Source organism: Fundulus heteroclitus, chromosome 23 (genome assembly GCF_011125445.2).
Source record: "Fundulus heteroclitus isolate FHET01 chromosome 23, MU-UCD_Fhet_4.1, whole genome shotgun sequence".
NCBI classification, from domain to species: Eukaryota; Metazoa; Chordata; class Actinopteri; order Cyprinodontiformes; family Fundulidae; genus Fundulus; species Fundulus heteroclitus.
The window spans coordinates 13,414,282-13,486,370 of record NC_046383.1 but is presented as its reverse complement, the minus strand read 5'-3'; the positions used below and the strand labels follow the sequence as shown (position 1 = coordinate 13,486,370).

Genomic DNA, 72,089 nt, shown 5'->3' with positions numbered 1-72,089 from the left:
AGTTTTAGCTCTGTTATCGTCATTGCAGCATACATGAAAGCTAATGCTAAGCTAGCCCTAGAGGAGCCATGCTGCTTTATCAGTAGCCTTATAAACAGCAATCCGGATCTGGCTTTGGTTGTAGCAGGGGGTCGAAAAAAATTAAAAGGAAAAAGGAACATATACACACAACTAGATTAATAGAAACCTAAAAGTATAGAAAAACAATAGTAAATGACTTAGAAGAATACGGAACCACTGTCAGTAGCAGACTGCTGCCGCGGTGCTCAGGACAAAAGAAAACTGTTACATGTTGCAGTCACAATATTGTTATTGCCTATTTCCACACCTATTCTCAGAAATATCAAATAGGAAATTTCTGTAAATGAAGTGTTGAGGCTTCATATACAGAAAAATGCTATTACTGCACAAAAATTACCTCGTTACCTTCTGATTCATGAAAGAAGGACTGATCCATGTAACATGGCTCATATCACTTGCAAAGCGACTGATAACAGAACTCTCGGAGTCTGATACACACTCTAAGGTGTGCAAAAAAAACCTGTAAATATTACGTTAGTTGTGTATGTGTGTCAGGTTACCTCACTGATCTGCCTCAAAGGTAATTTCACTTTGGTAAAACATGGTGACATTGAAAGATTCTTTATTCTTCTTATTCCAGATGCATTCCCCCCATCTTTTACGTTTCTTACTGGTTGATCTGAATAAATAGCCCAGGATGCTCGTTCTAGATTTGCAGCATCCTCAAAAAAGACAAAACTGTTATGTTTTATATACAACAACACTGCTTCAAGACATTTAGTAGATTTAATGTAATGTCTCTCAAGCTAAATTTACCTTACTCACGCTTTAAATGTCTGTTGTATATTCATGTAGTGAACTTGGCAATCTCATATAAAACTAAAACTCCCAGCTGCCATCTTATACCATTTCATCCCTTGTTATGGGCCAGTTTACAAAGTCCGGGTTCCCGTCCCTCCCTCTGGATGGACAGAAGTTTGGTCATTAAAAAAGCATGAGAAACGAAACAGCCTGAGGGGCTACAATATGGGACTGAATCACTCTGATTTCCAGCCCGAGGATTAAAAATAAATTGTGTCTAAAATATTCAGGGGTACGTTATTAGTGCAGCTTTGCAGTTTCTTTCCCGCCTAGCAGCTCCACGGTCGAGCTGCTTTGCCTGCCTGGAGTTTTGAGTTCATTCAGGCGCCTAAACTCCTGTAAAAACGGAGGGAGGTCCTGGCAAAAGTGCAAAGAATAGATGGAACAAGTAACAGGCAGGAGGAAAAAAAAGTGTGAAGGAGCAGCAACGTGGCTAAGCTGATCAGAGGAAGAAAGACGGACACAGGAACCAGTTTCTTCCTTCATGAAATCAGCAACAGTATGCTATGTCCTTCTTTTTTCAAAATCTTCCAAACATGCTTCCTTGTTTTTGTTTTCCTCTCAGCAATATTTTCCTCCTAGGTAACATTACGTATTAGAACTCACAATTTTAATCCAAGTCCGGTTGCCTCTGATTTAAGCCTTTTTGCTCTTGCGATGACACGGATAACAGAGAATTTGCACAGGCATTTAAGCCATTTGAAATTTCGTTAAAATGCTGAGAAAATATTAAAATGTGTTTAAAATTAAGCCTTTAATCAACCGTCCATTAATGTCTTTTTCATACATTTTTGGCATCTATTTTCTTTGTCAAAGCTTTGCTGTTTTGTCAATTCAATCCAATTTTATTTATTTATTTATCACAGCACATGTCATCTCAAGACAATTTACAAAGTCAAATTAAATCAAGTCATACAGACAGATTGGACAAAAAGTTTTCTATCAGAGGAAATTAAGCAGGTTGCATTGAGTCTTTGACAAGCAGCTTTCATCCCTCCTGAAGGGGTGTGTAGCCACATTTGTCTACTGTCCACTTCTAATTTTGACATTAGAAATCTCACCAGACAGGAGGACTGGTCCAGAAGGTGTTGGAGGAAGTGGGAGTGGGAGCCTTGTTCTTGGAAGTTATCCAATGCTTCCTCAAAGGCAATAGTTATCTTAGTTTATGGGGAAAAAAAATAAATGTACTTGTTAAAGGAGCAATACGTAAACTTCCATTATTTCAGATTTAAAAAAATAGTTTTGTGAAGAACTGAAGATACCTTTTAAGATTGACTATGGTATGACGTCACACACCATCTCTCGGTTTCTTGTTTACATAGCGTTGCTCGCCACACGTCCGTGTACGTGCATGAGAACAGCTGCCACTCCTCCCTGCCTATAATATACCACTGCCAGAGCAGTGGTCAAAGGAGAAAAGCCATTACTAAACCAAGGAGGAGGACTGAGCTTCTAACTGCCCAGTGTCCGGTTTCCTCCAAATTAAGCCTATTTGCTGCCGATAAAGCCTGACTTCTTGCAAAACTGCTGTCTGTACTCAAAATGAGCTGGGTGAGGAGAGGAAAACAAAAAAGGTAATAAGTGTTTTCTAGCTGTCAGCTACCAGTCGTCACAATGTTCCGCTGGTAAATTTTGAATCAGATAAGCAAAAACTGTTTTTTGAGTAAAGGTAAAGTAGCATGATTATCTTGGAAAGACAAAATGCTGTCCAAATTGGTCTTTCATTGAAAAGTACAAGATCTTAAAGGTAATTTAAAAAGATTTGCTTATAATTTACAGTTACATTCCAATGAGTGGAAATATTTACCTGTTTACAAAGTTGTGTTACACAACATAACGTTCATAAGAGAGTTCAGGAATTTAAATAAAGTTTCTTTAAACACCAAGAAAGGACATGCTTAGAAATTTATTTTCATGATCTTATCTTCACAGAATGACCTGCTTATCTATTAATACTGTAGTTAGGGGATTTTTTTTTTGTTGATAAAAAAACACCAACACACCTTTGGCCAAACATGTATTCTGAAGTTTAAATCATCTTTTCATGTTTATTTTTTGTTCTGTTTCTAATTTCCTTTGCCACCAAACCCTATTTATTAATTTTAGAGTTCAGGATGGTATGATCCTAGCTGTAAAGCCGATACTGTGCGATAATCAGTTGTCTTGTTATAATACAAATGTTTCAGTGTGAAAGACTCATAGAAAAACCTCTCACTGTGAGTTTTAACCAGCAGTCTTTGATTGCTCAGTGTGATAGGCACAACAGTTTATTTAGTGCTCTCCCTGCCAAAAACAACCTGTGACCAACATCAAGGAGTGTCAGACACATTTAGGAAAAAAAAAAAGCATATAGCTGCTGCTGCTGCTGCTGCTGCTGACATCTGAATATTGTATATACTAACCAGCCATAAGGCTTACACAATTTCCTTTTCTGTCGACCAATTATTCAGCCTGAAATCTCTTATTGTTCAGTTTAAACAGGAGTTACTGTTAAGATTTAGTAATATTGAGATCACCAGTGTGACATGTTCAAGTTTTTGAATGGTATAAGCCATCTTTTTCACACAAAAAATACATTCCTTTTTATTTAGATGCTGTTGTTAATCAGTGTGGAAATTATTCTAAACTCAATCTTTGCATTTATGTTTTGCATCTGGGCCATTAAAGATATTTATGAAAATGAAATCTACATTTAAATGAGCATAAATTACTTCTGCAGAGAAGGGAGAAAAAGCATTCCTTCTGGCAATTACATTACGAGGTACAAATAGCCATGCACAATATCCTGAGAAAATATTCACCGCCCTTGGCATTTTTCATGTTTTGTTGCCTCACTATCTGGAATTAAAATGGATTGTTTGAGTGCTTGCACCATTTAATCTACAGAGTATGTCTACAACTTCGAAGATGCATTTTTCATTAAGTAATGTTGAATGCCCTTAGAATGGTGAGATCGGTCCATGTGTTAAAACAGAAGTTAGTTTAAGATCAAAGAGTAATGACATTAAGAATCATCCAAGGCTCAGAACCAAACTCATCTGAAGGCGTCAGATTAAAAGCTTTTGTCAGCTGGCGAATTAATTCTATTCTCACTCAACCGAAGGCCTCCATTAAAAGCCCGGGTGCATAGGCATGAAAACAGTCCCGACGTCAAGGCCAGGGTGTCGCAATAAGGTAAAGTCGTGCCATGTTTTTTCATGCAAAAATTACAAAGAATATTGAAATCCACTAAATCCTTAGGATCAGACTAAAATAAAGGCCTAAAAATAAAGCTTGCTTGTTATGTTAATTCTTAATTTTTCTTCCTTTGAAGAACTAAATGAGCCATATAATCAAGAAATCAAAATGAATCAGATGATTAAGAACATGAAATCATTCTCATGGATCTTTAATAATTTTGCAAGTCTGTAATCATAGGAAAATCAGTGGTTTTCATAATGTCATGCGTTTATAAGTCTGGCTGTGGTGTGTAAGATCCATCCTGAAGCAGGAAGACACTGTATTGTAAACAGAGATAAAGAAGACTGCTTAAGGGAGTAGACAGAGAGACGGCCATCTGACTGCAGAAACAGGTGGAAAATGTCTGGTTTGGGCGTGTGAACCTGAAATTAGCCAACACAGAGTATATTAAAAAGGTTTATTGAAAATGTTTAATGATGCAGGCTGAGTTCACAAGGACAGGGCACATCAAGGCAGCAGCGCACAAGTGAGGTGACGAGACGATCTGGCAGTGAGTGGGTGCTTGAGGCAGGTATGTGAAGGCTGGGGAACAGGTGAGCAGAGTAGGAACTGATTAGTGGCAGCAGGTGGAACTGGTCTGGTCTGATGACTGGTGACGGGTGACTGAGGAGTGGACTGAGCTGATAGTTCAGAAGGGCCAGGACTATGACAATAATGTTATATGTGATGAAATGTATGAATAAGTTGTCTTATTTATGAGTTGAGACAAAAAAACGGCAAGTGCAAGGTTAAAATAGGAAAAATGATTATGTGAAAATCCAAACAACAACAATCCAGCAGTTAAACAGTCAGAGCAACTATTTACCCAAGACGGCAACTGGACAAAGGATTTTTTTATGACACCGAGAACAGAAGGAACAGATCATCGGCCAGAGCAGCTGCCATCTCTCAGGGCAGAAAGCTGCTGTTTTACTTCCTTTTTTCATTCAATTTGAAATGATTTGCCATAATACGAAGGGATGGCAATTAAAGAAAATATTATGAGAAAAGAACTGCCACTTTGTCCAAAATTAAAAAGTTGACGATATTAAGACGATATTAACCACAGCAGGATAGGAGAAGGTGAAGGCAGCATTCTGGTGAATTGTGTCGTAGATATGTTCCCAGCAGAGTCAAAGGGGAGGCGAACTCTGACCAAAAATACCAAAACTGTCAATCAAGTTATCATGTCTTAGGCCAGGAAGTCCAAAAATGGTAATGCAGCAAAATCTGTCCAGTCAGAGATTTTGCAGCAAAAACGAAAAAATCAGCAAATAACAAATGGACAGCAGGATGGGCAAGAGGCCTGTCCTAGCTGCTGGAAAAGGGTATAAAGGGGTCTGTTTTACGAAGGATATGAAGGGATGTTTCCTTGAGGCGGTCATTGGGTCAAAATCAGACCACGAGAAGGTAGGGCTGGACAATATAGAAAAAAAGCATATCTATAAATAAGAACTCATATTGATCGATATTGATAATTATCAACAATTTCAAAACATGTATTTTAAGTGCAGCCTTGGCCATTTTATGCTGTTGCTTTATATCCTATTTTTAGATAAAGAACACAGACAAACACCGAATTCAAACTTAACCCTTTATTCAACCAACATCTTTCCAAAACTGCAAGTTTTTTAAAAAAAAAGAACATGCGTTCTCCAAACTCTTTGAAGCTTGGCGAAGGAGCATTTATGATTGGTTGGGACGGTATAATGGCTGTAATATTTACCTACATGGCTAGAATGCAAAAGGAAGGAAAGCTGTAATTTTATTTAACTTTTTATTGACCTTTTTTTTCTGTCATCAAAATACGTCTATCCATCCATATATATTGTTATTGAATTATCGTCCAGGCCTACGAGAAGGAGCTAGGAAGGGAAGAAGTCACAGTCTACATGGGTAACTCAGCAGATTCCTGATCATCTATGCCAGGCACTTCAGAACACTGACCAACTGAAGAAATCATTGCTCTGACTGTCAGAGTACGGCTGGGGAAAACAAGAACCAGTGGCAGGACCAAAAGTATCCCTCTTACATCCCAGTAAGGTCAGCGAGAAAGAGAGAGAGAAAGCCCCGATGGAGAGACAATTCCTATGCTCCAAAGCCTTTATCTGGCTCAACGGCAGCGAGAATGACCTTCAGCATAGAGGCAGCAACAGTGGGAGGAGAGAGCGGGCGGGTGGGGCTCGTGGGGCATAAGAAGCCATTCTGTTCTGCCTGAGTTTCCAACCCTTAGCTAAGCTCCTGTTAAAACGTCGTAAGGAGACCTGCATGTGTTTTCAACCTTCTGCTCTGTTCCTGTCAATCAACCGACCAGCTTCTGTCAGCCAAGAAGTTTTGGTACCTGTCATATTCATGTCAAGAAGGAGAAGATACCAGCATGTGCCTAAAGTGTTCACACACGCCTGTACTAGCCTGTACTAGCCCATGCAGGGAAGGATGGCAGGTTCCACTGGCGGAGGAAGCATCTCCAGGGTGGACCACAGTCTATCATCATTGCCTCACATCCTGGAGGTCTATGATACTGACCTTCTACTCACCAAAGTTGCATTTAGAGTTCCCTAGTATCAACAAATTAGGGAGAGTTAATATGGTTAGATAAATTCTACTTTTATAATTTGATCATTCTTTTGATTATGCTGTTGCCTAACCGTGCTAATCATTACTAATCGAAGAAGCATATCAAATTCTAAAGAATGTGCAGAGTTCTAGTTATAAGAGCCATTTTTATCATTGAGTTCTTTGATGGTGGTAAACTTGTTATAACGGGGACATGCGCTGATGTCCTGCTCAACAGTTCTGAGGAATGTATGAATCAGTTAATGAAGTGACTCGGTTCAGTTTGCTCATTCAACTGATTTGTTCTTTTGGACGAATCATTTAAGAACTACACACTAGATTTCACACAGGTGGACTTCATTTCCCAAATGTTCTGAATATTGAAGATAATTGGTTGCAAAAATTTCTAGGGGCTCCATGCAAATGGATGGATACACAGGACAATATTCAGTTTTTGAATGTGTTAGTTTTCTTATTTCACACAATAAGGTTATAAACATTTAAATCACAGTTTTTAAAGTAACAAAAGTCAAAAGCAAGGAGAGGTGAATACTTTTGCAAAGCACTGTACTGTATAGGTAACAAACTGCAGATGCAAAGAGTTCTTGTGAAATAACTCTCCTATTGCTATTGCTACAATAATTAGAATTTTATAGAAATGCACACACCAGCACACATATACTCACAAACAGGTAGTGTAAAAGGACCTTTTGATCACTTGAGGCAACTAATGATTTTACCTCTGAAACCTTTTTAGAATTCACAGTTACGCTAATGTTGCCTGTTTTTCACTGTAATTTCACTGAATTTATAAAACTACGCATTAAACATTTCAGGGCTTCTGTTCCAGCTGTGATTCTCAACAACCCTGAAACATCTCTGTTAGAAACACAATGTCTAAACCAGCTGTCAAACGATTTATGTCCTCAAAACATCAACAACCCCAAAAAACCCACAGTGCATGAAAAGCAATCCCACTGTGATGTATATTTTATAACCTGTCTCCATTTAACATTAATGCATTGCTTTAGTAAAACTGCACACCTGCTCCAACAGCAGAAAAATTGTATGCTGGAGTTTTCTTCCACAGCCAGCTCCTCATCACCTCACCCACTCAGTCCCATCACAATAAATCATCCACCTTCCCTCCATCTGCACGCACCACCACCAGCAGCTCCATTCAGTCACTTTCCTCAATGGCCATTAGCGGTTCTCTCTTAGCTTCGCTCTGCATGCTTTGCTTTTAGTGTCTTCATGTGTAGACGCATTCTTGTCAAACGTGTGCGCACCAAATACAACCTCTGTTCTGTAATGGAGACAAGCACAGTAAGTGACAAAAAAAACTATTAGTTATTCATCCAAACAAGCTAATTTCTTCTATTTTTCACATAACTGCCCTGCTGGAATGTAAGTATTCACACATTACCAATGATATCATTTTAAGTTGGATATGAGGTATAAATGGCAAATATATGTTTCTGAATTTGTGATTTTTTTTTTTTTTGTTTTGTTGTTTTTTGCTTTGACTAGCGTTCATATTTCTATGTGCACCCCCAATAGAACTTGAACAGAGTCGCTTCCCACAGTTTCCTTTAAATTTCTCCAAGCAGTTTAAAACTATAAACACCTCTAAGGATGACTCAACGTCACAGTTTATCTTTACCATTTATTTTAATACGGCAGGGAAATAATCACAAGGTTACAGCACCAGACTCTTACAACAAACTACCTGGGCAATGTCTCTGAGGTGAAGGGTGTCATAGTTTGAGTTCCTGCCTTAGTTTAGTTTCTGTTTTTGGGTTCTTTTCTACTTTAGCTTGTGTCATGTTTCAGTCTTGGTTCCATCTTAGGTTGGGCCTTGTCATTTATTTTGTGTTTCAGATTGGTTCTTGAGCTGTTTTTTAGTTTAACCTGTTTTCACATGTCAGTAGTCCAGTTCCACCTCTAGCCACTTCCCTGATCAGCTCCTGCTAGTCTAATTAGTTTGATTCCATTCACCTGCTCATTCCCCTACTTATGCCTGCCTCTGTTCCTTGCACTCTGCCTGATCATTGTGTGTGTTTTTCCCTGCCTGGGGTAAGTCAGATCCTGCCAGTTTTTCTGTTTTGCCTGTCTGCCTGAAATCCTACCTGATTCTGTTAGTTTTTGCCTTAATTATTTGACCTGTTCTGCTCACTTTGTTTTATTAGACCAGCCTGACTTCTGTCCAGTTTATTTTAGGTTGTTGGCTGTAGACTGTTTGAGTTTTTTGGTCACTGCCTCCTAGCTTTTTGGCTTGGTGCCCTTTTTGGTTTTCTGCCTGTTTTTGCTCTGTTAATAAATCACCTTTTTTATTACAACTTTTTGCTTGTCTGGCTGAATTCAGGGTCCTCTGTTTCTGATTCATGACAAAGGGCTGTGATCTCATAGAAACATGACTTTTTCTAAGCTTAGATACACCCCTCCAAGGGGAGTGGTCTCCACAGTGATGTCTGAAGAATGTGTTGTCGCGGAGATGTTACCTGTTTTCCAGCATGTGTTATTTTGTGGGTGTCGATTAAGAACTCCACACAGCCTATACAAATCATTTCACAAATTAAACAAACCGTAACACTAGTATTATTGCCAATTAAATTCCATCACCCATCGATGTGTTGGGTGTGTGTGTGTGGGGGCGGGGCGGATTCCTTAACTTGATCGTCAGACCAAAGACAGTCTACTCTCTGGATAGATTGTCATTACAGCACAGCACAGGCCCAGACAGAGACACACAGGACAGACAACAAGAGAGAGAGAGACCTGAGGTCAATAAAAGTCCAGCTGACCTAACATGCACCTTTTTGGACCATTTGAGGAAGCTGCAGTTTCTGAAGACAAACCATGCACAGAACATGCAAACTCCACACAGAGAGACACCAACCAGGGTTTGGACCAACAACCTTCAGCCTGAGAAGCCAGTAAAGCGTCTGAAGATAAAATCAACAGTATCTAGATAAGCCAAAATAGCTACAATTAATATTACACATAATATTCAGCATTAACAAGTAAACTACCAAACCCTGTGACAATTTAAAGCAGCAGAATCGACATAAGCATTTTAACTCTTCTTTTTTCAGTTAATATAGACTTAAGTGAGGTCAAATCAAGTCTATTTATAAAGCAATTTCCAAACCATAATCATTGACTCATTGTGTTTGAAAGTAAATTTAAAAAGGAACTTTGCCATTGTTGAGGGTTTAACCAGTTCTGTCTATTTCCTTTACTTTAAAATATTAAACCCTTCCACTCTTCACACTTAATGTGAGGCTGTCATGTCATAGCTGCAATTTACCACTGTGTGTTAAAACTTAAAAAAGGGAAATAAGTCAGGTTACGACATACTTTTTCAAAACGACTGTGTAAAAAGGAATGCTGTTTGTCCATTCTACGCCTCACATCCTGTATAATGGAAAAGGATGGGTAACAAAAAGCATCACCTTACACACCTAACCTAATCAGGCGTTTGAAATGTCCTGACAGCCCTCTGTAACCTGCCTCCTAATATATTGTACAAACGAATCTCACTGTGCAACCTTGTTTGTCCAGGTCAACATCAGGTATTAACCCCTAAATAACTCAAATAAGGGAGTGTGTGCATAATGAGGAAAGAGGATTTTTCCATGTTAATGCTGTGTGTGCGCATGTGGGTTGGTCAATGTGCACACACCATCTGCTCCAAGCAGACACATCGGCTGTAAACATTACAGCATGACATTGTGAAACAGATGTTCCAGAGGAGAAGGGTGACATTGGCTGAAATGGGAGAGGAGTTGTGGTGACCACAGGAGTTTATCAGTATTTAATAGAAATTAGGAGAAAAACAAAACTCGAAGAGCATCTTCTTCCACCATGGATAAACTGCTGACCTGAAAAGTTAAATCCGATGACTGTTTTAAATCTTAGAATTTGACCACAATAAAATTAATTAGGAAAATGCTGTGTTTACTAAAATAGCAATGTTGGACAGAGAACACTGTCGATTCCTATTATAACTACTAGGTAGATTTGCCCGATGAAGCCTCCTATGGCTTGTTTTACTTCTGGAGCTTGTGTATTGTTATGGCTGTATCTTACAACAGCTTGGCTCATCTCAATTTTTGTTTTTTATCAAAAGAGACACAAATAGATTATCACAGCATGGGTTTAAATAATGCCAAGCACACTGTGTCTGTTTATAAGATGACATACAAATATTGACTTATGCAAAGTTATTGTCAACAAGATGTAGATTAGTTAGGTAGAGTACCTCAATGAAACATGAAGCCACAATACCATTTTGTAGTGTCTCAGTTTCCCACTGTTTGACAAACAATGTCACTGCTGTATTTAAATAAATCTTGGAACATTAGGAGAATAATTAAAAAAAGTTGAATGTGAGCTAACAAAATCCTGGGACTGTGGTATATAGCATTATTATTTATTTATCATTTCATCATATTTCCTAGATCACTGTCACAATAGACATGATGCAACTGTTTCTAACATATTACAGGGGTCATGAGTTTCCACTTTGCACGTCAATGTCATATTCAGACCATTGGATAAAGTCTCACAGAAATAGATTTTGACACTTGAAACAGATTCTGTTTCAGAGCAGTGGTTCTAAAATGTTTCCTGTTGTGTCCACCTCTGAATAATGAAACATTTCAGCTCCCCATCATCCCAACAAAATGTGTCAAAAGTGTACATTTTATTGTTTTCTCTCTTAATGCATTTTAGCCATCGCTATGCAGATTACCCAGAATCCCTTTTGCATTTTACAACAGTTTAATATAATCTATAACAATGGTTTCTAACAGAAAACTTTTTCAACCCCACTATTTGAGAACCACTGGATTAGGGTGACCAAAAAGTGATAAAAAAAAAGGAAAAATAATATAGTGTAAAATGTGCAATTTATCTCACATAAGATAATAAGAGATTACAAATAGAGGAGCAAGAACATGTTGGATTTTTGCAGTTGTTACTACGATCGTAGTATTTACCAGATTTAGTGTTGTGACATGATTTTCTATCGTGCATCACAAAAAAAGATTTATAGCTTCTTGGCCTTAATCTCGTTTGCGAGCTGAATTCTCGCGGTACTTCACAAACTCACGAGAATGCGTCCTTTCCCTCTCCTGCCTCAACCATCTGAGAAAGGACCCAGCACGAGTCAGCCAATCATGTTTTAGTATTATGGCTTAAGGAGGGACTTGAAAGGATTTGTCGATTGTTTGAGGGTCTCGAGGCTGCTGTTTTTTTTTTTTTTAATTGGTTAGGTAAAATAAAAAAAAAATATAACGTCTTCTGTAATTTGACCAGATTTTAGAGTAGTCAACACTGTAAGTATTAGTCCAGGGAACATCTACTTTAGCGTTACATAGTTGGGTGTCAGAACAGTATAGATGGCTAACTTTCTAATTTCCTGTGTTATTAAGATGATGAAAGTCTTATCAGAATGTATGTTTTTTGTTGTTGCTCAGATTTATAGTAACTAACTTGAAACTTACTTGACTTGTTATGAATATACAATCATATGTGTTTGTTGGTACCATGTTTGTTTTCTGCCAATCACCACATTGGCCCATATTTGAAAGCAAACATATGGAATAGGCTCACAACAGGCTAGGTTTCAGAGAACATGTCTCCTTAAAAAAAAAAGAGTGAAGATGTGATTCAACGGCCGACTTCAGTTGAATTGGGGAGCAAGGGGGAGCACAAATATCACCATGACCAGATGCTTTTTGTGTATATTACATTATTAAAAGATTAAAGCAGTCATATTGACAGAAAAAGTTTTTTTGTTATAAAATATTTTTTATATATTTTTTTTGTACATTGGTGGAGAAAGCAAATGACGGCTCCTTGTGCTTAATGCATTGATGCTTCCAGGTTAACTTCCAACCATTTTTTGAGGACAACAGCTCTAAAAATTAAACACCAAATACTTCTTATGTGTCCACAGCTCAGAAAGCTGTTTGTTCTTCAAAGTGAGTTCTGGAGTAAAAGGTTCCCATTTTGCATTTCATCTGCTTTCCATATTAAAATGCAGCTAAGAGAGTTAAGATTAAGAGCACTGTCAGTGCAATGTAAACTCAATTCCGTAGAGGTGCAAAGTAATAGCAGTTAATTTATGAGTTATTTTAACACCCATCTTAATATACTCGACCTTCCTTGGCGCCAACAGGTTTAATATAATGTCTCTTGACATCAGGCTTTAAAGTTTTAGATTATCCTTATGAAACAAGTTCTTCACTGAAGCAGTTTTGCACCTCATCTGTGTGTATGTAATGTGTGTTTATATATGTTTGATTTTTATTACTGCACATTTGTGTTATTGTATTATTGTATATGTAAACACACGAGAGCACTGTACAATCTTCCTCTTATTAGTCTGTGTGAGAGGAGCGTGACTGAAGGAGAAGGGAGAGAATGTGAGAGGGTCTTTTTTCAAATATTTGGCCTTTCTTTGCTGTTTTAACTGGGTGTGCTGTTTTATATTATTTGTTTAGTTTGGGTTTTTGATTACTTGGGTGAAGTGTTTATAGGTTATTGTTTGACTTCAACAACATCCAGAATGTGGGTTCGCTGCGGGGGGTCCGGTCTGCCAGGCTGGTACGGCCATTCCTCGAACGGGTAAAGGAGATGATGACGGCTGGGGAAAGACGTCTTATCCTTTGTGCCATGTGGTGGAGGCATGAACGGCTGGTCTAGGCGCCTCCGAGTTCAAGGGGTGTGCTTTGGTTGCCTGGCTCTTTCAGAATGTGTTGGCCCCTTCTTTGGATGGATGGGTTCGAGGTTCGTCAGGGTGGGGATCGAGGCGTGAGGTTGGGGCTTAGGTATGGACCGGGTGTGCCCAGGTTGTGGGCGGTGATCAGTCCTTGTCTCAGCTTGTGGCTTTGGTGGTTGGTTCCCCCATCCAGGTGATGGGGCTCACCTCCTGAGTCTGGGGGCTTGATGCCCCCCTGGGGTATTGGTACCTGGACCTGGGAGTATAGGATGTGTGTGGTGTGGGCGGCTGTGTGTACGGCATGTGTGGGCATTGGGGTGGGAACGTGTGACTGTGTGCCTGTGTTTATGTGCTTGCCTTTTTGTTAGGTTGGGTTTTTGGCTGCCCCCTCTCCTGGGACATCTCAGGTCTCCACTAAGCGTGGAGCCCATCCCCCCTTGTATTAAACAATACCGTGGGTTTTCTAGGCGTGGGTTGTTTGTAGCCGTGTACAGCAGATTTGCTATTTGTTTTATCTCTTTTGAGTTGTAGAAGCATACTCTGAGGATGTTATATACTCTTTTTCATCTCCTCTATTTTGTCACCTATTCTTCCTTTTAATGTTTTGCCTTATTTTTTATATTCCTTTCTTTCTCTTTGACCTTCTTGTTTCTGTGTCCATTGAATTTGAAATAATCCCAAAATGATGTCCAATAAAATATCCAATATATATATATATATATATATATATATATATATATATATATTAGGGCTGGGCAAGTTAACGCGTTAATTTCGCGTTAACTCATTAGACTATTAACGGCGATATTTTCTTTAACGCGCGTTAACGCATGTTGGTCACATGCTTTTATTTTGTGAAGGTCTGTTGCTGCGGTGTAGGGGTTTGAATCAGAACAGTAGGTGGCGATAATGCGCCAATAACCTCGCTGTCAGCCAAACCTCGGATTCAGAGGAAGAAAGGTGCTGGCCGGAAAAAAACACAGCTGACATGCGGAAGGCGGTGTTTCCCGCAGGTACCGCGAGCGAGCTTAGGCGAGGCGAGGCGGTGAGTTGGCGGCCGGAACAAGTTTTGTGCGGAGCGCGGAGCGCGGAGCGCGGAGCGGGGGGGGGGTGTCTGCATCGACGCCGTCGGTGAAGTCGCTTCTCGTTTCAAAGTATCCATGTATTTTTGCCTGCTTTCCCCCTGCCATTCACTATATGCGCGCGAGAAAGCAACAACAAAAAACCGCGTGTCAACGTCAAATAAACGCAAGCAACGCAAGCATATCGAGTTAGCAAGCATTTCAGTTTAAAGTTCTTCCAGCATGGAATATGACAGAAACAAGTTAGTTGGAACCACTGCCAAGTTAAATTTTGGTATTGAACATAAAATGGTAATGCTGCTCCCTGCTGTTACCTCAGAAATTGCCTGTTTTTGGTAGATTTTTTCCCCATAAAGAGAATTCCCTGTCAGTGGCAATAAGCTTTAATTTATTATTATTGCTATTTTTTGTTTTACATGTTTAAGTTGAGCTTTACACTAAATATGTGTTACTGATAAGTGCTACAAATGTTACAACACTTTTGTTCATATGGCAGCAGAACATTAAAATAAAAGTGCTCTTTACACTACTTTTGAATTCATTCTTGGAGTTTCTAAATACAATGCGATTAATCGCGATTAATCGCGATTAATCAGTGCGATTAATCGCGATTAAATATTTTAATCGTTGCCCAGCCCTAATATATATATATATATATATATATATATATATATATATATATATATTTATATATATATATTTAATTGAATACATGTGTTTGAATAAATGTGTTTCTCACTACAGTACTCTTTTCTCATTTCCCAGTAAGTGATTTTTTTATTAATTTTTTTGTTGTTGCTGGAGCTGAGAGAACAAGAGTGGGCCAGAAGACAGAAATTTTTGCATATAATTACAACTTGCTGGCACCCACTCCACTGAATTTGAGTAATATTCTCAGTAGAAAATGAATCATGTATCTTGCCATTTTTAAAGTTAAATACCACCCCAGGACAGGTTTGATCTATGATGTGATGTTAAAAAATAGAAGGGAACTGTACTTGTTTAACTGTGGGTAAAACTTTTTGACAGCTGTTTTCTGGATTAGTCTGTAAACTGACTGACTTATTATATTGTTATTGTATTGTATTCCTGTGACAAAGTGCCTAATAATCTATTTATTCACCACTTGTCCCTTATACATATTCTTTACTCATTACATCATATTTTATAGTTATTCATAGTGCTTTAACTTAACATTGCTCCTGTAATGTTGCTTCACATAATATCTAGGCATCTGTAGCATTATGTTACAGTTTACACCAAAGCATGATTTTTTTTAATAAAGACTATTGAGTTATAAGTTAGAGGTTGAGTGGGCGATTTCTCAGAAATTTAGGTAAGAAACACCCAAATCATTTTTTAAATAACTGCACATGCGGAAGACCACCTTCTCTTCCGCTCCTCAGGGGAATCACGTAAAAGTATCTCCTAAATGCACTCCGTCCTTACTTCTTTCTTCAGAGGCCTTCCTCTTCTTCCCATAAACTTGTTAGACAGTTTGCTTCTTGCGACTTTCAGCCATTTTGAAAGTATACGGTGGGAGCAGCAGAGCTACTATCAATGGCTAAAACCGAAGCTCACTGGGTGCATAAACACTCAGTGTGCATGTGCAGTGTAAGGAAACTAGCAACGAACGAGCACCCACATTGCCGTTAAGTGAGCATATCACACAGATCGCAATGTGGGACAACCAATAGATAAGATGATCCCCTTTGGAACGCGCAGCCGAAAGAAGATCGTCCACTATACCTTTGATTTTAATACTCATTCTGATAACATTGCATTTTTTGTAAATAACTTATTTGTTAATGTGTGTTTGTACTATGATGGACTGGAAATAGCTGTGGAAAAGCACCAGCCCCCCACACCCCCACACGACCCTGCATAAGCAGGTTTAGACAATGAATGGATGTTTCTTCCTATATAATCATCACCATTGTTTATCTCATTGTTAACAAGACGCTCTGGCTCTGGACCCCCAGGTTGACAGGCGGGGAGAAGGAGCAACAAGGAAAGTTGAGGAAGAGCGAAGAGTTCGGGAGCGTGTGTAATGACAAAGAAGATCAGTGAGGTAAAGAGGTGCCAAGTCATTGAGAACTTTTAAGGTGAGGAGGAGAATCCTGTAGTCAGCAAGTTTTTTCTGTTGCCTATGTTTGGGACTTTTCACATTACCCCACCTGTAGATTTCTTTGCAGGTGTTCTGACATATTTTTAGTATCTTTAATATAGACCTTAAATAGGCTAATCTAAAATGTGCAAAAGTAAAAAAAAAATACAGAAAGCCACAAATGAGGAAATGAACAGCTGACTCTGCATGAAGAATCATAATCAACATGAAATAGTTGATCAATAGCAAAGTACATATATTAGATGTGCACAGCATAGAAGTGGCTGCCAATAATTCCCTTGGACATTTTATTTAATACTAAAATTTTATTGATATGTGAAACACATAAATACTGTTTTACATTTTGAATGTGGTGTCTGACGCAGACCGCATGAAACACAGCCCAGTAATTATTTAGAAATCAATAAACCCAACAATGCTGCTTGTAGACATCTAAGCGTTATTTTCTAACCTAGAAACACTGAAGCGTTAATGGTTTTCTTGCTAGAACAATGTTTAGTCCCTTGCAAACTATTTGTAGCCATTTGACTTCTTCACATTATATTATTACCAAACACCTCACTGTATCCAGGTTGAATTTTATATGATAAAACAACATTATAACTTACTAAGGCTCAAAGGTTTTCGGAAACAAAAATCTGAAATGTTTGGTGTCAATTAGTGATGTTGTTGTTATACATGCTTTGAATGTTTGTCCCTGTAATATACTTTTTCTATTTTTTAAAGTTGAGCAGGTCCTCTGGACTGGTTCTTCTTTGTTAAAAAAGTGAAAAAACAAAAAAACAACATCTCCACAAACTTCTCCCTGACCTGTGTGCTGAGTTCATTGGTCTGTATGATGCTGCTTGTTATCTAGTTCTGAGGCCAAAAAAAAAGAACAGTTGCATTTATATTGACATCAAATACAAACCAAGCTGGAAAATGATTTACGATTTTGTAAATTTGGAAGCCAATTCGTTGCCCTACATTTCTTTTAGGGGTATCAGAGTAAAGAATATCACACATAATACTGTTTGGAGTATTTTTTGTAAAATAAATTAAAAAACGTTTATCCTTTTACCCCACTTCACAATTACGCACTACTTTGTGTCAGTCTGTCACGTAAAATGTCATTAAAACACATTAAGTATTGTGGTTGTACTGTGACGTATGAGTAAAAGCTTCATAGTGTATAAATACTTTCACAAGCAACTGTATTTTCCTAAAGGGACAGTAACTAATTTGGCTTTTTATTAGCAAATACATAATATGCCAAAGTCTTGTAACAAACATATCAAAACTGAAAGTGTTCTCATAGCTTAGAATGAGTAGTTTATAAATACATAGGTGGCGGTGTGCCCAAAGAAAGACACCATGTTGTGCCGCCATTTATAATTACAGTATCCGAAAGGGGGACAAATTTGTTAGCATTATTCGTTTTAGCTGTATGTGAACATATGCTGTCGGTGGAGGAGGAGTGCAAAACAAGCTAAGATGACCCTAGATCATTCTATTTGCCGTTTTATGTTAAAATGGAGGACTGTCCATACTGTCCAGTGAGAGGGAAGAGAAAGTAACCAAGAAAACAAAAAGAAGTAATAACCAAGAGAAAACCAGACCCTCTATCCGCTGTGATTGCCAGGTGGAGATCATTCATGAGGGACAGGGATTCACAACGGATGTGAAGGTTGCAGCTTTCATCTGGACAGGTTATTCAAAATAAGAAGTTTATTTTAGGTATTATGTTAGAAACATAGTCCAGCAACTACTCTGTCCTCCCAGCAGAGGCGTCTAGTTTGTTTGTTAGCTGGATGAGCACTGTTGCAACGGTTATCGGTTCTTTACAGAAGTCAAAATAGCGGGCAACAGTATATGTTCTTTAAGCCGTATTTTCTCAGAGTGTTTCATCTTTATTTTGACTCTTGAACTCATGCAGGATGTTGACATTGTCACAATTATGACACTCTGCGGTAGTTATTACTCACTTAATGGTGAGGACCAAAGGACACTTGTTGGTTGTTTGTACTTCATTTAGCGCACCACTAGATGGATGTAAATCTTACACACTGGGGCTTTAATGACACAGAGCTTAGTAGATACAGTATGGCTTAATTAAAAAGCAGTATAACACAACCATATGTTTTACTTCTTTATTACTTCTATTTCATAAGAAGTAAAACAGTAGCTTTGCTTTTTTTAAAATACACAAAACCTGAAAGTAAATTAATGGTTAAAAGGCAACTAAGTTGGGCGCGCTGGTGGGACAGCGTGTAGTGCGACCCACGTACGGAGGCCTTAGTCCTTGACGCTGTCGACCTGGGTTATACTCCGACCCGCGGTCCTTTCCCGCATGTCTCTCCCCCTCTTCCACCCCCTTCCTGTCAGCCTACTGTAATAAAAAAGTGAGCCACTAGAGCTGCAAAAAATCTCCAACAAAAAGTCAATTAGGTTTTGCATGTTGCAAAATAAACTAAATAAACTATTTGATCCTCAGAACCTTGTCTGTTCCAAATGTTCCCTTACTAAACACACCTTATTTAAACTGGCAAGTCATTAATATGGTTCTGCTAAAGTTCATGGAATTGTAAGAATGGACAATTATTGTGAAATAAAAGTCTTAAGTGGCAGGAAAACATGTACAGGATTTGGGTTTCAGCGCTGAAATCTAGGAGCACAGCTATAACTCAGCTAGGTACAATTACACATAAATTCTTCCAAAATCTAACTAGACCTTGATAAACAGTACACTACACACCTCAGACTAAAGGAACCAAATCAAGCTTTTCTTCATATTTTTGCAACAACATGCATACAAGTATTGAGCAACTTACGTGTGATGTGAATTTGTGTTTTCCAGTAATAGTCTGTAGGACTCTGTGCCCTCAGTGGCAGCGGTTAGAATCTAAAAGTAGCTTCATCACACTTAATTTAAATGGAGGGTTAATTTACATGCTTCTCCAGCCAGTCCTTGTTGATGTGCTAAAGAAGTAATTTAAACATTCAATCAGTCATCTTGGTGCAGGAAAAAGCTAAATGTTTTAGTCATGCAGTTAGACCAGAAACACAATATGGAGTAAGGATACGCACACGCCCGTATATAATATATATATATATATATATATATATATATATATATATATATATATATATATATATATATATATATATATATATATATATATATATAGATGTGTGTTATTATATTGTAATACACTGTTTTAAAGATTAAAGTAACACTTTAGAAATGCATTAGATCTCAACCGTAAAAAAACTGATGCTACAGGCTGGTCCAATCTGCTTAAATGTCATTGGAGCAACTTAACATGGTCCTCAATACTTTGTTTCATCCCCATGTGCTTGTATGCATGCCTGACAAAGTCAGGGGTCCTTATGAGATGACAGCCGTAGGATATTTCCTCCCAGATCCTGACCAGGACATCACTGAGCTTCTGGACAGTCTGGGGTGCAACCTGGTGAAGTCAGAAAGACCTAAACATGATGTCCCTGAGATGTTATGACACCATCAGACTGTCTAACAATGGGTTTCAGGATTTCATCCTGATCCGTAACGGCAGTCAGGGTACCATTGTTTAGACCAGAGGTCTGCAGTTCTGTTCCTCAAGGTACAGTGTCATGGAACATTTAGATTAGTTTCCTCGTCCAACACACGAGAATCAAACAGCTGAATTATCTCCTCAGTCTGCAATTAAGTTCTCCAGAGTCCTGCTAATGACCTGATTATTCGACTCAGCTGTGTTGAAGCAGAGACACATATAAAAGTTGCAGGACACCGGACCCCAAGCCCCGGCGTTGCAGACCCCTAGTTTAGACCAACACTGGCACACCACCGCACCGATCTTCCTGAGCAATGTTGCAGGCAGCATGGTGTTAACCACAGTGTCTCTTACATTTGTCTGGAGCTCTTGTCTTTCACATGAGCTCAGAGAAAACCTGCTCTCATCTATAAAAAGAACAGGGCTCTAGTGCTGAACGTGCCAGTTCTGGTGTTCTCTGGTTAATGCCAGGCAAGCTGCACAGTACCGGGAATTGACTACAGGACCTACTAGAAAACGTTAGGCCCTCAGGTCGCCCTCATGGTTTGATCAGACATTCATTCATGTAGGGCTCTGGCAATACTCGTCCTGTTCCTCTTTGCACAAAGGAGCAGACACTGCTCCTGCTGATGAGTTAAGGACCTCCATCAGCTCTGTCCAGCTCTCCTAGAGTAACGGCCTTTCCCCTGGAATCTCCTCTATGCCTTTGAAACTCTGCTAGGAGACACAACAACCTTTTGGCAATGGCACAAATTGATGAGCCATCTTGCTGGAGTTGGACTGCCTTTGCAATATTTGTAGGGTCCAGGTATTGCCTCATGCTACCAGTAGGAACACTGACCCTGGTCAAACGCCAAAAAAAAAAGAAGTCAGAAAATCCAAAGGTAAACACTTCTGTGGCCTCCATTTGCAGAACCATTCCTGTTTTTGTTGTCATGGTCACCCCGTTGTTATTTTATGAACACCAGAATAGCCGACACTGAGTAACAACCCCCTCTAATGCTGAACTGACCTGATCAACAATCCAAAGGTTTAACTGACTTGCTATACTATAATTTAAAAGGGTTCCTTTATTTATTTTTATTTTTTGCAGTGTAATATTGTAATTATTCAGATAAAATCAAACCAGAACATATTTATTTGTTTTCTGTTTTCGAGTTCATAACGCTGATCACATTATTCCTATCCTTTTGACGTGCATTCAGTTCATATTGGTAAGTCTGGTGCTATTTCAGTGATTAAGGAATGCCTTCTCCCTAGAAAGTACATCAATAGTAACACTTCATAAACATGTGTCCTTTAGCCATTTCCAATCTCCCACCGTGCTTATCAACCACCCCCAGAGAAAGAGCAAGGCTTGTATGCAGCTCCTCTTAAATTCATGTGTAGGTGGAGAGAGAGAGCAGGGATAAGAGCCAGAGCTTCAGCTTGAGAGGACAGCAAAGTGAGCAAGGCGACCGATTATTCTCTGCTTGCCTATTTTCTTTTTAAGAGGCCAGTCTTACAGTGGCTTATCAGTCTGGATGAATGTTTTTTTTTTTTACACCGCCAACACCAAAGTCTTTAAAATTTCATTCAAGACAAGAAATATAAATTTAACTCTACTTTGCACTGTGATACTGCCGTCTAACACGTCTGATGTTGAAGTTAGGTCTTCAACCATATCAGATTTGTTCTCATCTGTTTGAATTTTTCAACTTTTTGTCAAGTTATAGCCCTATTATTATCTTTAGCCGTCAATTTATACATCTCGTATTAAATAATACTGTATATTCTTCAGTGATGGTATCAAGTCGTTGCTTGTTTGTATCTGTGATACTTTATCAGTTGGTTTTGCTGTTCTTTTTATATCTCTCTTTGCAGGTGGGAAAGCAAACTCGGATGATGTTATATTTCCCTTTCCTCTTTCTCTTTTACCTTTTTCCCCTTTTGGCATTTTCTCATCTGTTTCTCTCCTTTATTTCCTCTCCTACCTTCCTGTTTCAGTGTCCATTTTACCTGAAATTGTCCCAGCATAAACTCTAATAAAGCATCTTGCATAAGTAAATCAAACGGAGCACTATGGTGAAAGCAGTACTGCTCCACTTGTGAAAGTAAAATCTGTTGGGCTCTTTTTGTCATTAAGACAACAATTCTTAATGCCACATTGCCATACAGGACACAAAAAAATACAAGACTAGATATAATTTACTCAACAATTTAGGTGAAAGATGAAATTGTCCACCTTTGTAAAGTTGAATCATAAAGATGCATGATTTTCTTATTTGTTAGTATAAATAGGAGAAAAGTTGTTTATGCTTACTCCAATAAATATAAGTAAAAGAAGGTAGATAACTAGTAAAAACATCTCCTGTGTCTAATTTAATCTCAGTGTAAATGCAGCTGTTCGATGAAGACCTCAGAGGTCTATTAGAGATCTACTAGGAAATTGGTGAACAAACAATATAATGAAGACCAAGAACCAGAGCAAACAGGTCACAAGGAGAAACAGTGGAAACACTACGGCACAACTGCTAACCTTAGAGAAAAATAGCCACTCACCTAACTGACCGGTGGAGAAAGCGGCAGCATGAGTCCGAGAAGCAGCCAAATGGGGAATGGTAGCTCTGGAGGAGAAGAGATGATGGCATTCTCTCAAGTGAGGCGCATTTAAAATTACCTGCAAGCCTTGTTAGGAACTCAGAAAATAAGTGGAAGAAGGTGCTCTGATTAGATGAGAATATTATTGAAGTTGTCAAGATGAAAAATGCACATGCTCTGGTGCAGCCAAAGTTAAACTCCTAATGGGCATCTATTTTTGACTCAATGTCAGGCTTTATGGGCCAGCCAACATCTCCCTGTCCCTTGATCGGGCTGTTTGGTGTTACAGCTGACCACTTAGGTCTATCTAGGGGAGAGTCCAATAGTATTATGCTTCTCACGCTCCTTACAAGGCAAACGATTGTGTTAAAACGAAAAGACAACATACCTCTGTTTCTTGTCAGCATGTTATGTGTCATTTTACCTGACTTTGTTTTTTTTTATTTCTGCTTCTCTGATGTTGTTTGGGAGTAATTGATGTAATTGTAAAACAAAGTTCAGATCTGTTGTCAATTAGAAGTCCATGTGGACGAAAAATGCTACACATGGACAGAAGGTAACACTGCTGGTGTCTTTAGCCAGACTGGACGTGTATTTAATTGTGTTGTGAGTCCAGTCTGTTTAGAAATGGGTCAGAATTTAAATCTGTAGATGAGTAAAATTGGTCGCAAATACTTGCAGCTGTTACTGCAGCAAAAAGAGGTTCTTGTAAGTATAGACAAAGAGTGTCCAAACTCTTCATCACATGGCCAAAATTGTTAAGTCAAAACACACAAAAATTCTAATACACACACACACACACACACACACACATATATATATATATATATATATATATATATAGTGATTTTTTCCTTTTACCAGCTCCACAAATTATGATCATGCACTATTTTACGATAGGAAGAGGACTTGAGTAAGTCTTCATTTTAAATCAGTTAGTGTATTTAGCCAATTTTACAAAAAATAATTAAATGTTGATTTTGGTGCACTAAAGTCTGAATTTGAGTAAAGGTCATTGAACAAATGTCCTATTTATACTATGAAATAAAAGATACTTTGTGTTGTACCTAACATTTTCAATTGTAAGAAAGTTTTCCCCTAATTAAGAATAAAAACTCTCCATCTGCATTACTTAGATGTGCTGGAGTGTCAAAGAATTGTTGAATTGCAGTTGTGTGCCATACAAAATCAGTCCAGGCCGCTGTATGGACACTCCTGGTATAGACCTAGTGGCGAAACAACACAAATACACACCATACTTTTCAGATTTTTATTTGTGAAAACAAACTCCCAGTTATTAGCTACTTTGTGTTTGTTTATCAAATAAAATCCAACAAAAATACATTAATTTTTTTCTCATTGTAACATCATACGAAGTTCAAGCGTTATGAATTAATTTTGGAAGGCATCATAAGGACCAAAGTTTTACACCAATATCATTGATCATTAACTGCGAGCTCTTCGCTCCCGGACAGAAAAAAATAGCTTTATTTATAGAAAATATTGCGTTGTCAACTGTGACCCAGTTCAGGGTGGTTAATGATTCTCATTAGACTCGAGTTTGAAGCATTTACAAGCCTCCCTTCTGACCCCTAATACTGGGAGTTGAGCTCCTGAGTTAAGATTGTTTTGGAAGATGAAAAAATGTCACCCCAGTGCTTAATGATGTTTTTGTTTTGTTTTTTGAAAACATGCATAAAATCTTTGACTGAAACCAGCTATAGATGTAATGTCTTTTTGTCATATTGTTATGTGTAGTTGTTTATTCTTTTCAGGATTATAGGGCTCAAATCAAACCCAGGATACACTGGAGAAAAGCCGGGAAATGGTTGAGAAGTAAAGACACACAGATGTATTATTTTCTGGCTGCAGAACCCAGTTTCTAAGATGTTTGCAAAACTTAACTTTTCATTTTTGACCCTTTTCTCTCTTGTTTTTTGGGGAACCAATCACAGTTTTGATAACATACTTTTTTTGAATCTATCAAAACCAGCATGTTGCATAATTTAAAAATTATCCAGAATAAATGCAGAATTTTCACCATACAATCCAATCCAATCCACTTTTTTATAGCACATTTAACAGAAAGTTTCCAATGTGCTGTACATAACAAAAAAATAAACTAAAAAGGACACAGAGGACCACACAACTACACGGTGTTAAAGGCCAAAGAATAAAAGTGAGTCTTAAGATATATAAAACAACCTCCTATTTGTCACTGAGCATATTTCTATATACATGCATTGCTCTCTCAGCACATGCTGATGTATTGTCTCTGTGTACGTTCGATTTGGCTCTGTTACTGTCCTCTGGTGCGTGCCGTCTATTTTCAAAGGCAAACATGTCCTGCAGTCTGGCCTCTAACATATATATCATTCGGCTCATTGGACATTCAGATCTCTGGAAATGACTTTCTCTTCTCTTCCTCCCCACTCATATGGTCCTCACTGAGCAAAAAAGAAGAGCAACACTGCAGCCTGGTGGTCAGGGTTAGCCTGTGTCACCTATGAAGACAGAAAAACTTACTTTACTGCCACTGTGCAGTTTTCTCTGCTTACCAATGCTGTTGTTTTAGCTCATTTTAATATTTTAACAAGCAGTTTTAATCTTCATCATATCGTTAACAACTGAAAAAAAAATTGTTTCCCAGACACTTTTTCATTCCCTCCTTATTACCAGAAATAATTGTCATTACTTTGCGTCATCTGAACCTTTGTCACCATTAGTTCCTAATTTTACATCCCGTCTTTAACACATTTTTTTTTTCAGTGGATGGTATTTGGTGCATTAGCAGCTGTGGCCTGACATGTTTTACTTGAGGCAGCACAAACTGTTCTGAGTGCTACATATTTAGCAGATGAGTCATTATATCAGTATCTTTTTCCATCCTGCAGCGAACTGATGATGTGATACATTCACTAATGGTTCATCATTAATTCTGCAACCACAGGAACAATGAGGTGTAATGGGACTGAGCAATGTGTTTGTGACTCTCAATATTTCATGGATACTTTAGATACAGTTTAACTCTAGGTCTTGTTTTTTTTTTTAATTGCAGTGTTCATAATATACTTAGTAACCTAAACTACGCTGTACTTTTTCAGAAAGATAGTTAAAGTACTGGATTTATAGGTGAACACATTTGTTTTTCTGTGCACCCCCCCCCCCCCCCATTGCAGGACAGAGTTTGAACGCCACTGAAAATAAACTGTGCTTGTATTTATCACTTTAAAGAAGCATATAACATAAGATATAGGTGAGTGTGTAGGTCATTTTGTGCCATTACTGGTTGGAGTGGCTCATTTTCTCATTTTTATTTATTTTTTTGCTACTCAAATTAACATTTCTCCTTGACTTTTTTTGGAATAAAGAGTTATTTTGTGGATACAAGTTTTAAACTTTGCATCTAAAGAGTTGATGAGGCAACAGAGAGTTTCTTTTTCTGAATGACTCAAATCTGCTATTTATTTATACTGACAGAGGTTTCAAAGACACAGAAACATGCTTCTGTTTAAAGGGTTTCAGGGAGAGGGGCAGGATGTCATTTTTTTCTGTGCTGCTGGTTGGAGAACGGAGTCTCAACTTGATTGGGAAACAATTTATTTTCCCAACACAAATCCAGAGGCCCAAGGCCGCTGAGCTGTGTAGTCTTCCTGTGTCGATTCTCTTTTTCGGCATTGCTTTCTTATGTTGAATTAGCTTTTTAGTCTCTCTTATTCTTCTGTTTTGAACATTCCTGTTTTTTTACAACTTTTAATCCGATTTCCTGAGTTTCTTTCTAATGGATTAAAAAGCTTCCCCTCATCCGCACCTAATTTGCATTTTGGAGTGCCCTGGCTAATTCCCTTAAAAGGGAGTTTCAATAATCTAACCTGAAGGTTATAAAAATGTGGATTCCAAGTTATCCTTAAGAAGGGGAGGAAATACGTCTAAGATTAAAAAAAAGGTGATTTTTACCTCGGAGTTGTCATGGTTATTAAACCTGAGAACAAGATCTATTTTAATAGGCAAGGCAAGTTTATTAATATAGTACTTGTCAGCAACAAGACTATTGGAAGCGCAGTGACATCTAAATTGGTGACAGTACACTTCAAATGTAGGGGCGGGGTGAGGAGATCAGCACAGAGGAACTGGTGGAGTATTTGGGACTGAAGAAAAATACTTCAGTTTTATATATATATATATCATCTATATCAGAATGGACAAGAAAATGAGGCTGATCCACGAGCTGATGTCTCCAAGGCAGTCAAGAAGGGTCTGAACAGAGTGAACATCAAACCACTAGAGGAGGGAATGGATTTCACAATCTTCAGCACATAAATGGAGAGAAATCCGAGGTTATCGTCAAATAGATTTCAGTGACAGAATGCACAGGGAACAAAGACGTCTCCCATCCATAGAACATTGTGGATTTCACCCTTCACTTCTCTCAGAGAGGTAGGACCTTTCCCGCTGGAGTGTCGTCCCTCTGATTCCCACCTATTGCTCCGACTGTGAAATCAGGGTGTTGTGGTCAACCGCTTCAAAGACAGCAGTGAGATTTAGATGTACTAACAATACATGTTTTTTACAGTCATTTGCAAACAAATGTTGTTAAAAACACTTTAACCATTTAGTTAACCCCAATGAAAGCTAAAGTATCTGCAGTTGGACCCACAGCTTACTGTTGATTTCCTCTGTGTAACCATGTCAGGCTCTTTATGCTCACATACACTCAGTGTTCAGCGAGTCAGCCGCCCGTTCAGAACAATATTTTCTCAGTGTGGCTCAACAAAAGCAGCTAGTTTATCACCCTTCACTTCCACGGCCGCAGCTATGAATAAACAGGCTGCACCATATTTTCACAGCTTGTGTAGCTAATATCTTCTCTTGCCTTTTAAAACTAAAATCTACCGTTACCACCCTCTGTCTTGTACCCATCATCATGGATGTGTTTTATTAAAAGGAGCCTGAGCAAAGTTTACGGACACAACATTTTCTCTAGGAGAAAAATAGTCCAATGGTAACACAACCTAAGCTTTTGCTTTTTATATGCTTTTTATGCATATAATTACGTTAATGGTTTGTCTGAAAAACTCTGCAAAATAATGAGGTTGTGCTGAAACTGGTCAGAAACACGACAACCTGTGTCCATAAGGAGGTTAGGGAGGTTGTAAGTGACGATATCATTTTTAGAATGGCAAAAGTAAGTTTGTTTCTTTGTTTTAATGTTCATTTTCTGTCAGTTTTTGCCACCTTTGGTCCTTCTAAACGTCTTGCTCTATTTTTGCTCGTTTGTTTCATCTGGCAGCATTTCAGTCATGAAAAATTCATGTAACCCCTCTTCTTTTCTTATTCCCTGTAGTCTGTGTATGTTTCTACAGGGGAAGAGGAAAAACATCTTTGCTGCTAATTGTTTGAGAAAATTACCTTCTGCTTGTTAGAAATGCTCATAAAGGTTCAGAGTCACTGCAGGAAAACAGCTCAGAAGTCAAAGCAGAAAAAGTCCAAACAAACAAACAGAAACATCTGCTCAGAATACCAACTGGAGACCCCCAGGTCAAAATGGGAGTCACCTACCAAGGTGGTGGAGAACGACAAAGCTAAGATCCTGTGGGACTTCCAGATATAAACAGACAAAATGGTAATGGCCAACCAATCAGACATTGTGATCATGAAGCAGCAGAGGACAGCCGTTATGATCGATGTGGCCATCGTGATGGAAACATCAGGAAAAAAGAACACGAGAAACTGGAGAAAAACCAAGGGCTCAGGGAAAAGTACAAATAGCCTAGAAGGTGAAGTCAACAGTGGTCATCGGAGTACTAGAGGCAGAAACCCCCACTCTGGAGAAGTGGCTCCAACAGATACCTGGAGAAACATCAGACATATCAGTCCAGAAGAGCGCTATCTTAGGAACAACTAAGATCCTAAGAAGGACCCTCAAGCTCCCAGGCCTCTGGTAGCGGACCCGAGCTTGGGAAATGGATATATATATATATATATATATATATATATATATAGTCCTTTAAACTAAGCAGACTTCAGCCATAGCCGAACAGTACTGGTGCATACATCCAGGGGAGTGGTGGCTTAGTAGACAACGCACTTACATTCTGAGAAGGTTGAAAATACCTGCTTGAACCCAGACTATGGTGACTATGGCGCACTGAGGAGGACCCTTAACCCCAGATTGCTCCCCAGGTGCTGTAAAGCTGCCCGCTGCTCCCTAAGGATGAAAGGTTAAATGCAGAAGACAAACTTTGTTGGAATGTGCAATGACAAAGACTTCTTCTTCTTCTATAGAAGAGTCGGTACACATCCCTTAGAAACGTTTATGTTTAGCTATAGATGGGTTTATATTTTCCTCTTCTTTCTTTTACTCACTACTTGTGTCTGTTTTTCCTCAATATATAAAATGTTATTTTTTCCTCCTTCCCCTGAGAATGTGAGGGAGGTAGGAGGGCCCTTGATTGACTTTGTACCATCCAAATGTTATTTCATGTCATCCATCAGCGGCAGCTTCTAGTCTCACTGGAGCAAGACTGTGGTGAGGGAGGGAGGGGGGGTGATGGAAAGGCTTTGACTGACAAGCTTAATTAGCAGCAGCTCTGAGGTCTCCTGGATACAAAAAAAATTTTTCACATTATAATTCAACCATCAGATAGTTCATCTTTTCTGAACATTACACATTTTAAATTGGACCAATTAAATTTAAACAGGCCTCACATGTTAGTCCATTAGTGGCCCGGGCACAAATCATTGGACAAATTGACATCTTGTAGTGATGGATCTGCGGGGCGGCGGGGGATTTATATGCCGGCTGCTATATTTCAGATTGGTTTTGCAAAACTATTTGCAGTTCAGGGTAGATATGGTCCACGTTTTTTTTTTTTTTTTTCTAAAAAAAATGTGTGCAAATCATTGCATTACAGACTGTTGATTTTTTTTTTGTATGTGAATCAGATTCTTTAGTTTTTTTTTTTATTCATTTATTTAGTTTATCTGCAACGTTTCTTAATTAAATTAACTCATATCTGCCTCTTGTTATTTTTTAAGGTATTATTTTCAGTTTGCTTATTGTTTGAGGTATTATTTGTTGAAATACATACTGTCATGAGGAATCTGAAGACTAATTTGTGCTCTTAAACACAAACCATTTGTAAAATGGTGCTTAAAGATCATACATGGTCTTTAAGCAGAATTTCATGAGATATGATGGATGAAGGGACATGTTGGTGGACATTTACCGTCTGCACTTCAAAAATGGATCTAAAAATAAGTAAAATGTTTCTAAATTTAGTGTTTTTAAATAAGATTATCTGCCAATGGAATGAGCATTTTGACCCCTAAAATAAGATAATTAGATATACTTCACTTGAAATAAGATAAGATGGAGATAAATTGTTCCTATTTTAAGTGCAAAAATCTTATTCTGTTGGCAGATCATCTTATTTACCTACTCAAAGCAAGGAAAAATACACACATTTTAAGAACATTTTACTTATTTTAAGTTGGGTTTTTGCAGTGTGATTTACCCTCATGAATCTGCATAGCATAGAACATTTAATATGACTTCCTGCAATGTCTGTCCACAGTGTTATACTCATTATACGTTATACACATATGTTATACACAAGAGAAAGGGTCACGTTTTCACATTGTAGGACTTAAGTGGAACCATTTTTTTTCCCTCAAGGTCAAAACTGCTCTTCAGGTTTACTTTGCATTCCTCACCAGCTCATGTAATGAGGCGTTTCTGTCAAATCATGCGTGAAAGTAGTGACAGCCGGCTGTCCTGTCTCATTATTTCATACCTATTTTGAACTCTGGCTGCTAAAGCAAACTAAACGACGCTTTCAAAGTCGTCTCCAGCATTTTTGTTTGTGACAGCGAAAAAGGTAAAACCCTCAGTAAAGCCCGGGCGGGCTGTCCAGGACCAAACTGGAGCAGTCCTGACATGAAAAGGTGACTTGACTAACACAACCTTGGCCAAAGCTCAGTGCTTCTGAATCAATTACACGAGTTTAAATTAACTTTGTGATTCGTTACAATATATAAGTTTGTGTCCTTGTGAATCCAATCAATACCAATTTGTTCAGTCATTTGTCCTTGACAGCCATCCTGTGGACGTGTCCGTCACTTAAACCACACGTCCCAACGTCAGTGGAGGGATCAGCATTAAGGAATCTATTTTTCACTGTCTGCCTTTGTGTTTTCTATCAAAACCTGAAAAGGCAAACAAGTACTTTTTCAATATATGTTACAGATGAGAAGTGGAGCATTCAGCCATTGTCAGTTTGTCACTGTCAGCTGAGCCACCAGAGAGCCTCACCCTGCGAGGCGAGTGGAGTCTGACACAAGGAGGTCGAGATATTTTGAGTTTCTCTTCTCCCAAAGGAGGAGGCATCGTGTCGGAGAGCTGCATGAGCCGAGAAACAAAAGAGACGACACTCTGTGGGTGTAAATGATGCATTTTTCATCACAAGGACCTCACGTGGGCCGTTTTGCCTTCTGTAGTCAGAGCATGGCACAGCTAGCAGGAGAGACGGCTGCACTGAACAGCTTCACCAAAGTCAATTTCATTTCCCTGACTGTGGCACAAACAGTTAAAAAATGTAAAACAAACTGGGTTTCATGTGTAATAAGACTTAACAATAAAAATGTTTGTCCAAAAGGCTGTAACATCAGTTTAGATTATTTGTTAATCTTGTTGATATGTGTGTAAAGTATATATTTAAAAAAATAGTTATAGTCTTTAGATTCAGCCTTTCTTGTAGCAAAACTTTAGAGAATTTAAGTAATGTGAAGGATTAAGTGTTTTTTTATTCATTTATTCCCATCAGCTCTAGGGCGGCTGTAAGAATAATGCATTCATGCAGGATGTGGTTTGTGAAAGAAGCATCCTTGGTATACGGTGACAACGTGGCATGCAAGTGTATTACCTGGAAAGGTATTGCATTTTAGTGCAAGTCCAAGTACATATGTGACCTCAACACTAGTATTAATGAAAGTCTGATTTTATCAAGGACTTTTTTTTTAAAACCTAAGCTTAATAATTATGAATGATAATAATAGAATGAGAGTGCAGGTCAATTTTAGGGAACAAATCTATCCTGCATTATAATTTATACTTGTCAAAATGAAAGTAACTTGATTAAATCTATTAAGTACTAATTGAAATTAAGGTAGTAAAATCTTGGCAGAATAAGAAAACAATCACGACTCTTAATTATTTAAAGACATTTAGGAGAATTATTTAAAGGAGAATGGAAATATTATGAACAGGTGAGGAGGCGATTAGTTGTGTGGCTCCTGAAATTAGGACATTGGGTCTAATTTTATACTATTCTATATAGCTCACCAGGATGTGCTTGCAAAACAGCTGCTATACCCACAAAAAACTAAACCCCACCTAAGATGAGTTTGCCAATGGCCGACAGGAAGTACTGCTTAGCTTTGAACCAGAGACCTTCTGCGAGGAAGTGAAGCGGACAACGACAGAATCATGTTTTATCCTGTAAAAGTAACTTTTTAAATCCCCAATCTCTAAAAGCTCTAAAATTTATTTAGATTTTATAGATTAGACCGAACGCAAAAAAGCTTGTAATGATAAAGTGACAAGAAAATTGCATAATGTTTAAGACACTTAAATAAAGTCCAGTGCAAATAATTCCCCTCAAAGGTCACATAAAAGTCACATAACAAATAAATGCATCACTCCAGGACCTATATGACCAAACCTGATAGAGGCCAAACCATTAGGAGCAAACATTTCTGCCGCTACTAGAGAAATAGCTTCTTGTCATGAGAGAAATACCTATGAATTAAAAGTTAAGACTAAAATGTGATACTGAAAGATATAGTCACCCCTCTAAGGTGACTAATTGACATCCTCTGAAATAGGGTTAATTTATCTTTTTCATCTTGAACATGAGACAACCTACAAGTTTCAAGATTTAAAGTAATGATGAAGGACTTTAAACAAACCCAACCAAACAACGTTAAGCACCATTTTTTCACAAGTCTGTTCCAAACCTCTATCACTCTCACTTTCATCTGCACTAATATGGCCACTACAAAGATGTTTAGCTTCTTTAAAGCGGACTTTATATTTTAAATAGGTTTACGCCATCTGTTGAACAGCAGAAAATCTGACTGTGTTACCCTCAGAAAGCCAGTAGAGGGCAGCATTGTCGCTCATTTAAAAACGCCCAAACTCCTTTCTAAGCATCTTTTCTGCAGCTGAACTTTCATCCTAAAGCCGTTTCTGGCTCCACAAGAAGATCAACATTACCGTGATGGATGACACAAAATTATCCCATCAAAGAGCAACATCCCTTAGATGGGCCTCTTCCTTCCTGACGAGGTGGGAATCAGCTGCAACACCAAGAACAAACACCACAATCAGTGTTTAAACTCCACAAACACCGTGCATGTTAGGTGTTTTGAGTAGAAATGAAAAGAAAATGTTGCCTTTAAGACCAAACACTTTACCTGGGTCTGAAACAAGCTGCTGTATTTTGCGCAAGCATGTTAACCTGCCTTTTAATTTCTCTAGGTGGTGCTCTTCTACTGCGATCAAACATTTTCTGAATTCCCCCATTGTGGGACAGCAAAAGAGTTTTATTTCTCTTTTGTTATCTTCCCTGCTCCTATAGCAAAATACTTACTGTAAGATAAGTGCACACTATTTTATCACCCGGACCTTTTCTTATGTCCACCTAAGGTGCAGGAACAGCAAGCAGCAGTGGGCTGGAGTCATTACACATAGTTGTGGAGAGGGCCAGACTGAACAAAGTGAAATCAATAACGGACACCGGCCGGCCAAAAGCTGCTGCAGCAGCCGAAATGAGAAGCTATACGCAGATCTTTTGCACGCAGGCCAATTAGACTTTTTAATACTCTGATAATACCACATTTGTAAAATGAAATGTAATATAGTGTGAGTGTTAAATACAATTTTATTATTTATTTAAGTCTTTGGGTACTTCTCTCTTTGCTGTTACTGGATTTGTGAATTTCCTTCCTTCCTGCCTACCGACCGAGCGGATTATCTTTCTTTTAGGCCTCTGTTTTTGCACAGAAGATAAAGCTTTGATAGGAATATTGCTCCGCTTTCAGCCTTTATGCCGACATTAGACATGACCAGCAACCCTCCTAAAAAAAAAGTATAGTTACGTTTTTCACATTTTATTTAAAAAACGGATGATAGCAAAAACAACAAATTTCACTTGAATTCAATTTCACAATAAAACATCAATGGTTGGAGTTGCTTCAGGGGTTGTTTTTTTTTTTTTTCGACTCTGGAAACAATTTTCCTCTTCAGCCTGCTTTATGATGCCACTGAGGTCACAGGCTATGTGGCCATTAGTCTGAACCTGCCGCACCCGAAAGCTGGTGGCTGGTCATTTCCTTTTTGGCCCGCTCTGTGTGCCGCCTGAGTCCACGGCTGATATGTTCCTGTTTGGATTTTTTCAGGAGTGGGTAAAGCTGATCATGGAATATTTTCCTCTGGTGCCTCAGAAACATTCTTTCCTCTTCCTGCTTCATTGAGGTTAAAGAGTCGAAGGTCCCCAGCGCTGAAGTTGGTGTAAGAAGTGGAAATAAGTCTGACTGTTAAAAATAAAAACAGTTCCTGGCAGATGTGGGAGTCCTTAGATAAACCTCCAGGATTTATGTGGTTTGTAAAATACTTTTAAGCAACTGAGTTCTGTTGGGAAAAGATTTCTGTGTAAAACAAAAAGATGCGTTTTCTACATTAACATGACATTTACAAGCAATATGGTATAGTTATGTATAATAACGCTTAGTTCATTGTCAATGTTAAAGTGGATGTATTACTACATTATAACTGAATGAAAGTATACATATGTATACATATACATAAGTATGAATATTAAATAAAATCCAGTTCCATTTTCATAGTGCTTGAATTTCTCCAAAACATTTAGAGGAATTTCCTACTTTCATTTTCAGGATTAGTTATGAAACATAAAACAAACGTTTATTCTTGCAGGGGTGGTCCTACAGGGAACTGTACTAATATGAAAAGCCTTGAAACTTTTTCACATTTTGTCACTTTATGACTGCAAACTTCAATGCTTTTCATGTGAAGGTCATAGGGAAGACTGACAGAGTTGATCATGATTACAAAGTTGGTGGAAAATGATGTATGGTTTTGTAGAGCTACCTTTTTTATAGTTTTTTTGGTCATTCTCTGTTACAACACAGCTCAAGCTCTGCCAGCTGGACGAAGAGCATCTGTGAAAATCAATTTTCAAGTCTTGGAGCTTAGAACAGAATTGCCCTGAATTTATCCCCATCCATCCTCCTGTTAGCTCTCCTGGTCCTGCTGGAGGAAAGCTGCCACCATATTTTATTCTGCTGTGTTTGGGGTGACGTCTAGTGTTACTCTTTCCTCCATAATCCTGTCTGTATATTGGTATGTTGGTCTTGACCAAAATCTTCCAGAACTAGCAGCAAACTTTAAGCAGAACTCCTGATGACTTGCTTTTAAAAACTCTTGCCACTCTTTTTTTTAAACGTCAGAAATGTAAAACACAGGACTAATAGTTGTCATGTTAACAGGTTTTCCCACCTGAGCTCAAGATTTCTGCATCTCCTCCAGAGTGCCCATTGGCCTCTTGGCTGTTTCTCTGAATAATGTCTTGTCTGTTTAGGTGGTCGGGTCCAAACTGACCCCTGCAGGCCGCAGCGCTCTGTTTGCAGGTGGCGGATTGAATATTGCCCTGACAGAGATGTTGGAAGCTTAGGATAATATTTTACAACCTAAAGATGCTGTAAACATCCGACGAGTTTGTCCATCACATGTCTGCTGCGTTCCTTGGTTTTTTATAATTAAATTCTCCAGGAAACCTCTGAGAACTTCACAAAACACCTGGATTCATGCTTACATTAAACTCCATAGAAAGGAGCCCCGGTCACTTTGCATCTCCAAGTTGTTGTTGCTCAGGGTTTTAATAAGGGGTGTCATAGTAAAAGGGGCTGAATATAACTGCACTTTTAAAAGTTTGACTTCTGGAAAAACTAGAAACACTTTGTACTGTTTTCTCTCCATGTGTCATGATCCATAGTTTGTTTGTTTTTTCCCATTTGTGTATCGTTAGTTCCCCATGTTGTTCCTCCCTCCAACTGATTGGTATTCTGCTGATTATGCTCACCTGATTCTCATGCAGCTGATTATTCCTCTTTGGTATCGAAGTTCCTGGTTTTCTGTTTCTTCCCTGTTGGATTATCCTGTTGTTTTCTGCATGTTTGTGTTTTCCTGTAAGTTTCATCATTAAATTCATCGTTTCATCGCGGCTCTGCCTCGTACGTGATGCTTTCCCCTGGTCAAACACATGCAATACCAGTAAAATGCTTTTCACTTTGTGGTTGTAACGTGATTAAAGTGCAGGGCACTGTACAGCTGGGGAGATGGGGAAGCTTTGAACACCACACATCCAGAATGGACACGTTCTTAATGTTAGAAAAGTAAAGTAAATGCTCATATCTTATCTCTGCAGCTTTTAGCACTTATCCTTTCTCAATTTACAGACGCCTCTTGTTTTACTCCCAGCACTTCCACAGCTCATGAGGGATGACCAGCTGAGTTCAAAGCACTGCTGCCGGGATAGTTTCTGACTCTAAATAGATGAGTCAGGCATTGAGTACGTGAGGAATGTCTGCTGTCTCTCTCTTTAGGCTGAACACACCTCCAGCCTGGGAGAGCACACAGTTGTGTCAGCTCGACTGAGAAGTAACATCCTCAGTCTATTTTAGACTCCACGAGTCATTTTCTTAACCTTGGGGTTAACCTTTTCTGCATATTTTGTTTCTCCCTAACAGCTCTGGATGCTGACAGAGATTGTGTTGTATTTTAAAGATGCTTCTAACCTACAGCGCAGCGTCTTGGTTGGACACAGCAACAGGACTCCAAGAGGGAATAAGGAATTTGGCTCCCAGTCACGATATCTTTTAAATTGTTCTCATTACATGCTTTACTAGTTTGTGAAGCACAAGCCAGTGGAGCAGAGCAACTTCTGCAGAAGGTTTGAAACCAGGCCTCACGCTTTAGGGCCCTTTTACACTAAACTACTGAAGAATCGTCAAATTCACCGAGGAAAATGCAACATAATGTAAATAATTAGATTGTTTGCCAAGTTTGGGTTGGATTACTTTAATTAATTAATATTTAAAAAAGTAATTTTGATAGAAGTTCCCCACCACGTGATGCACTGTCAGCAAAGGTCCAAATCATATGAGTAACCCGCTGCAGTGGTCTCACCCAGACTTCATGCTCTACATGCTGCACATCCCTCATCATAGCACGTCTAAATATAGAATGTGACATATCCAGCCCACAACTGTTTGATTGGCCCATATATCTCTGTTAGCAGATGTTCGAGATGCCAGGCCAGGGAGATGCCTCACCATATGTTTTTTTTAGTCCGTGGCGTGCTCTTAGCTTTTTAATCCAGCCTGGTGGCTTCAGATGTCTGCTCTCAAGTCCAGGCTTCATCCGACAGGAGAAAAAAGGTTTCGTCTCTGTCCACGTCCTTGAGTAGCTGCAGTGATACTTTTTTAACTTTTAGTGTACGTTGGTAAGTCTTGATATATTATTATCTTTCACCTGTCGCTTCACAGTCTATAATAATAGCTTCCAGCTTCCAAACGTCAGTAGAGGTTGATCGTAATACTGTGAAGAGAGGCGAACTACAAACTACTACTTTAAGTTTGTTGTTGTCAAAAATCTGCAAAAGTCCTGGGAGCATTTTACCAAAATACTGAACAAAGTTAAAACATTTCTGAAATTTCTAAAATAAATAAGTTGGTGAGGTGAAACAAAGAGATTATCTGTACATTTAAGACCTTCCTCATAGAAACGGCATCCAGTACAAGTGTTTTGCAGGATCTCCCAGGTTTGCTGTGTATTTAGCTCCATCCATCGTCCATTAAAATCTGCCCAGCCTGGGGTTGGGGTGGCTCGTGCGGGCCGGCTGGCCAGGGTCCCCCCCTCTTATTATTATTATTATTATTATTATTATTATTATTATTATTATTATTTATTTATTTATTTATTTATTTATTTAGTTAGTTTAAGTAGGCTTGGTGGGTGGGCTGGGGGGGGCTGAGGTGTTGGTCCTGGTGGGTGGTTGGCTGGCGGGCCCTGCGGCCTCTCCCTGGCCCCCGGGCTACGGTGGTGCCGCTGGCTAGGCCCCCTTCTCTAGGTGGGGCTTTCGGGGAGCGGGGGTGCCTATTGGAGTCAGTAGGGGAGCTGGCTCCCTGGGTTGGCTTCCCAGTCATTTGCTCCCCATCCCCGGACTCCTCCCTCTGCCTGCTCCATCACGCCGCCACACATGCAGGTCATGAGGGAGGGGGCGTTACTGGAGGTTGCCACTTTCTGGTGACGCCCCTCTCCCCAATTTTATCATGCATCTTAGACACTTTCACTTCAAACATTTTTCACATCACACACTCATATAGGCCATGGTAGGGGGGGTGGGGGGAAGACGTCTTGGGGGGGGGGGCTTATGTTGTGTGGGCCTCACCTCGGACGGCTCCCTTCACCTCCTCTCCCACTTAGACATTGAGGGTTCTGGGCAGTCACACGGAAGGGGTGCGCTGGCAACAGCTACCTTCCGAAAGGGGGGTGGGCTGTGCCGTGCATCCCCTTCGGCGCTCCCAGTTTTTAAACGCACTTGAGAACAACATGCAACAACACAACATTTGAGCAGGCGTAGGGAGGGTCGGGGTCTTCTGCACACCCCCGTTCTCCGATGGAGGCAAGGAGTCTGGGGCCTGGAGGAGGTGCGGGCCACTGTGTCCGGGGTCTTGGCGGGGGGCTGCGGTGTGCAGTCAGCGGCCTGCCAGGTCTGGGGCTGATGCCTCCGCTCCCCCCAGGGGGCGGTGGGCAGGGATGGCATGGGTAAGGTGGGGGGAGGGAGGGGGTTTATTAGGTATTTAGGGGGAGGGGGGGGCTCTGGCCGGGTGGCTCGTGCGGGTCGTGTTGGCCCGCCCACTTGGGGGGGCCCGGTCCGGGGGGCGTCTGGTCGGGGGCCGGGGGTCGGGCACAAGCAGTCGTATAGTCGATTTGGGGTGACCCCCCCCCCCTTTGGTCAGTGTTGGATGTGAGTGTTATGTGGGAATGTGTGTACAGCGTCTTTTTTTTTTTTTTTTTTTTTTTTTTTTTTTTTTTTTTTCTGTGTGTGGCGAGTGGGGCACAAGGGAGGGATGGGGTGAATGAGTTTTTTTTTTTTTCAGGTATGGGTGTGGTCCGCTCCCTCTCCCAAGAACATCCCAAGTCTCCGATAGGTGCGGAGCCCATCCCCCCACGTCCTGCCCTCCTCCACTTCGTTGGCGGGCGCCTTGGCCCCCTGGCGCATTGGTTGGCTTCGGGTTTGGGGCGGGTTCCCGGGCGTGCGCCGGCCCACTCCTGGCGGCCTCTTCGCGGGGCCTGGCCCCCCGGGGGGCGGCCGGGGCCCTCGTCGCGGGGGCGGGGCGCCCCTGGGGCCTCTGGCCCTCATGGCCCATGGCCAGGACCACTTCAGCGGGGCTGGCTGCCGGCGGAGCCCACGGGCTCGTCTCCGCGGCTCTTGAGGGCGTCGGCATTGCGGTGGCTGGGGGATTTCCTCGGGGTCGTCTCTGCTCCTTCCTTGGGGGGGGGTTGCAGATATCCTGTGTCGGCCCCTCCTGGGCGACCTGCTTTAGGGACCCCTTTGGGAGTCCGGGGTTACGGGTCCCCTGACGCCTGCCTCTGTGCTCGGGGAAGGTGGGTCTTTGGTTCTCCACAATCACTATCAAGCTATTTCTGGATAATCTTCACCTAAACTAGTGCACTTTCACATCTCCCACAGGTGCTGGGTCCCAGGTATTAAGTGTTCACTTATATACAGTAATCTTATAATTTATTTATTTATTTATTTATTTATGTTGTGTCACTTTCTTTTTTCAAATATCACATTACACATGTCAGCTTACATAATAATATATATGATTTAGCAATGGCATCTAGGTGTTATTCGAGTGTATCTGTTGCTTTATGTCTGTTGGTTGTGCTGTTCTTTTTGTGTCTCTTTCCAGGTGATGGAGCAGACAAAGGACGTTTTATCATTCTCTTCCTTTTATCTCCTCTTTCTTTCACCTCTACTCTTTTTTTTTCTTTTCTTTCACTTTTTGTTCTTCCTTTACTCTCCCATTGTCATGTCCATATAATTTGAAATTCTCCTTGCAGGAATCATAATAAAGCTATTTACAAGCATAAATCAAGTGGAGCACTATGGCGAAAGCTGTTTGCTCCACTTGTAAAAGCAAAATTTGTCGAGCTCCATCTGGCATTGAGATATCAATTCCTATTGCCATAGTGCTAGACAGGACACTGGGAAAAAAAAAAAAAAAAAAAAAATAAATAAATAAATAAAAAATCTGCCCAGCCTCCATATCACTGCTGAAGAAAAGCCTCCCCACAGCATGATGCTGCTATCACCATGTTTCACTGTGGCAATGGTGAGGCTTGAAGAGCACTTTAATTGCGTTTGATGCAAAGACAAACTGGCCTGTATAACTTCTTTTGCTCACTTTAAGGAGACCTCCAGGCATCTGAAACTCTGCTAAAGTACCGATCCTGTTAATGTGGGCGACATGATGAATTCAGCTGTTTGACTGGAATTTCATTAGCTCATAACACATGACACAGCAAATATATATTTAAATTATGTAAAGTTTTACTTTTAAAGTAAATAAAGCACCTTTTCCAGTAGAATTAAATGCATCTCACCACTGAACTCATTGTTTCTGTCTTACAAAAACTTTAGCTTCAAACTTTGCCAAATTCTACGTTTGTGCCCCTTTGAAAAGCTTTAGCTACAGCAGAAAACTTTAACTAACTACTAACTTGTCAAAGTCTAACCAGGCTGTCAACAAGTAGGGAGAAAGCACTTATTCAGAAAATGACTTAAAACTTGCTATTTGCAGAATCCAGGAGCCGTTTTATGAAGACATTTGAAAATCAGCTGTTTACATCAGATTATTGTCTTACTAAAAACAGGTAATATACATTTTACTTCACCATTGTAGCAGCAAAATAAAATCAGAAGATATAATGTTCAGATAGGTTATTGTGTAATTGAATCTCAGATTTCTGATCAAATGTCTTTGTGTAACATGTGAAATTGAAAGCATCATTCAGGAAAGTAGTTATACAGCAGCAGCAGCTTCTGATCCATGGACCTCCTGCACAATCAGAGCTAAAAAAGTAAGCAGGAAACACAAAGCTTAGATCTGCATGCTACAGTGATTTCTATGTTCTTCTAGCTGACAGCTCCACATTGTGCATGTATTCTGTGTAATCTCATCTGGGATGTTTTCAGCGATGCAGCTCATTGCACTGAAAGAAGCGGCTCACGTTGTACTCCTGGGCTCCGTCCCAGACAAGCCTTAAGCTTTTCACCTTCACCTCTAAACGGAAATCTGATTTAGTGTGACATCATTTGGGTTTTGAAGCTCGCTAAGAATTAAAAAGAAATAATATTAGAACTGAATCTGAAAAACTTACTGGAGTGCCACTTAGGTCAAGGCGTTTGGTATAATATATCCACTGAACTTTCTTTTAAAGATTAAACATATTAAATGTTCATGCTCTCCCTCTGGTGATGTTATCTCATTTATCTGCACATAAAGTTCAAGGTGAATTTATATTGGTAATTCTCACAGATGAAAAAAATACATATTTTTTACTCCAATCATTAATTTTTCAAGATTTCTAAATGTCAGGAAGCCAAAAGCTGCCCCAGGATAACATATTAGATAAGTTTATATTCAAATTTCTTTAAGCAGTAAGATATTTTTAAAAATCTGCATATTAAAAGGTTTACTTTTAAAATACGCTATAAGTGAATTGTTATAATGTTCATTCTGAGCATACATTTTGAAATATGCATAAAACATGTTCAAAACCAATGTTCCAGTTGTGCACTTTAGAATCATACATACCATTTTTACTTAAAGTATACTTTTATACAACACATATCTTAAAAGTGTACTGTAGTACAATACTTATTTTTAAAGTGTGTTAAAATATAATGTCAATATTTGTAGAAGCATGGTCTTACCATACTTTTTCACACATTTAGAGATAGTACACTTCCTTCTTAACATATTTAAAATGTTCAGTTAAAAATGTGAACATGTTTGGAATATACTAAGACAACCAATAATGCATGTTCATCAGCTACAGGTAAACAGTTGGAGTATCTGAAAAGATTCATGCATGCACAGGAAAAACATGCAAAAAATAAGAACCCAGAACGTTTCTGTTCTGACAACAACGCTGAACTGGAGTGTAAAGGTGTGTGCAATTTAAGCTCAGAGAGTTAAAACACTCGAAGAACAAAAATACAGGCAATGATAATTTTGAAGTAGATTTAAGGTAAATCCACCTACATTTAGTTTTCTTTGGCTTAAGGAAATAAAGATTCAATGATTCTACAGATAAGCAATTCCCTCAAGAGTGAATTCAAACATGCTTTTGGCTTTTGTTTGGTCCAGATCAGTAAATCTCTGAGCCGTGTATCAACAGGTTTTCCTGTGAATAAAACAAGCAGAGGCCTGATATTATCTGGCTGATGTTGACATATTTTAGTTCACTTTGCAAGACCTTATCAGCGTGGGTGCAATCTCATTCTCCAATATTAGAATCAACATGAAGGAACATTACGGTTTTTCTTGACTCTGGGAGAAAAAAACTGCTCACCATAGAAAACCATATTAAACCTCATCCTTTTAGTCTCTGCTGTGAAAGAAAAGTGTTTTATTACAGATATATCCGGCAGATAATTTTCAGTTATTTGCATTTTTCTTCTTGGATGAAAGAAAAAAAAGAAAAAGTAGGAAAATAAAAAAGACCCCACGGAAGCGAAGAACGCACCCCAAAGTTGCTGAAGAGTGATAATGATACATTTGGAAAGTCAAACTCAGGCTTCAGTGTAAGTTTATCATGTGGACATTTACATGGGGATGGATCCTATGTGTAATGTTGCCTTAGAGAAGTAGCCGGGAGACAAAAAGCAGGTTGCAAGCACTCTGTGGAGTTTGGTATTCATTTAAAATGATGTTGTCATGTTTGCTCAGGTTCAGACCAGCCTTGTTACTTTGATGTCATACATAATAAACCTTAAGCTCACAAACAACAGCTGCAGTCACCTCAGTGGCCTGCCTGTTGACACCCTGCTCGTTGCTCTCAGTTGTAGCTGAGGCATACATTTTAGTGTGTCCTCTTCCCTCATTTCTTCCCCTAAATCCAAGTCCTGGGGCAAAATTGTTCACAATGGAGATATGTTTCTTAGTGTGAGGAAGAATCTGTCCTCCCTACCAGTTTACTGGTACAGAACTCAGCCATTGGTCTGGCTAGCATAGATGCTTCACATCTATGAAGCAAATGTCCTGTCCTCTGTTGTCTCCCCAGTAAGCAGCCACAGATCCTTTCAACATGGTGTTGTTAGAAATGGTTTGATTTTTTTATTCAAGAAAACCAAAAAGGAAACTCACATTGTGTTTTCTTTTTTTGCAACATTTTAAAAGCACGCTCAAAAATTTGCATGACTAAAAACAAACATAGCAAGTGTTTAACCCCGTTTCTCGTACTGTGAAACTCACTGTATTTGCTATTTTTTATTCTCTAGATGTGAAAGCTGACTCAGAGCTTATCTATGTAGCTCTGTTTCTCTTCAAGACAGAGCCACTAAAGGAGCTAGTATCATCTTACCCTTTAAACCAATTTGAATAATGAACTGAACAAGACAACTTGGGTCAATTATTGGATTTAATTGATTTTTTTTGTAAAGTGCCCTGAAATGGTGTGTGTTGTGAATTTGCTCTATATACAGTAAATACATTGAATTTAATTGAAAACTGAATCTAAATCAATCATCATAGCCTATTTGGAAGTGATGCTTAAAGTTTTTTTTTTTTTGCTCTTCCTCTCTTGGAGATAACTCACTTTTAGCCTGGTTCAGGACATCAAAGTGAACAGCAGGTGGTATGTCCCTGAAAATAACATAGTCTGCTCTGAGATGCTATTTGTTGTTACATTTCCTGCATAATTAGAAAAATAACCTACAATTCAAAGCAGAGTTGATAGAGTTGAATGTGAGCCAGCGGCAAAAAAAGACCAAGCTGAAACTATAGCTGTAACTATCAGTGCTGATCCAACATTACATGAATGTAAAGTTTTGTTCTGTGAATGCCATTAAGATTGTGATCTATTCATATAGTTGTGATGTCAGGGATTTGTTTTACACAAGGGGAACAGAACTAACATGTTTGGTTGGGGCAACGATTTTACTTATCACAGACCTGACACACATGCTTATTAGTTTTAGTTGATTTGCTGTTGAAATGTTGCAGTTAGCTAACTAAAATATTCCAAGAGTAATGGGACACTTGAATGAATGAGTACTAAATTAATATGATCATGTCATCCCATGTTGTTTTTCTCTGTGCTTGAATAGAGGTGGGTCGGATCTTTTTATGTCTTCACCACTGAAAGGCTTCTTCTGTCCATTTGTGAGATGATCAGTCATCAGGAAAAACCTTTTTGTTTTTTTTTTCTTGATGTGCTTGTTTTATCAAAATAGGTCTCTCTTGAAAATGAGCTTTTAGATCTCATTGAGAGTATTTGCATAAGTAAAGGTTAAATAAATTAAGAAACAAGAGAGGATGAAACAAGGAAGCATAAAAGGAGGTTGCCTTTTAATTAGCCATCCAGAATTACCATGACAATGGTTCAGAATCTATACCAACATGTTGACATTGAGTCTTGTTACTTACATGGCTATACTTTCAATCTTTGAGAACTTTAAACATATACATGAATGTCATGTTTGTACATGGAGAACCAACACAGAAGGTTAATGTACTTTAAAGTTTATTGTCAGTAGTGAAGATGGTGGCTAACAGAAAAGGTAACGGTTGTAATGGCTGATGAGGGCTGGAGATGACAGGTGATGATGGCAGGAATGGACAGGTGACCAGACAATGTTGGCAGGATCAGGCAGGTGACCAGATGATGCAGGCAGAGAAAACTTCACCAGATGATGCAGGCAGAGAAAACTTCACCAGATGATGCAGGCAGAGACAGACTTGATCAGATGCAGTTGGCAGAATAGCAGGTGGACTGACTTGATAATATTTAGTGGCAGTAGCAGGTGGAGCTAATTATGGTAATGAGTGGTGGCTGAGAGATGACTGAGATGAGTAGACAATGATGCTGTGAAATCAGACAAGAGAAAAATAACAGCTAAGACTCAAAGGCTGAAGTCACAAGAAATGTAGCGGCCTGCTGCAGTCACCCCTCCCCAAGTGACTGTTCTCACAGCAGGGTGCCTGCTGAAAGCATAAGGCCCTGGACTCATCACTCTCTTTTGCTGCTGTTCATCAGCCACACTGGGGAGAAACCCTCTCTCTGCCTGTGGACCTGAATGGAGTTCTGAGACCCGCCACATGGGCGCAGGCCAGAACCAAGCTAAGTACAGCCTGCATCCTTCAACATCGTAACCCAAGCAGCCGACCGCCACTGAACGAGGCTGTGTGTGTAATCTTTTTCAGTATTCTTTTTGCAGGAGAGCTGAGTCGAGACTGCATGAAGTAGTTTCACACGGCTGGACGGTGCCTAAATACGTCACGGCCTCCACAGCTCCACACACAGCCACGCTAGGAAAGCCTGCAGAGTTCCGCGCAGCGCCGAGCCTCCTCATTGTCGGCTAAAACAATTTTCAACCAGAGATCCCAGGCCAGGATTCATAAGTCAGAAAAGCTGGCTCAAACTGCTCCTACCCCGGCTGCCCTATCGCCACAACCAAAGTCAATCAAACAGACACAGAAGCAGAGGTTTGGCAGAGAAAGGATGGGGAAAGTCAGGATGGAATTATTCATTTAAAATGGTTTTACTTTTAATGTGTTTTACTATGATTTAGCTAAGCTGCCTGTTACTGACCTTTGAAATAATGCTTTGCTGATGTGTTCTGGGTGTTTTACGGTTATGACAAACTTCATCTCCATAAGGGTTTTATCATAGCTCTCAACTCTCACGCATTGACCGTGTGACACACGCATTTCATCAATTGCACACGCTCACACGCATTACTTTGAAAATCTCAATCTTACAATCAAAATCTCACTCTTGAAACGCACGCGTACGGACGCTTCGCCTCATGGCGGAACCAATTTGCGGTACAATGGTTTCCGCACATCCAGTAGTAGAGGGAACACAGCTGCAAGGACCGCCGCCACGCAAACAAGTTTCCCTCATCCAAAGTGAAACACTTCTACGGTCCGTGTTGCGTGCAAATTAAATGGTAAGTCGTCATGTTTTATTAATTTGAAATAATTCAAATTGCCTAATAATTTCTGAAAGCAAACTGTCGCCATTACTTTCCTTCTTTATCGAATGATGTGAAGTAAGAAAGTAAGATAGTCCGTTTAAAATAGTGACCGTCTTGAATTGACCAACACCACCACCACCACCCCCCCCGTCGGACCACAATCTCACTCTCAACTTTCGTCAAAAGTTGAGAGGTATGGTTTTATGCACCGATGAGGTGTATAAAATGTTTGGTAAAGTTTGTGTTTTCCAGTCCACTCATTACAACAAAATATTCTTGAATAGTCTTTTTAAGTAAGCGCCCAAGGACTGCTAACATTAGTCGCAATTAGCTTCCCAGATAACTTACTGCTACTAACCCTACTAAATGTAACCACGTTTTTCTAACAAAATGCTTGTTTCGCTCAATTCAGCCAAAGCTACGAGCGTTAGTATAGCATTAATAGGAAGATTTTGATTTAATGGTGTTTTGTGTAACTTAAGATTAACTCATCAAGCTGATGTAAATGCGGCCAGGACATGCTCCGACACGTCATTTCCGATTAATCGTCCGCTATAGCTCCCTCTAGCTTCCAAAGTTACCAATTTGAGGCTTAATTATTTCCCGGAGAAATAATTATAATAATAAAAATCAAGTGTCTTACAGTTTATTGATTTTTATTTAGCAACTCATTCTTAGAAAATGTTATTTTCTCAAACAATGTTTTATCTAAGTTGGAATTTCAATGTGATAACGTTAAAGATGTACCAAATGTTCTAAATTAGTTCCATATTCTTTAAGATGAACTTTGGTTCTCTAATTTAGATTTGCAGTCAACCCAAGATTTACTGATTTATTGTTGTGGTAGTTTTCAGTATCTTTATTTGTCCTTTTGTTCTTTGGTGTGTAAATAGTTCCTTAGTTTCTTCAATCTTACTTTTGCTTAGGAGTTTAGCTAAGTTTCACTAGCCTAGAAACTATAGGATTTGTTGAAATATATGGTTAATTCAGATATCCAACATTCTGTAATGGTGTTCACTGGATGTGCATTTTATTTCTGTTACTAAATAATTAGACTTGAAGAGAAGGTGTCACTCCTTTATATGTGTTACCAGCTGATTGGGCTGATGTTCACCAGTCAAATGAGTTATTAATTAAACATTAAATAACTAAAAACATGCGTAATGGCACAACAATGATCAGTCCCAAAAAAAAAAACAAGACAAAAACCCAAATCATGACTCATGAATGTCTTCAAAGATTAAAAATAAAAACCTTCCAGCAGGTATTAAACATGCTTTTCATTTTATACATTTCTGTATTAAAATATTTTTTTAAGCAGCACCATCTATGTTTTGACCCAAGTATTAGCTTAATTTGCCAATTTCTATAATATTGTCTGGTCTGTAATGTAAATTTAATGATGGTTTTCTTAATTTCTTGTAGGCAGATAATCAAATAGGGTCAAGTTTATTTCTATTGCGTAATTCAGCAGCAAGCCGCTTCAAATCATTATCATAATGAACAGAAATAAATGCTTGAAAACGGTAGTCGATGAGTAATTGATAAATGTTTCACTTAGTGATCGGAGTTACTGAAAGAAATGCACTTTCAAAAATGTTCTACTTTATTGAATGGATCTCTGTGTGTGTTCTTTAATATTCCACTCCCAACGTTCTTCTTTCATTTTAACCACAGGCAGACTTACGTCAGCTGCTCTTTGTGTTCAGCTTGGAGTACAGGACTTGACCTGCAGTACTCTGCATTAGACTTTTACAACAACGTAATTTTACTGACGTTGACTGAGTGCAAGTGGTGAAATTATCCATCAGTGCAGGTCCAGCTCCTCACCCCATGTCTGTTTGTTTCGGTGAGATGGAATTGTTTCCTGCATGTAGGTCATCTTCTGCCTGTGCGTGCTCTGGTGAGATAGCATCGATACATTTGTGTGAAGAGTTTTGTTGGAAACTGTAGGGGTCTTTTTAACACAAACACACAAAGGCATTGAATCCACTGATGGAGATGTGGGTGCATGGAGGTTATAACAACAGGCTGCTCAATGCATAACAAACAACCTGCAGCCTAATCTCTGAGAGCCCAAACAGCAGCGTTTAAAGCAACTTGATTTCTAACCTGTGAATTCATTGTGGCCAGGTCTGTGATGGCATTTTGACTATAACCTACAAGGACATAATGTACAATCTAAAAGAATAAATCTATCTATGTGTCTCCATAAATTGATTTTAAAAAGTGAGACTCATACACATTCATCACAGAGTGAAATATGTTCTATTTTCTTTTCTAATTGTGATGATTGTGGCTTACTTAAAACCTAAAATTAATTTACTCAGAAAATTATATTACATGAAAATTAATGAAGATTGGAATATTAATACATAAATGTGAGCTTACTCAAAAGTATATCCTTATATATAACTGAATGCACTCTGCATGAATTACTGCATCAAAGCGGGGTAGCATGGCAGTCAGCCTGTGGTTCTGCTGAGGTGCTTTGGTCCAGGTTGCTTCAGCCCATCTGCATCGGTGGCTTTGCCTATCGGATTTTGAATTCTGGATTTTGGAAACGGACTGGGACTGGACCTGCTGGATTTCCCCTGTTATGCTCGCTCTACTGTGTATGACTCTGGACTGCCCCTTTCCAGAGAGTGGATTCACCATCAGATTCAACGTCCCTTACGGATCCAGTTAAGGTTGGTGGCTTTTTCAGCATAGTTAATAGTTCCCTGCGCAAACTCCCAGCCACTGCAGTGCTGTCAGTTCCGTTCCCAGAGGTTCATCTACACTTTCTCTTTTGATAAAATAATTGAAACGTACTCTGGGTGTTGCACGAATTACCGGGTCTAGCTCCTGAGACTCATTACAGGAAGTGTGTGCAGTTGGCAGGTTCTGCAGGAAAAATCAAATCAGCATCTTCATAAAGCATGACAGGTAACCATGCAGTGCTGTCAGGTTTCCTGGTAGACAGCTGCCTTGACTTTAGATGTAAAAAAAAAAAAATAGAAAACAGTGGACCAACATCAGCAGATATAACTCACCAAACCATCATTGACTTTGGAAACCTCACACTGGACTTCAAGCTCCCTGGATTCTGTTCCTCTCCAGGCACTGGGACCTTGATATCTACACAACCAGTTAAAAGTTAAGACTACCTCTGGAAACTCCATCAAGGCAGCTGGAAAACTATTTCTGGCGTTTAACCTTATGAACCTCATCAATAGAAGAGTGACCAAAGCAGTAAACAAAACAAAGGGGGGGGTTAGAAAAAGCTAAAACGTACAGGATGTTTTGAGTCATCTCACACTTTTGTGTTTGATACATAATTTTCTATATTTTTGAGTCATAGATTTGATGTTTTCACTGTGTGTCTGCAATGTAGAAAGTCCTAAACATAATGAAAAGCTTTTGTATGACAAAGGTGAGCCCAAACTTTTGACTGGTAGTGCAAATGAAATGCAAAACTTCATCTGACTAGAGAAAATAACCAATCAGGGCCTTTTTCCTTATTAGTTTAGTTAAGGCGCTTCTGATATTGTCTTTGGTTCAGGAGTGACATCTGTGTGTGCTGGCTCCAGATGGAGGCCACGCCTTGTGAATCTCCCCCAAACTCTTGGATAGACTTTAAGTCATACAATTCTCTCCAAGCTGCAGTTGTCTTCCACACAACTTTCCATCAATATGCTCGGATTCAGCCAGCGTCTTTAGTGAGGAACTTTAGTGGCTTTGCCCTCCTTGTGGCCTCAGAGACTCTGTGCAGGACAGCTGTTAAGTCAGCAGTCTTTCACACGTGTCTGTTGGCCATAACATGGTTATAGAACTTATAAGGTAAAAATCTGATCAACATTAAAAAGTACAAAAGGAAATATGTTGATTTGAACACACATAAAAAAACTAATGTGATTTGACCATTTTATTTCTAAGCTCTTACAGGTATCAGGTATTTAAATTAAAAACAGCATTCTTCTCATTTTAAAACAACATTCATAATAATAATAATATTAATATTAATAATAGATCACCTGTCTCCTATGTTGTGAATTTCAAACTAAACGTGTATCGTAAAAATTATGACATGGGTCAATATTTTCATTTGAATCCATGGAATTGCATCATTAATCATTTAATCAATATATCAATGTAAATTGATACATTGTTACGCCTCTACTAAATATGTTGTAATATGGAAATGTATTGTTAAGCTGCTGTATTCAAGAGGGAAATATTTCATGAAATATTAACTAACTTTAGGTACAATTTAAATTCAACCTGAATCCCGATGAGCAAACATGATAAACTGCAAGTAAGAGATGACACAAGAGAAATGATAAATAGAAAAGTGAAAGGCATTGTATTACTCATTGTGTTTTCCAAACAAGTGATTTCTCAATTTCTCACATGGAAATTTGCTGACTTATGCTTTCTGTTTTGCATTCTTTCCCCACAGTAGTCATTTTTTAGCCAGGCTGACAGTATTGAGCAATGACTTTGCCAAATGCATCCACACCTTTGTGGAAAAAAGCACACATTGTTCTAGCTTTTTATTGCTCTGTGGATTAATGAAGGGAACAGTTATGTGTTCTTCTGTTCACCGGTGCTTCAAATATACAAAGAAATACAATAAATTGTCTTTTGTTTTACCTTTTTTAAATGTATGTTTGACACTGCTGACCCTTGTACTTTTGAAACAAAATGAACACAAAACCAGCTTTTACACAACTCATTATAAACCCCAGAAAATCAAGTAACAAATAGTTGCTCTATTCCTCACTTCACCTCATGTAGTTGCTGATCGTAAAAATTATAAAAAGCTAAAAAAATAAATAAAAAACAAACCGAATGGACAAAAATAAAAAATCAATCACTCATGGGGAGAATTTTGATCCCGTGAGCGTTGATGTAGGTGAGGAGGACCTTGGCTCGCTTCTCAACAACATCGATCAGCTTGTCGATGCCCTGTCGGCCGCCCTGGCTTTCCCAAAACATCTGGTCCAGAAAGAGTGACTGGAGAAGTTTTTCCCTCAGCTTCCCGCTCCTCAACACGGACACAGCCTGCTCTGGAAGCCTGGAAAGACACAGGAAGAGCCTTGATGTAGTTTAAGTACAGGTAATAAGCTGCAGCATTTATCTGACGAGCCAATTAAAGCCATAATATCTAGTGGTGTGGCGAGCCTTGCAAAAGTATTCATACCCTTACACGTCTTGGCGCATTATTACCACAGACTTCGTTTTATTTTCCTTGGACTTTATGCCATACATTAACACCAAAGTGGAAGGAAAATGATACATGGATGTCATTATTTTCTTTCTTTTATTTTTTCACAAATAACTATCTAATAAGAACTGTGTGCAATTGCTAGCTTTATTTATACAGCACACTTTACAACAAGTCGCACCAAAGTGCTGCACAGCAAGAACAAAACAACTGATAGTTAGAAAAGAGAACATACAGAAGAAATATATAAAATAATGAATTAGTGTAAAAAGAATGAAGACATAGAAATATGATTTCAAGCTATGATTTATTTCACAAGTCAAGGAGTAGAGATCGTTTTTTTTTTTTTTTAAACAAACTTAAAAAGTTTTGAGATTATGAGGAGCTCTTGAATGAATTGAAAGATTATTCCTCTTTCTTTGGCAGCAACAGAGAAGCCATGATCGCCTCTACCTTGCTGGTTGGACCCCAGATTCTCTAAGAGCAACTTGTTGTCTGATTTTAACATTCTTGTACATATATGGTATTATATTATATTAAATTTGATTGGGCAAGACCATAACCTTAAAAACAAGTTAAACATTTTTTAAATCAATCCTGCAAGAAACAGGAAGCCAGAGGAGTGAAGCCAGAACTGGAGTTCTATGTTTCCATTCAGGCGAGCAGCAGAATGTTGTACAAGTTGCAAGCGATGAAGGAACAACTGATCTAAACCGACATTAGGGGAATTAATATGACCCCGGTGAGCTGATGTAAAACCACACAACAACCTTTCAAAATCCTTAGGAAGGGAACAAGGCTTTAGCTTAGTAAGAAGTCGTACTTGAAAAAAAGATTGTCTTGACAACTTAACTGAATGAAACATTTTATGAGCTACTGTAACTTTGAAAAGTGTATATTAGTAGTTTTTTTCATTAAAAAAACTACTAACATTATAAACTTAACTAAGCAGGACAGAAGTACAGAAAGCAAAAGTAATAGATAAGGTAATATGACAACAAAAGGAAAGCTGATTAGTTTTCTGCTCTAATGTTGAAGTAAGATATATTATTATTGATATTATATTATCAGCAGACATTTTCTTGGTCACAGAACCTTTAGATGTTGTTCTTCTCTGCTGCAGTCGCTTTTAAACTTTGTAAAGGGGTTGCTATAAAGAATAAAAGCAAGATTAAAAGACATATTGTCGTTTAAAATATATTTTATTTTACTATTTGATTTTAATTATAGGTTGCAGTTTCACCAAATGTTTCTTTAACTACAATAAGATAAAATACTAGGAAGGATATCATTTTAGGACAAATATACCTAACAAGTTACCATTGTTGGTATTTTAAGATGTTAAAGGCTTTGAAGAAGTTGCAGCTACAGCAGGTTTGGAGTTGGTCTGGTGCCTGGTCATCTGTTTATATTTTTAGTAAAAGTATGGATGAAGTGGAACCTACAGTGACATATTTTCAATAAAGAGAAGAAAAAAAGCTGAAAGATCTAAATCATGTCTACTTCATGTGTCATATTGGTGATGTGGGAATTTACTGAGATCCTTAAACCTACGTCCAGTTTTTAGAAAAGCAGGGACATCTTCAGCAGACATCCCAGTAGACGCACATCTTTAAATACACATCTAAACTGATTTTTTTTTATATGTTAGAGAGGCTGCAGTCATTAAAGGGAAGATTTGTTTGGCCGCTGTAGAAAGACTGGAAATAACAGGTCTATCATTAAAAGGAACAGTCACTTTGAGTGCCCCAGTACTTTGTGACTCTCAAACTTATCAGCCAATTACAGCCGGTCAACAAATTCATCATCCGCAGCAGGAACCAGGGGTGGACATGGAGAAAGAGGACAGCGGGCTGGCACACCGCCTGCTCAGACAACAGGCAGCAGAGAAGAATGCTGAGGCCAACAAACACAAAGGCCAATAAAAGCAAATAGTCTCCACTTTGTTGACACAAGGGCTGAGGTTCTGTACAGATAGCCTCACTCCTGCCAAAGCGCAAACTGGACCCTGAAAGGAAGAATCATAAAGATTTGCCCAGATGAAACACTAGCACTCAATTCAAATCAGTTTATTTAAGCATAACACATTTTTAAGGAAAAAGAAAAAGTCCATCCAACTGCACAGACAATTTCTAAGTTTAATATATTTGTTGTAAATTGATGTTAGTGATCAAACGATGTAGTCAAGCTCAGTTTGTTATTCAAATTGTTTGAAAAGTTTTCTGTGTTAGTAATCCCAGTCTGAATGATTTTCCCTTCAAGGCTCTCCCAATAGCAAAACTAATTGGTTTCCTCTCCTATGGAGATGTTGGGTTAGATAAGTGTTTCTGTGGGGAGCAGAGGAGTCGCACGAACAGGTTTGCCTTATTTTTCTCCGTAGAAAATAAAGCAGGTGTTACAGTTAAAAAGGTCTGTGGGCACATCCTGCTAAATGGGACAACAGAACCATCTCCTGTTTGGTCTGAGTATTCTGGGTAATCATCGGAGAGAAGGCTTTATTGCATTAATGTAAGGTACTGTAGCTCTGGCTGTCTGTGGATAAATATTTCTAATTAAATTACTGAAGGAGTATAAAACTTAACGCTACTGTATTGTGTCTTTGATAGTAGTGTATTTTATTCTTTTTCGCATATTTTCAGCTATTTTCAGCTATTTTAGCCCTCTGTATTTGAATGGTGATGAGGTTCATGGCTAAAAGAAGCATGCATCCTGTGATGCATGTTTGTTGTTGGCCAAGTGGTTAGAGCAGTGCACTTGCGCTCTGAGAAGGTTGCAAGTACCCGGTTTGATTCCCACAGTCTGCACTCTGGGTCCCTGAGCAAGACCCTTAACCCCTGATTGCTCCCCAGGTGTCGCACAGTGGCAGCCCACTGCTTCACAAAGGGATGGGTTAAGTTGCAGGAGTAAATTTCTCCATTGTAAGATCAATAAAGTTCAATTTATTTATTCATTCATTTATTTCCATAGACAGAATGAGCAGGCAGTGGACATTTTTGTTTCATCCTTTGTTTTGACAGCAGGTACATGTCAGACTAAAAATGTTACCATATACTACTTTATAAAATGTGGCAACATTGAACAATGTGAAATGTTAAAGACTGTTATGGCTATAAAATGTATTTAACTGTTGTAAAATGTAAAAGGGATTCTGGGTAATCGTCAGAGCAACTGCTGCACTGCATTAAGAGCAAGAACGATACAATTTACATTATTGACCTAAAATGTTGAAGCTTTGAAAATTCCCCTATCCCTTTTATTTTATTCAATAATCTGCCGTTTACAGAAATATTTTTTTGTCCTCCAAACAAGTCTTAGAGGACTTCACTTCACAAATGTGATTAGACCCTCTGAATCTGCTAGCAGTTTATTTGCCATCTCTGGCCATTGGCCATAACGCGGTATCATTGAAATTAACGGGGTGGTCCGTCTCTGAGCCACTGTGCTCAGACTCTCCAATCGGGCAGTAAGCCCCTCCACCTGCACTATCTCTGTTATCGGCAGTCAATGATGACATGCGGCTAAACACGTCATCACTGGTCAGATCAGGCAGGGGACCAGAGAAAATTACGGAGTCCGACATTGTTTTAGTAAACTTACACACCGAAGCAACACCAACTTTAGTGACCCCCGATTGGCGTAACCGGGTGTCGTTACCGACAGCGTGAATAACAATCTCACTGTATTAACACTTATCCTTAGCCAGCAGTTTCAGGTAGGATTGATGTTGCCCGTTCTGGCCCCTGACAGGCATTTGACTGTGGTCCCTGGTGTCTCTAGTGCCACGTTTCTGACTATTGAGCTCCCAATCACCAGAGTCGGCTTCTCAGCGGGTGTATCGCTGAGTGGGGAAAATCTCTTAGAAACACTGATGGGTTGGTGGTGACCTTGGGGCTGGAATCAAGAGCCATGATTCCTACGTATTGTCACCCAGCCGGCCTGAAAACCCGGCTGTTCGGGTGCTACTACTGCAGGACTAGCATGAAGAATATAATGTTCTGGTCCTTGCTGTTTTTGCTGTATTATTTCTTGCTTCCTTCATTTCATGGCAGTGATGCCAAAATGTCCATTTTATAATCGTTCTTTAGCTTCCCCAACGTGTTTGCCTCCATCATGCAGAGCATCATAAAATTTAATCTGGATATTGTGACTCCACTTATCATACATGGCAGCGCTTTCACCAGATTTGTATTGAAGCATGAGAAGCTGCTGCACATATTGATTGTAAGAGGATTCTATACTAGTGTCATCACAAAGAATTCACTGTTCATCCTTTCCTCTCCAGACAAATGAGTTTCAGTGATGCTAGTGATCAAACGATGTAGTGAAGCTTGCACACATTTTTTCAGCTCTGCCCACAAATTTCATATGGGTTTTTAAATCAATACTTGACAAAATAATTGACTTTTTAATCTATTTGGGGCATGCTTAGTCAGTGTTCCATTCATTTTCTCCAAGTTTTAACATGCGTACTGATGTCTAAAGATGTCAACATTTCTACATTATGTTTTTTCCTCCTGATGCCATGTATTTTCTACAAACAATCCCTGACAGTCTGACAAATGAGCCTCATTTGTCCGTATGGTCTAATTTACAGTGATCTCCATGTAAATACTGAATTACATCCAGTCACAGCTTTGTGTGTTGACCAGAGCCCTGTTTGTCCGTATGTTTGCTGTGTGCCTTACTTAGCTTGCAGCAAACTGCAGAGATCACTTCTCTGGGTTTTCTATTAACAACTCCACATTCCTGCCACTCTTTCATAAAGGCCGGATTTGCGGAATGTGTGACTAATAGTTTTCTGTCCACAGGTTCTCCAACATGAGCTGTGGATCTTCTCCTATGTACTAATTAGGTGACATTTGAAGGCAGCTGTTTCACTGAACATTACTTAGGGGTAAAGGGGAATGGGGTCTGAATACATAAATAAAATGCCACTTCAATATTATGCACTGCTATGTTAGTCTATCACATTAATATCTTGTAAGACACAGTATATGCATATCCTAAAGTCTGAAAATAAGAAATGTAGTACAATAAATGTGAAGAGCAAAAAAAAAAAAAAACATACAGTGATTAAGATATGGCAAACTTACTCCTTGATTCCCTCCAGCAGCCTGAAGTTTAAGTTGTCCTCGTTGCGATCAAAGAACCCCTTGTTGTTAGTGAAGACTAAGTGTCTGAGGTCGTGCTGCCTCTGCACAATGTTTGCCAGTCGTAAGTTCTCCGGGTCCTTACACGCAGCATGGCGTCCCGGTCCAGCACACCCATCCTCCTGCCGGGGCCTGAATCCGCAGCAGTTCGGATCCAGGCGGTTGTGAATCTGATGAGACAGTTCACAGTTATGCAGAAAATGCAAGAGCAGCATCAGCTGGGATTTACAGAATTTGAAATTAGGATTAATTTTGTCCATTCTCAATGCATGAAGTTGATAACATAGGAAAACACTTTAGTTTATTTTTTCTCACTCTATTTTACATCCATTACAATGAATTCATTACAGAGTAAATCAGGTAGAAAAGGTTTAGTATTTTAAAAAAACATAACACCTTCTGCTGATTCTTCTTTAGTGTCTTTTTGGCTAATGTTACCATCTTACTCGACGTAAAGAACACCAATTAAGGCAAGGCAAGTTTATGTGTACAGCAAATTTCAGTAAGTAGACAATTCAAAGTGATGTACTTGAACAAAAAACAAGAAAAGAAAACATACAGTGGAACTCAGGGTTTCAGCATCTTTACACTTTTCTGGAAGTTTGTTCGAGATAATGTGGAGCATAGGAACTAAATGCTGCTTCTCCATGTTTGGTTCTGGTTCTAGTTCTGGTTCTAGTTCTGGTTCTGCAGAGCAGGCTGGAGCCAGAAGACCTGAGTGGTCTGGAGGGTTGATGCCCTGATAACAAGTCTGTGATGGATTTAGGTGCTAAGCCATTCAGGGATTTATAAACTGATAGAAGTATTTTAAAATCTATTCTCTGAGATCCAGTGAGCCGTTGGAAGGACTTCAGAACCGGGTCCATGTTCTCTACGTTCTTAGTCTTAGTGAGGACTTCAGAACCGGGTCCGTGTTCTCTACGTTCTTAGTCTTAGTGAGGACTTCAGAACCGGGTCCGTGTTCTCTACTTTCTTAGTCTTAGTGAGGACGCGGGCAGCAGGTTCTGGATCAGCTGCAGCGTTCTGATCCACTTTTTAGACAGACCTGTGAAAACACCGTTGCAGTAATCAGTATTACTAAAGATAAACGATTATTTGATCCTGCTGAAAACATCACATCACTATGTAATGTCATTGGAATCTTTAAGCTTAAAAAAGCCAGCGCCTCCTGCTGTATGACACCTGCTGCCTCTAATGTGAACAGTGACCATTAATTAGATTTAAGCCCTCATTCACGTTTCCATGAACTACAAAAGCATGATATAACAATGAATTTAGATGGTAACACTAAAGGATCAGACTATCCACTTGTATTCAGCTCCTGCCTAATCCTCAACACAACACTTAAAAACTCCAGGAACCTTTAGAAGAATCTGAAGGTTGAACCAACATGGATGAAGAAGCATCCTCTTAGGCTGAAATATATTCTCGTTAATGCCAACCTTCTTCAAAGTGCACCCCCATTTTTTAGACCCGCATTGGTTATACTTGATTTCTTGTCATATGTGAGTCCCACTGGTAACAGAAAATTACCCAAACTACCACATATCGTCATATCAATCAGGAGAGATACAATGCTGCAAACCTGGAAGCATTGCATTGAAAACTCATGAAGCCAAACAACAAATTGCTTTAAAGGTCTCCCAAGAAAGTAATCTTATTCAGGGTTCTGATCAGACAACTACAGTACCATACGAAACATGCTTGCCCCATTGAAGCAAGCATTGCGTTTAAAGATAAAATGTTTACACCAGATAAAGATAACCAGAGTAAAAAAAAAACAGTTATCAAGTTCTAATTTCATTTATTGATAGAAATGAATTATCCAAACCAAATTGGCCCTTTGTGAAAATGTAACTTCTCTCATTGTTAAATCTTAAATTAACTATCATTGACCACATTTTGAGTTAAATTTCACCACCCAAACCCAGTCCTACTGCCAGGCCTGCAGAATCATCAGGTTATTACTTAAACTGGACATATTTAACAATATGAAGCAGATTAAAAGATCTCAAGACGGCAGCACATCATGCCCCAATCCAGATATATCCAAGAACAGAAGAGAAGGCTGCTGGGACCTATCACTCTGGAAAAGACAGCAAATCCATTTTTATATCTTTGGGACTCCAGAGAACCACAGTGAGACCCAGTGTCCAGAAATGAACAAATGAAAATGTGAATCAGAGGAGAACCTTCAAAGCCGTACCTGGGCTACAAAAGTTACTCCAACTATGCTTTTATCCAGGAGGTCAGAACAGAACCAAGAACGCCTGGATGCCTCAGTTTCTTCAGTTAAGTTCAGGGTTCCATAAAACGAAAGAGACCGGACTGAAATGGCCTCTATGGGAGAGTTCAAAACCACTGTGGATCAAAAACAAAACAAAGGGCTGTCTCCCAAAGACCAAAAAGCATTTTGATCATCACCAGGGCTTTTAGGAAAACATCTATGCACTGAAGAGACCAAAGTGGAGCTCTTTAGAAGGTGTGCTTCTTTACATCTGGTGTAAAACTAACAAAGCAATTCAGAAAATAGACATTGTACCAACCGTCTTTCCACAATCTGCACCAATCAGCCAAAAACTGACAGGTCGCCATAGCACCTGTTAATGCATGCAGTAAGTCACACATCAAGAGAACATTTTGGGCTCAAAGTTAAAGAATTAAAAATTGTGCAAGTTTGACATGATCTAAATTATGATGACTCTGCAGCGGTCAGTATGTGAGTAAAATGGTCCAAGGAAGACGCAGAGGTAAACGAGTAAAAAGTTAATTTATGCATGTGGAGAGCAAAGGCTTTTCTGGATGGTCCGGCCCAAAAAATCTGCTACTGTGGCTCAAATTGTTAAAAAAGGTAATTCTGGTCATGATAGACACACAGTTTATTGCATATGAGGCCTATGTGGTTAGACAGTCATGGGGGACACAGTATTCCCAGAACACTGTTGTCTCCTTTCAGCAGAATAAGGGGTCAATGATATCTACTGATCTTTTGTGATTCATTAAATGTCAAAAATTATCTTGAGCACAAATATGTGAAGTAAAACAGATTTCCAAACTAGTTTTTGTTTCCCACTGTTTGTGCTTTTTGTAGTAAAGAGATGAATTAGAGCGGTTGTTGTCATTGCCAAAATATGATTCACAGAAGCCTCCCACACAGGAAATAGGCCAAAGGACGGCACATGAGGGAATTTTAAATAGGCTTTTTACTAAAAACAGCTTTTGGAGTCTTGAGTTGTTTACAGACAACAGAAAAAAAAAATGGAGGAAATGTATGAATTATGTAGCAAATTCATATATTAAAAAAGCACAACATGATGGCGATAGCAAATCTATTAGATGTGAAAATGCATGTTTCTCCTAAGTGCAACTCTGCTGTTTGCAATCCTGTGATGAAGAGATAAATCCATAAATGTATTATTCTATGGAGGCTCCTTACACAAGATATAAGACATCTATCTTGCCAAAACAAAAAAGCAGCAGCATTTTTAAATGGTTATTACATCGATTGTGGCATAGTCCTGTAGATGAATGAGAAAGAAAGGATTAAAAACACAATTTGACTCCAGACATTTTCACAGGACCCATATCTAACGGGAACCGAGACACTCCAGCTGCATTTGTATGGATTAGGACTAATGCGGGAAAAAAAACATTGTGATGTTAAATTTAAAGCTTTCATCAATCAAAATGTTTTTACCTGTAGCAAAAAGTCAAACAGAGCTAATTTGCTCCATTCACTGTGATAAATTGTTGAGCAGCCTGAGTTGAACTTTGGGTTAACATTACTAAGCCAACACCTCTGTGTCAGTGAGTTCTGGTATTCCCTCCATGTTATGCTCACAGTGGCCGGACCTGCAGCGAGCTCTTCAGGGTACAGCGATGCATCCCACAGCACCGCCTGGCAGGCCTGGCTATCTGAAATGAGAAGAGAACAGAGATTACATTTTTTTGGATTTCAGCAAATGTGACAACTGAACCTTCATGAACGACACAGATACCCTTACTGTTTTAATTCAATGTACTTGCATCCCTAACAAAACTCATTCTTAAACCCTATAATTGAGCAGATAAAGGCAAGGGAGCAAGAAACAATGTGCCTTCCAAGATAAGAGTAGTAATTTACCACAATCCTCTAGGGTCTGTTAGCACTGATACTGTAATTTTCCACATGTGATGTATCAAAAGAGATTTACAGCTACTTCATCTCAAACAAGGTTAAAGGGTGAAGTAAACAGCAGAAGCAACCATGGATTTCTGAACTTAATGCCCAGGACAGAAATAATGTGTCTCTCCTGGTTCAGCTTAACATATTTAGAAATATGGATTACGAAATATGAAAGCAGATGCAGGCATTAGTCACAGGCAGGATTATTGTAAGGCAAGGGGAAAAAACAGAAACAAAGAAAAAAAAAAACATTTGCTTTCAATTACAATATGTTCCCAACGACTCTGTTTATAGAAATACTCCAACTCCGCTCAGCCGTGTTGGAAAAGTATTCACACCTGAATCTTTGGACAGTCAGTCACATTATAACTACAACCCCTTATGTGTATAATTGGGATTTTGTGCGATACAGCAACACAAAGCAGTGCATGATTGCTGAGTGAAGATCAAACAAGATTTTCAAGTTTCAATGTTACATTTTTGAAGAAAAAAAATCTGAAATGTGTACAATAGTCAATACATTGTAGATCTCCCTTGTATTAAAACTATAGGCGGCAATGATGGATTAAGTTGGCTACAAACTATTTTTTATTCACATCTAACTCACCTTCTACTTGTTTGTTGCATGATTTGGGGCAAATTAAAAGAAGGACTTTTGTGGAGTTCAAACAAATTCCTGACTGAAAGGAAAAAATCGTAAACAATTGTTACAGCTGAGCTGTGGATCTCTGCAGCTCCTCCAAACACAACGAGCTTCAAGGCTGTGTCTCTGATTAATTATCTCCTAGCCTTTCCTGTCAGCTTCAGTGGATCTTTTTTTTTTTTTTTTTTCGGTGGCCTTCATTATTGAACATAAGTAGAGAGGAAAAGGCTGAAAGAGTGGGGAGGACATAGGTCCACAGGCTGGAGTCGATAGCCATGCCTTGGTGGGTTTGCAGTTGTGAATTAATCTTTCCATTTTAGGTAATGGAGTGAACCTTGCCCCTCACCTGTCTGCTGTGATCCTCTGTCTTACTGAAGCTGTTCGTTCACCAATGATCTCCAAGAAACCTCTGAGGCCCTCACAGAACAGCTGGATTTAAAATGAGATCAAGTAGACTATTTACCAATCAGCGTACTCCTGAAGGTAAAATAAATTAAAGGAAATTGAACACATTTCCTTGCCACATTTTTCATATTTAAAAAATCATCTTTCTACTTCAGAGGCAAATACGTATCTGGAGGTCCTTGATCTCAATAAAATACACTGACTTTTGTGGTTGTAATGTGACAAAATGTGAAAAGTCCATGGCAACAAAATAACAAATTAATAAGCACTTTAATGCATGTTGTGAAATATGAATTACATGTTACACTATAGCTGCAGTAAAGAAACAACACAGGGAATTTATGTTCTGAGCAGTGACCTACCGGGCAAAAAGCCAAACTTCCTGCTTACCGCAGGTATCGTCCTATTGAGCCCAAGCACTCGGTCCAAATGGAAGGCAAACACCTCCGTGCTATCCACAGACCTGTAGATAACTCCGCACCGGCCTCCACATACGTTTCTATTCAAGTGTTTTTGGTTAACCAGCTGGTTCATGTCCACACCCTCAAACACCAGAAGAGCCGGCGCGTCCATTCGCGGGATTTCTTTCATGCGCAAAACTTTGGCATCCGCAAGGAAGCGCATGTTTTTCACGTCCTGTGCGCTGAACCAAGACGGCGCCTTTGGGCTGTAAATTCGGATAGTGCTAATGTGATGGTCTTTGCCATAGTTGTAAGATGTTCTGGGAAAGTCCACGGGATTGCCTTCTTTCCTGGGTGGCTCTAGTGCAGAGTCACTGTTCGCTTGGGCTGCGTCCCGCTCCGCGCTGAACTGTTTACGCTGTGACGGAGAGCTCGTTTTTGTTCTCACTTTCTTCCTCAGCTTTGGCCGGACTGTGCCGAAAATATGTGCCGGTTTAGGACGCTTGGATTTTAGCGTTATGTACAGCACATTAAACCGGGTCGGGACCTCCAAGTTAGAGGTCTGCAGGTCCGAGCTGTCCGGTAGATCCCCGTCCAGATGATGCTCCCTATGGGCGTGCCGCTTCTGTTCCTCGTTGCGCCTTCTGTGCCGGGGTTGCGCTAAATGACCAACTTTTAAAACCAGAAAAAACAAGTTGGCCAAACACAGGATAGCAATAAGCAAAGTTCGCTTGGAGGCAGAGCCCATCCTAAAGCTGCGGGTCAGTTTTAGACAGGGGAAACACAGCCAGTGTGCGCGACACTTCCCCATGGTGTCCAGATGAGTTTTTTCACCAAGTTTAAACTGGGGAGGAGCGCAATTTTAAAACTCAGTTTGGAGGAGAGGCTTTCTGACCGTCAAGAGACACTCAGACTGTCTCCAAATATGAATTTAAAAGTTCACACTGGTTGTCGCCCATGATGTTTCTAATTGGTTAAAAAATTAGTTCACATACTGTGAAAATTCAATTCAGTTCAATTTTATTTGTATAGCGCTAATTCACAACATGTCATCTCAAGGTTCTTTACAAAGTCTAATAATTCAATCAAATCCTCCAGATTGGTATAAGTTTCCTCTCTATTTGTTCAATTTTTTTAGGGGGGCACACTTTTTCAAAAAACATTTTATATGCTTCAGGCTGAACAGTGGCTCTGTGACTACTTCTACAGAGCTGAGGAAGAAATTCTCAAAATCTTAAAAATAAAACATACAAAAAGCAATAGTGTAGTCAGTGTTGCCAAATTAGGCCGGTTTCCACCCAATATGCTTCTTTTGAACACATTGAGCTGGAACAAAAATAGCTTATGGACAGGTTGCAAAAAAATTGGGAAGCTCCAAATCTTTTAGTTTTCTTTGGGAAGAAAACTAAAACCAATTTAATAAAATGCCATCTCCTTGAACTCATTTTACTGGTAAATTTATTTTTTAAATGACTAGAATCTGTTGAATCTGACATCTTCAATGAATAATAGTTATAATGAATAATATTTATTGTTATAATAAAACAAGAAAAGAATAATGGTTAATTAAGTGTTTGGTCAATGTAAACGCCCCAAGAGGCGTTGAGTTCTACTGATCAATATAAAAATATTTCATATGTGAAAGAGAAATGTTTGATTGATTTGATTGGTTGAACTGTATGACACACATCAAAGATATTACGATGGCCACTCCGAGGTTAAAAAAATAATAAAATACAGCTTCCAGTCCAAGGCGGGCACGGCCCCCCAATACCCACCCATGCCGCCGGGTCTGCTCTAAGGAAACCCAGCAGATTGCATCAAGTCTTGACAAGCAGACTCCTCCTAAAAGAGCGTAGAGCCACAGTGGACAGTCATCTGCATTGTTGATGGCTTTGCAGCAATCCCTCATACTGAGCATGCATGAAGCGACAGTGGAGAGGAAAACTCCCCTTTAACAGGGAGGAGAACCTCCAGCAGAACCAGAACCAGGCTCAGTGTGAACGCTCATCTGCCTCGACCCACTGGGGCTTAGAGAAGACAGAGCAGAGACACAGAAAGCACAGAAGCTCACATTGACCTAGGAGTACTTTCTATGGTAGATGGTAATCGTGGAGGATCTGCCTCCCCTGATGATGTCACAGCTAACTGAACGCCAGACCAGGTGTACCTTCTATGAAGAGACAAAGGACAGAGACAACTAAAAGTAAAAAAAAAAATGACAACAAACAATGCAAATTGGAGAGCAGTTTTAAGCCTAGTCTTAAAAGTAGACAGGGTGTTTGTTTTTAAACTTGGGAGTTGGTTCCACAGGAGAGGAGCCTGATAGCTAAGGGATCTGCCTCCCATTCTACTTTTAGAGACTCTAGGAACCACCAGCAGACCTGCAGTCTGAGAGCGAAGTGCTCTGTTCATAACATACGGGGTAATCAGAGCTCTGATATATGATGGAGCTTGATTATTAAGGGCTTTATATGTGTGAAGGATAATTTTTAATTATATTCTTGATTTAATAGGAAGCCAGTGAAGGGAAGCTAAAATTGTTGATTTTCATCAGAACTCTTGCTGCAGCATTTTGGATCAGCTGAAGGCTTCAAACTGCATTTTGACTTCCTGATAGTAAATAATTACAATAGTCCAGCCTTGAAGTAACAAATGCATGGACTAGTTTTTCAGCATCACTCCTGACAGAATATTTCTAATTTTGGCATTATTCCAGAGGTGGAAAAGGGAAACTCTGGAAACCTTTTTAATATGGGATTTAAATGACATGTCTTGGTCAAAAATAACACGGTTTAACGTGTTTTTCACTTTATTACCAGAGGCCAATTTAATGCCATTCAGAAAATTGTATTTCTATATTTTATAGCCCACCACGATAACTTCAATATATCAGTAAGAATATTACGTACATCCGCTTTAGAATATAGAAATGTTTGTCTTGTTGAAAATTAATTGTATTTTATGAAAAATATCCGGTTCACTCAAACAGTTCAGACTGAGCAGCTATTAAACACATATCTCCAATTATACTTGTTAAAATACAATACTTTAGTGGGAGGGCTACTTTCAGACATTTTAGGTGGCTTCTGATGGTTTAAATCCTTGTGTTTAACAGCTCAGTGCAGGAGGATCACGTAGGGGGAAAATAACAGCGACAGGCCATCAACTGAACAGAACAGAAGGGAAAAACACTTAAAAGGAGGAAACAAAAAAAAACCTCCTGTGTAGGCAGCACTCTGCCAGGGCGCAACAGCCCAGACAAAGGATTTCCTGGTATAACTCAAAACAAGTTTAAATATAGAACTATTGTCTCCTGGCTCTTTAAGTGTCTCTGTCGTTATGCCAGGAGGATGAGTCATCAAACAAGAGTTATTTTATAAGGACCTAATCTAGCAGTTTAAACAAAGCTAATACCTGCAAATGACTTTGATCCTAATTGAGATTTTGAATTATTACAAACAACTCTGGATTAATGATCAGTGAAATTATATGCTAAATCAATTAGGCAAATTAAATTGGACCCTGCTGCAATTTGTTCGTCATGCGTCTTGGGGCTTTCCCGGAGCCTCCGCGGCTTTATTAATGCGCCTGGCGCAATGATTGGGTAACTGGCAGCACCTGCTTGCTCTGCAGACTTCCACGCAGCAGACAGACACGCGTGGCCTCTGGCGGTGTTTTAAGGTTGTGAGAGGGTTGTGTCGAGAGGAAAACAGGCAGTCCTTTATTTTTTTTATGATGCCTCTGGTAAAATGCTCGCCTCTGCTTTTATTTGTCGTGTCGTTATTGATAGTGAGCTGCCTCAGCACTGACGGTGGGTTAACGAGCCTTTGAGTTGCTCTGTGATAAATATGGAGCTCAGTGAGCTATGTGGGTTGTTTTTTGCACCCCATCCTATTTAGCTGTTTGCTCTAATTGTGTCCATATATATATTTTAGGATGTAATGACACCACAGAAGTCTGCTCCCAGGAAACGGTTATTTTCTTTAATAACTCTACAAATATCACTAACTTTGCTTATGGATTGGCTGCAAACATGGCGGCTGCAGTGCTGTATGGAAGCACCTTCGTTCCAGTCAAAAGAATAGAGACAGGGGATGGTAAGCTGAAGGATTCATATGCAAAAAAAAAAGGTTTATTTTTAGTTGTATGTAATGCAATAAATGTTCTTTAATTTTTACAGGTATGTTCTACCATTTTGTGAGCTGTGCATCAATATGGGTTGTAGCTCTTTTTGGAGATCTGTTGCTGCAGACGCCCAAATTCCACCCTCTTGCAATGCTTGGAGGTGTGATCTGGGCCACAGGTATTGTCTCTTGAAAGCACAACCTCAAGTAAAAGTCTCTCTTTGTTGTTTTGTCTGCTGTTTGGTATCACATGGTGCAGAAGATGGGGCTCACAACTTCAAACAGGAGTCCTTTTACTGCAGTCCATCTAAAAATAATAGTCTCTACTGTGAGAGAAATGGCCTGCTTTGAGTACACAGTCAATTTCACTATAAATCACTGCAGGCTCCATGAAATGTGCTAGGAGCGCGTGCGTTTACAGGAGATGTGAAATGTCACTTTAAAGTGCTTCTTTATGGATGCTCTGCAGTCGGTGTGAATTTGTGCATATTTAAAAATGGCATCTCAAAATTTTAGGAAACGGGGCTTTAGGCCTTTGTTTGTGTTAATGTGATCTTGCAGCTATTAACTTGGTTCACATATTCTTCCACAGGAAGCGTAGCTGTGGTTACCATTGTTAAAGCAATTGGCCTTGGTCTTGGAATTTTAATTTGGGGCTCGGCCAGTCTGTTGATGGGCTGGGCCAGTTCAAGGTAAGCGTACCAGATGCATGAGGCTCTGAATTAATAATTAAGGTCTCTGCCTATTTCTGGGTGGTGAAGTTTAATAAACTGTTGATGCTTATAACGACCATCTTGATCCACACACTGAAATGGGTTTGCTTGTTTGAAACAGATTTGGGTGGTTTGGAATTGACGCTCAGGATGTTTCCAGGCCAGTTCTAAATTACTGCGGTGCTGGGTTGTGTCTGCTCAGGTAAGCTATGCAACATTAAATGGCTTCATGTCTCGAGTTTATGCAACTTCAATGGATCATTTTAGGATGATCAGTAGTTCTGTTTTTTTTTTTTCTCCATTTAGTGGTCTGGTGTTTTTCTTTGTGAGAAGTGATGTGAAGCTACACCCGGAGTCTGAAACGATTCCTTTACTAATTGACAGGGTGGGTAGTGTGTTTTTATTATATCTTTTTTTTACTTTTTTAATCTGTTAAACTTTTCTCTAAAGACTTCTTTTCATTTCCCAGAGATCTATTTCTGGCAGTTTTGCACAACGATCCTCTGCCTACTGGATTGACACCATTGGACCAAAGATGAGGCGAATCATGTGAGCTCACCACATTACCAGAGTTGTTTCACAGCCTTGTTGTATTGGATGATGAAGCAAATGATTCAAGAAATCACATAATTGATTGAGCTAATATAGTGATGGTGCAATAATTGGTAAATACTGTTAAACTTCATGTTTTGCATTGGCTTTACTGCATGTATTTAATGGGTGTAGTTTTCAAATTCTACCCTTCCCCCAAGATTTTAATCAGATTATCAAGATAACATGACTTAAAAGTAGAGAATAAATGTGACGTGCCAAAATATCATGCTGTAACAGATGCAAAACGAAAGTTGTTTTCTTCCAATATTTGGCACTTGACTGGCATCAGGCGTGAATGTTTAGTATTCACTTTGCTAAGTTGTGAATAGGCCTGGCTCACTTTCTGTTGCTAATCTGTTTAAGCTTTGTGGAAAAATGTTGAAATTAACATACAAATTGAACAAAGGTCTCAAAGGAGATTAAAAATGCATCTTTCATTCAGCTCTTAACTCGGTCTTGTATCCTTTTTCATCAGTGGCTGCATGCTCGCCGTTATGACTGGCTTGCTGTACGGCTGTTCATTTGCACCCGTCCTCTACATAAAGAACCATTCAACGTGCCCAGACAGCATATTTTATGGAGCCAGTGTCTACGGTAGGCTATCCTTCCATGATAAGGCCCTTCATGCTGAATCTCCAAGTTATTATACCCAAATGAGCAGGAAATAAAAGGAAACATTTAAATGTCATTTTGGTTATCAGGATTACTCTTGCTCTATGCACATGGAGCAGTGATCCATCCCCCTGCTGAGGACTTGGTTTAACTGGAGTCATCTTATATTATTTTATTTTTTTTGCAGATCTTGACTACGTTTTTGGACAGACCTCTGGAGTTTTCTTTGCAAGTGCAGTGTACTTTGTCATCTATTGTGCTGTGATGAAAAACAAGCCAAGGGTTTACCCCAGAGCCATCCTACCAGGTAGCAGCTCAGTTTAATTTCAAAGCCTATTAAAAAAAAAAAAAAAAAAAATCTCCCCAGTTGTGTAAATGCCCAAGATGATCAGACTGCTCCTTTTAGGTTTGGTCATATTTGTAGCTTACCTTAACTTTCAGCATAAACTAAAAGCTGAAACCAAATGAGGTTGGAATATTGCAATTCAATGCAACTGGTGTCAGGAACATGGCTCCCACCATGTCACTACTTTTTTTTTTTTTTTTTTTCCCCTCCCCACCAGCATATTAATTTCTGAGAACTAAGGAAACATGGTGCCCAAGAGGCCACTGCTGGATCTAATAATAGTACCAGTTTGACCCCAAGACTGACTTGGCTGCTGTTCTGAAAATGTCATGGAATAGCTTCCTGTTGCTTAGTGGCATTTAGTCATTCTAGCGTTATGTATTTGAGTTCTGACAAACTTGTTACTGTCATAGGTTTTTTTTAAACTGGATGTATTGCTGTGCCTATTTTAAACTGATATTTTATACTCCCCCCTCTCCCTTTGTTCTTCAGGGTTTCTGTCTGGATTGATGTGGACAGTAGGCACATACTGCTGGTTCCTGGCTAACAGCTACTTGAGTGCTGTTGTTACATATCCTATTGTCACTGCAGTAAGTGCATCATGTCCAAACAAATATAAAAGTAGAGTTAGAACCTACTTTAGCATTTAACATTTGCTCCTCTGGGTTTTTTTTTTTTTTTTTTTTTTTTTTTTAACAGAAAATGGTAGTTCTCGTGTCTACATATACAGCTGCAATAGTTCAGAGAGGCATCTTTGTGTATGCCTCCAATGGGACATTTTGTAATTTGAGAATGTTTTAATTGTGCATTTAAGGATGACTGGAGTGATTTAATGAAACTAAAACTTTAGAAAATCTACTTATAAACTATGCAAACATGTTCTGCTTGGAGGACAATTATAACTGTTGAAATCAGTTTGCATTTGATACCCTGAAGATTAATATAGTGTAATTTCACTTAAAGCTGCAATGTCTGTGTGTTTGGCTTTTTTTTTTTGAGACATAGCTTAAAGCTTTGCTGGGTAATAATTGAAAAAGTTAAAGGTCTGTAATAACTGTTTTCTTCTGTAGGGCTATGGTCTGGTTGCAGCACTGTGGGGTTCCCTGGTCTTCAGAGAGATCAAGGTAAGGTGTGAAATGAATTTAAAAATTCCTGAAGGTCAACTTATGACATATTCCTCATTCCCTTTCTTTTAGGGTCTGGTTAACGGCATCATCTTCTTCTTTGCATCCTGTGTTGTGTTGGCTGGCTCTATGCTGACTGCTGTTTCAAAGCTTTGAAAGCTAAAACAACCCACTGCAAATGTTCCTTGACCTGCCTTTTTGTTTTCCCCCTTCATTGACTAAATTTATTTTAAAATAAATGATCCCTGAATTTTTAAATAAAAGCTAAATGTCTCTTAATAGGGAAGATAAATAGACATATTTGTAACTGAAAATGATTTTTAGTCACTTCTACTAATCTTAAAAAGCCACATTTGACACTTTATTCACACCCTTTAAGGGCTGCTGTACTAAAATATTGCACATCTATTTAAATTACAATATGGTGGAGGTTTTTATATTAATGCTTGATGATTGTACTTTGTAATATGTCTATTAAAATGTAAATTGTGGCATTCATATGCTTTGTTTTTGTCCTGTATTTGAATTTTTACAACTAGAATCATGTTCAAAAGGCCACCTACTAGTGAACTTTACACTTTAAAAAAAAAAAAAAAAAAAAAAAACCAGTAACTGACTTGAGGTACTTATGCATTTGTTCAATTGATCATAATGGAAAGGAGGGCCCACACATGTCCTGGATAAACCAGCTTTTTACTGACATGACTCTCCAGATATGGGGATGGGGTCTGGTTTAAACGTTGTCACCATGCTGTTTTATCTGAACTTTACAAAGGATGGAATGAAACTTGTTAGCCACTCTCATTTTACAGAGGAAGGGTGGAAGGTTTAAACTGCTTCATTTTTAATTTTGAAAAACAAAACTTTTGTAACCTTCCCTGTTTTCTCTGCCACAAAGACATTATTCATGACTTTCAGTAGCATAACAGAAAAATTTAGATAAAGCATTACATTAACCTCCATGTCTTACTCAAAACTCTTCTGGCATGTTTAGCTCAACTTTGGCTTCATCTGACCAATCACCTAGTTAAGTCCCACAACATCAGCGCCTCTGTTCAAAGATCGAGTCATCAGACCTATTTGTCTACATTTCTGCCAAGGAGTCTTGGGCACCATCTGAATACTTTTAGGAAAAGAGCTTCAGACTGCTGTGCCAATTTCTGACTGCCTTTAACTCAGAGTTGCGATGAGTCAAATCTGGGCCTACAGCCTTCCGAAAACTTCTCTCCAGACAGCTGGTCTGTGAACTGGGCAGTGCTTAGACGTCATGCAAAGGAATGTGGGATTTCGTATAGCTCCTTTTAGTGATGGCAGGGAACACTGAGGTTCCTATGCTAAATTAGCCACAAGAGGAAGCATACAGGCTTTACCTATTATAATAGGAGCACTATTTAGGGCAACTCTTAGTTTTCTTAGGTGTGGTTGGCGCTGTTTAGAAGCTGTGGGTTGGTTTCTAGCACGCTGACATTAAAGCTTGTTTAAAACTATATTTTAGCGAACTGTAAAAATGCAAACTAGCATCCCATCAGTGTTTAGAACACTCATAGAAGTAACGTTTGTCAAAACATTGAAACAACTAGAAACACATTAAAGCTATAGTTGGCAATCCTGTCCAGAAACACTTTTTGTTATACTGGGTCAAAAGTTCCTATTCTGTTGGGTAGTCAATACATTATATATTCAGAAAAATGTTAAATTAGGCCTATGAGGTCTGTATATCTGTAGAATCTTTAAAAGCTATTTGCGCCGAATGGCAAGGATTGGTCCTGCTCGTACTGTCAGAGTTCCAGGGGTGTCGCGTTATGTATTGTCCCACATACCAATCGTTCTGACGTGTGCACATCCCCTGTTTCCCTTTGCTGGCTGTGCATGTGCACTTCTAGTGTTTTTGTATCCGGTTATCATCTGTGGTGTTTATTGTAGTGCCGCTGCTCTCACCGTATGTTTGAGCATGGCTGAGAGTCGCAAGAAGCAAACTGTGTACAACTTAAACTAGAGGAGGAAGGCCTCAGTAGAAAGCAATAAGTGGTTTTTTTTGTTGTTTTTTTCTTACGCATTCCAAAAAGCGAGCACGTAACACAGTTTTGCATGGTTAATCAAAGGGGAACTTGGTCATTTCTTATATTTCCAGAAAAAAATGCCTTTTTTTTTTTTTTTTTTTTTTTTTTTTTTTTTTTTTTTGGTGGTACAGGGCTGTGTGGAGATGTGTTATCGCTGCACCTTCTGTATGCAAATTGATGTTGGTGGTTGTCTTTAGCAGTTTTATTTGAAATAATTCGGAGATTGAGTCTCACCAGATGCAATATTTTTCCTCTGTGAATCTCAGGACAACATAGAAGGGGGAGTGCATGATTGAGATTTCCTAAAGGCATGTTAAAAACAAATTGTCTACCTGATACTGCTCTCTTTTCAAAAAACATTAATACACTTGGTCATGTGGGAGCTAAGAGACTGTGAGCAGAAAAGGGAGAAATGTACTGAAATAAGTGCACACCCAGAAGTGTATTCATGCCTTAAAACCTTTAGCTCT

At 39.2% G+C, this 72,089-nt stretch overlaps 2 protein-coding genes across 2 annotated transcripts; one reads left to right on the top strand and one right to left on the bottom strand.

Annotated features, from left to right (window-relative positions):
- Positions 1–49,987: 49,987 nt before the first annotated feature.
- On the bottom strand, positions 49,988–62,869 carry gask1b (golgi associated kinase 1B). Its single transcript, XM_036127616.1, has 4 exons — positions 62,005–62,869; positions 60,127–60,344; positions 56,373–56,599; positions 49,988–51,129 (listed from the first exon to the last, which is right to left on the bottom strand). Exons 1-4 carry the CDS (start codon positions 62,852–62,854, stop codon positions 50,922–50,924), a joined length of 1,503 nt encoding a protein of 500 aa, XP_035983509.1. The 5' UTR covers positions 62,855–62,869; the 3' UTR covers positions 49,988–50,921.
- A 2,776-nt stretch (positions 62,870–65,645) lies between these two features.
- On the top strand, positions 65,646–70,057 carry tmem144b (transmembrane protein 144b). The gene is made up of 12 exons (XM_012876916.3): positions 65,646–65,857; positions 65,982–66,143; positions 66,227–66,349; positions 66,763–66,862; positions 67,005–67,085; positions 67,190–67,268; positions 67,353–67,432; positions 67,953–68,071; positions 68,277–68,396; positions 68,928–69,025; positions 69,506–69,559; positions 69,632–70,057. Exons 1-12 carry the CDS (start codon positions 65,779–65,781, stop codon positions 69,713–69,715), a joined length of 1,179 nt encoding a protein of 392 aa, XP_012732370.2. The 5' UTR covers positions 65,646–65,778; the 3' UTR covers positions 69,716–70,057.
- The last annotated feature ends 2,032 nt before the right edge of the window (positions 70,058–72,089 follow it).

Excerpts from the sequence above, each read along its gene's own strand:
- gask1b (XM_036127616.1), bottom strand. The coding sequence starts at position 62,854 with ATGGGGAAGTGTCGCGCACACTGGCTGTGTTTCCCCTGTCTAAAACTG. Across the intron at positions 60,345-62,004 it reads GAAGTTTGGCTTTTTGCCCG|ATAGCCAGGCCTGCCAGGCG; the intron begins GTAGGTCACTGC and ends TTCTCATTTCAG. Across the intron at positions 56,600-60,126 it reads TGTTTGACTTTTTGCTACAG|ATTCACAACCGCCTGGATCC; the intron begins GTAAAAACATTT and ends CTGTCTCATCAG.
- tmem144b (XM_012876916.3), top strand. The coding sequence starts at position 65,779 with ATGATGCCTCTGGTAAAATGCTCGCCTCTGCTTTTATTTGTCGTGTCG. Across the intron at positions 66,350-66,762 it reads AGGTGTGATCTGGGCCACAG|GAAGCGTAGCTGTGGTTACC; the intron begins GTATTGTCTCTT and ends ATTCTTCCACAG. Across the intron at positions 69,026-69,505 it reads CATATCCTATTGTCACTGCA|GGCTATGGTCTGGTTGCAGC; the intron begins GTAAGTGCATCA and ends TTTCTTCTGTAG.